The 72089-nt window shown below is 40.0% G+C and overlaps 1 protein-coding gene and 1 long non-coding RNA gene across 3 annotated transcripts; one reads left to right on the plus strand and one right to left on the minus strand.

The window, feature by feature from the left end:
• Positions 1 to 8277: 8277 nt before the first annotated feature.
• On the minus strand, positions 8278 to 45490 carry LOC113611799 (monocarboxylate transporter 1). Of its 2 annotated transcripts, XM_027091158.1 has the most exons (5): positions 45216 to 45490; positions 25935 to 26195; positions 18754 to 18897; positions 12334 to 13200; positions 8278 to 10056 (listed from the first exon to the last, which is right to left on the minus strand). In XM_027091158.1, the coding sequence occupies exons 2-5, from the start codon at positions 26149 to 26151 to the stop codon at positions 9779 to 9781; spliced, it is 1506 nt and encodes a 501-aa protein (XP_026946959.1). In that variant the 5' UTR covers positions 26152 to 26195; positions 45216 to 45490; the 3' UTR covers positions 8278 to 9778. The 2 variants fall into 2 exon arrangements, with proteins under 2 accessions (XP_026946959.1, XP_026946960.1); XM_027091159.1 differs by lacking the exon at positions 25935 to 26195 and having other exon boundaries at positions 45216 to 45333.
• Positions 45491 to 45534: 44 nt separating this feature from the next.
• LOC113611800 (uncharacterized) lies at positions 45535 to 58521 on the plus strand. Its single transcript, XR_003429601.1, has 3 exons — positions 45535 to 45794; positions 52109 to 52226; positions 58473 to 58521. It is a non-coding gene; the product is annotated as an uncharacterized LOC113611800 (long non-coding RNA).
• Positions 58522 to 72089: the final 13568 nt, after the last annotated feature.

Here is a 72089-nt window from a genome sequence, read left to right on the forward strand (position 1 = left end):
ATCTGAGGTACCTGGGACATTAATTCTCCACCACCACAGGTCTGCCGGCAGAAGTTCAGCCAAAAGGTAGGAAGGGAGGGGAGGGAGTCTGACAAAGGGTATAGAACGCAGACACATTTTCATTCATTTCTCCGAGGCTGCCCATAGGTTCACAGGGATCTCCTGTGTTTGTTCCTTTATCAGACCTGGGCTTGGGAAACACTGCTGCTAATTCACTCGAGTTCCTGAAGTTCACCTTCTGGATTTTAGGGTCCTTATCACACTGTATTGTAAGCACTGATTTTCTTTTATTGCCCCCACTGGACAGAGCTTCTTGCAAACAGAGAATGGCTCTCATTCACTTTGCTATCTTCCCAGCCTAAGCCAGGGCCTGGCACATGGTCTGTGTTTAACACATGCTTGCTGGTCCCCTCTACCACGCCTCCACACAGCTCTCTCTGGATGCTCTTCTCTGGGAGAAATGTAGCCTTCCCTTTCTCTACCCAGCTCAGATGTCACCTCCTGCAGAAGCTTCCCCAAGTCTCTCAAATCAAAAGGGCTCAACAACTTTGCATGTTGTCCCCTCTCCTCTCAAGAAGCTCAGTCTGGTAGGGGTTTAGAAAAGCAAGCTAATGTGTACAGTGTACTGTGATGCTTGACAGACTTTAAATGGGCAAAGGATCACTGCGTGTTCATTCAGTGGAGTGCTCTGAGTTGTCTAGGATTCCAAGCTGTCTGATTCTCTAGGGAACTAACTGCACATTTGATTATCTTTCGCTGGGCTGTTTTATAACTTTGCTGTGATGGAAGTTAACTTGTACAGAGCTGATGATGGCGCAGATGTTTCCTGCCTGATGTGTGATGCAAATTGTTCCTGTTCGTGGCAATGCAAATGAGTTTTGTCCAGTAGAGAATAAGTCTCCATAAGTCCAATTCTCATTTGAAAGTTGTAAAATCTTACTGGTTCTTTCTTTTTCTTTTTTTTCCAATTCAATTACTTATTTTAGTAAATGAGTAAGAAATAGAAAATTTTAAATATAGATATTTGTGTCTTTTTACATTTTATTTTATTTAATTTTAATTTTTATTGGAGTATAGTCGCTTTCCAATGTTGTCTTAGTTTCTACTGTACAGCAAAATGAATCAGCCACACACATACATACATCCCCTCCTTTTTGGATTTCCCTCCCATTTAGGTCACCACAGTGCATTAAGTAGAGTTCCCTGTGCTATACAGTATGTTCTCATTAGTTGTCTATACTGGTTCTTTCCTTAATTAATGAGTTATATAAACATGTTAATTTTATTTCTGTATGAGAGTCATGATTTTACCATTTTGCAAATTATGTTTCAGTGGTAAAAACTATGACAGAGGTAGTGATAATATGTACTGAGCATTTATTCTGTGTCAGGAAGTATGCTAAAGATTTTATAGTTGTCATATTTAATCCTCACAGCAACCCTATAAGGTAAGTTCTATTTATTAGTCCCATTTTACAGATATAGGAACTGAGGCCTAGAGGTTAAGTAACTTGCTTAAGGACCCAGAGTTAATAAGTGGCCTATCTGGACTTTGTACCCAGAGACCTGGGATTTGACACTAAGATTCATATTCTAACTGCACTGTCGCCATAAAGGCACTCAGAAATAAATTGGGGCAGCCACTGTGGAAAACAGTATGGAGATTTCTCAAAAAACTAGAAATAGAACTACCATATGACCCAGCAATTCCACTTCTGGGTAAATATCCAAAAAACAAAACAACAAAACAAAAAACAACACTAATTTGAAAAGATACGTGCACCTCAATGTTCATAGCAGCATTATTTACAATTGTCAAGATATGGGGACTTCCCTGGCAGTCCAGTGGCTGAGACTCTGTGCTTCCACTGCAGGGGACTCAGGTTTGATCCCTGGTCAGGGAACTAAGATCCCCCCTGCTGTGTGGTGTGGCCAATAAATAAATAAAATATGGAAGCAACCAAAGTGTCCATCAACAGATGAATGAGTAAAGAAGTGGGTGTATATATATGCAATGGAATACTACTCAGCCATTAAAAAGAATGAAATTTTGCTATTTGCAGCAACACGGATGGAATTGGAGGGCATTATACTAAGTGAAATGTCAGACAAAGACATACTATATGTTATCACTTGTATGTGGAATGTAAAAATTACAACAAACTGGTGAATAAAACAAAAAGAAGCAGACTCAGAGATATAGAGAACAACCTAGTGGCTACCAGTGGGGAGAGGGGCAATATAGGTGTAGGAGGAAGAAAAAGGGTTGCTATGGGATTATATGAGATCATGTGTGTGAAACTTTTGAAAATTGTAAAGCACTATAGAATTTAAAGAATCATTCATTCAATTAGAAGAACAAAACAGATCAGTGGAAAAAAAAACAAATTGGGGAATCAGAGAAGTCCTCCTGGTAAAAGGAGACATGAAGCAAGTTTCAAACGGTGGATAGGAGTTGGTGCAGAGGAGAAAGGAGGGAGGGGTTTCCTGGCAGAAGTCAGCATGTAGGAAGGCAGGGAAGTCTGAAATAAGGTCCTGCACTTAAGGAACTAAGAAATTCACCTGGGGCTTCCCTGGTGGTGCAGTGGTTGAGAATCCACCCGCCAATTTGGGGGGCACGGGTTCGAGCCCTGGTCCGGGAGGATCCCACGTGCTGCAGAGCAACTAAGCCCATGCGCCACAACTACTGAGCCTGCATGCTACAACTACTGAAGCCTGCGTACCTAGAGCCCGTGCTCTGCAACGAGAAGCCCGTGCACCACAACAAAGAGTAGCTCCTGCTTGCCGCAACCAGAGAAAGCCCACGCGCAGCAACAAAGACCGAACACAGCCAAAAATAAATAAATAAAATAAATTTATTAAGAAGAAAAAGAAACTCACCTGGGCTGGAGAGCGGGGTGTGGGCTGAGTATTGGCAGAAGAAGACTGCAGAGGTATGTGGGAGCTCATCAAGAAGGGCCCTATGGGTCAGGCTAAGGAGTTGGGACTTTATCCTCAAACTACAGGATTTAAAGCAGAGTGAGTGATTAGACGAGTTTTATTATTTTTATCTTTATTGCCTTTATTTGAAGTTATAAAAGCAGCTGAAAATCTGGCCGTTTTAGAAAAATCATTTTAGAAGCAGTGTTGAGGCTGCATTGGAGGTGGTGAGAAAAGACAGGGAGGATGTTAAAAACCAAGTCTATGGCAGGGAAAAAGAAAAAGCATTGCAAGGAGAAACAGTATGTACAGCAGTTCAATCTATACATTCGGGCAACCGATGAGGTACGTGGAGGTGGGAATGGGGAGAGGCTGGGACGCAGGTAGTTTACAGCCCTCCAAAGTTCAGAACTCCATCTACTGCAGGCCTGTTTATGCTCATTCTCAGCATTTGAGAAACAAGATAGTACTTAGGATTTAAAAGGAAAAGGGTTCTTCCCATTCTGTAAAGCATCTGTAAATAGGGCCTGACACAAAAGTACCCAGGCACTTTTCTTTTAGCCTCAAGGGAAAAAAATGAGTTAGGAAAATAAAGATAAAACACAATGACAAGAATTATTATAAACCTTCTCTTAATAGTTACAGACATACAGATTGTCAGCACACCAGGTGATTTTTAATCCCAGCCCAGTTCCCCTCCTGGCTTCTTAATGGCTGCTGGCCACTTCCTCTTGGGACGTGGCCAGAGTAAGCTCAGGAAATGCAAACTTTTAATTCTGCAATCAGTAAAGCATATTAGGAAAGGAAATCCCACAACTGAAGAAATCACATTATGAATTCCAAAGCCAAGGAAAAGGATTGTAAATCAGATTGCGAATTCATTGGAGACGGGACCATTTGACTTATTTTGGTGCAGGATCCAAGTGATTGGTTTGGTCTCTATTCACCCTTCAAGGTTATCCAGGATTCAACCTCTTTCATTCTCGTGTTTCCAAATTTCCACCCAGTACAACATTTAGCTCTAGCAGCTGAGCTGTCTGCAGTCTTGCTTTGCACCCTTCTGACAGCAGGGGTGGGGGAGGGGTGGTGCCAGCTAAAGGGTCAGTGTTTTTCATTTATACCCACGTCCCTAGGATTGTGCGTGAATGAGAACGTACTTGAAAGGCCTTTGTACACTCTGATGAGCTATACAAATATTACCGCATGATCTTTATTGTTCTGGTTGATGACAACTGACACTATTTAATTTTTAAAACTACTATGAGCTCAATACTGCTATGTACTCAACTGTATGCAGTGTACATTCACAATCCGCACAATAATTTCATTATGTTTAACTTACCAAAGAGGCTCAGAGAAATTAACTTGCTAGAGTATATACTTTTTGTCCTTTTTAGGCCCTCCCGAGATTGGGTTAGAGACTTCTCCATGTGCTGGCCCATCACAGCCCTTACTATGCAGTCTCCCCCACTAGACTAGGAGCTGGGGGTGCCAGGAACTGCATTCTGATCACTGTTATCCCTTCTATCTAGGAAATAGGCAAAAAACACTATTTAGGTGAATTAATGAAGGCTGATCTTATGTCCACTGCTCTTTTCTGAATATTGCTGTTTTCCTTATAACTTACTGTTCACTGTCTGCTTTCCCCTACTGGAAGGTAAGATGCATAGAAAGACATTTTGTTCATGACTGGATTCTCAAAGCCTAGAGCAATGCTTGGGGAACTAGTAAGGGTCCAGTAAATACCTGTTAGTAAATAAACTAAAATAGCTGCTCGGGCAAGCAAATTCTACTTTTTGTGACATCATAGTATTGTTTTCTGATGCTGATCTCAGTAAGATAATGTTCGACAACCGTTAACACTGTAACGTGGGTAAGTGCGGAATGCTCTGGCTTCCTGAGTTAAACATTCACTTGCAGCTGAATGATGACTGCAAGGGGAACCGCAGGAATGCTGTCCCCAAGAGCACTGTCTCAGGAAGGAGACACTGGTGGTTGACACAGGCAGCCCGTGGACTCTACACTCTACAGCTTTGGTCCAGCACCAGCGAAATCACGGCTAGAGACCACTGTGCTCTTGACTTCCATCTCATTCACCTTCCGTTCACCAGATGCAATTCTTGAAGCAGAAAAATAAAACCTGTTTGTAATAATTATCAGCTTCATTTTCTTAGGAGTCATGCGTCTCTTGCCACAACTCTTCTAGATCAAAGGTACTGTTTTTTCCTCTCATAAACCAGTATTATGTGCTCCATTAAACATTTTCTTTTAGTATAAAAGTAACCATGACATCAAGAAACTTTAGAATGTGGAAAAAATATAGAAAAAAGTTACCTCTAAATTGACCAGGCTCACAAAATTAGTAGGTTTGTTTATGTCCTTTGTCCCCTGTGCACATGTGTGTATGTATTATGCGCACACACACCCCATGGTAGTTTGTGTTCTGCTTTTTTCATTTAACATTGTGCTGCGAATATATCATAAGGACTTCATAACCATCTGTTTAAATAGTTATTGATACAAGAAATTGGTCATTTCAAAGGAACAATTTTCTTATATAAATTCCAAGTCTGGAATGCTTAGGGAAAAGATGTGAACTCATGGTATTTGACACATATTATGAAATTGCTTTGCCAATATTGTTGTACCAATTTATTGAGCCACCAACTGATGATAATTTAGAATTTAAGTCATGTTATTGATATAGTAGAGAAAAATAAAAATCTCATCAACCTTTCAGTTTACCTTTAAGAACGTTGCTAGGGACAAAGGACTTTAATCATGATTGGTTACTAGTTACATTTCTGCTCTTTAAGAATCATCACAAATATTGAGGGGAAAAGATTATCAGTTACTAATCAGGTGTCTTCCTTGTGGAGGCAGTGTACAAAGAGCAAGGGCTTTGGGATTCAAATCCACCTTACTTAAAGAGCCGGGACATATATGCAACAACCTCATGAGGTGTTAGTTTCCATTCATTTCCAAACAAAGACCATTACATTTGCAAGACTAAACGGAGGATCTGATCCAACAGGACAGTTTTTGATCATTTAGCTAATAGTCCTATTTTTAAGAGTCACTCCCTTAGCGCTAGCCTCTGCATGTAAGGCTCCACCCACCTTGGAAATTAGAAGAGCTCAATTTTTTCCCAGGTACCACTTTTCTTTGATTTTTTTTTAATAGTCAGGTGCCTACCCTTATTAAGCCCTTACTTAACACAAGCTGTCACATATCAACTAACCTTCATGACAACCCTAGTGGGGGATGGTACTAATTATTAATACCTTACAAAAGAAAACATCTGATGCTTAACCCTAGCAGTCTATATTGTTAAGCAACCGGTAGGCTGTGATTCCTTTGCTAGCTATTCCAGTCTCCTCTAGCAAGTCAAGGTAAAAGTCAGCAAAAAGTAAGTAAATCAGTGCTGTTCAGCTGAGGAGAAAGATACTCTGCCAATCACTCTCAATTGAATGATTGTCACTATGGCCCCGACTAAATAGGGGAAAGGATACAAAGCTAGAACACGTTTCAGGAACGATGTACTTGAAACCTCCTTAGATGCTTCAGATTAGAAGCATCTAAGGAGGTTTGGCTTAACTTCTCACATTTGGGCAAGCCAGGCAAGCTTAGGCCATCACTTGCTTACCAAGTTTTTGCAGTGACAGAAGTCTATCACTAACCTCTTTCTTCAAGTGCCTGAGCTGATTAGAACAAGCCATGTTGTTGCAAAGGTGGAAATTTACTGTTAACCTTTCCTCATCTTTCCAACCATAAGGAGGGGGCAGGGGGCACATGCCTGATAATTAAGTTTATTACACTGTGAACCATTTGCTAGGGAAGGTGTAAAACCCAGACACTGAGGTTTTTCATATAAACCAATACCCAATTTATCAATCTGAAATTCAATATAATAAAACATTGCCTCATATATTAAATGGCTTTTAACAATTTTTTTCCTTTTTAAAATACAGGATTAATATTGACATATATAATCTATGGCACAAACTACTAAATTCACACAACCCAAGAATAAGAGGATTATTCATCAATGTGATTAAACCGGGGATAAAAATACCTCCCTGAATTTTCCATAATTTGTTTTAGCATCATCCTTTCCTGAATATTTTTTGTAGAAATTATTTCTTTTGAATAGTTTAAGATAATTTCAGTTCTCAACAGAGAACTATAATGTGATAATATAGTCTTGTTATCATGATCATCTACAACTGTCCAACCTATCAGTTTCTTAAATGATTTTCCAGATTTGAATTGGGAGGCTATTTCAGAGTATACTCTTGAACAGTCCCAAGCCTCTTTGGGCACAACTACTTAGAGAGCTGTATGTTCTCTGTGACTTACAGAGTGTGGAACCACGCAAAGATAGGCAGGGACTCTATTCTCCCAAAGCAGCCACTGAAGCTGTGTCAACTGAAATAAAATTAAGAAGTCTAGTCAATCCTCCTATGGAGCAAGGGACAACAGACTGCCCAGTCAGAGAGCCCAGACACATCCAGTGTTGAACACAACACTGCAACACAGAGAGGATTAGTTGATTGTTAACAAGGAATAGATGGCAGAGTAGGCCTATATCGGGTTTTAGTGTTGGCTCTGTTACCAAACTTGATCTTGAATAAATCCCTTAAGCTTGTATCTTCAGTGGGAAAAAGTCAGAGTTGGACTGGGTAGTAAAAGGTTTGTTTAGTCCAGCTTTGAGCCAGTTTTTAAACTTTGCTTCAGAATACAGCAACTTCAGAACACTTCCTTCTGATAAATGGTCAGTCTGCACCAAAACCCCCTCACTTCACTAACAAGATTCAACTAATGGAAAAAGACTAAGTAGGGTCTTATGTGTGGATGTAGCTTAACAACTGGGATGGGGAAAAATCATCTCATACACCAGGTTTACTCCCCCCACCTCACATTTTTTACTTGTATTACTTTACTCAAGGGTGATCCTCATTTTTATAGAAGGGGAAACAGGTACACAGAGGTTAAGTCCATGCAAAATGGCAGAGTCCAAACTGGAGCCAAGCCTGCCAACAATCACAGTAGGCTTCTCCACTAAAATTCCTCCTCCATCTGTCATGATACTTGGGCACAGAAGGGGAGCTTTCATTGTATCCTTAAGATTAACTGCTCTGGTTTCAAAATGCTTTCAGAGAGGTCGTTTCAAAAAATTCCCCTCCTGGTTGCCTTAAAGAAGAGGTAAGGAGAAAAATCAAAATAAGCCATATACACAAATCCCAACACACATAAGCTGAATAATTTACATTAGGAAGGGCCAAATTGAATCTTGATAATAAAAATGAAGACACAAAATATTTTCCTCAAGAAAATAAGCACATGGAAGAAGAAACATTTCTTAAAAAAAAAAAGTTTATTTTAAAAAGCCAGCCTCTTAAGGTTTTATACCTATACTTTCACACTGTCAATTACAATGACATTTAAAAATGCATTGAATATAATTTATTGACTGTCTATCATTATCCTGCCACCATTTAAAAGATATTAGGTGAAAAAATATTTACAGTTTTCATTCTGGTCCATCCTCCTTCCTATCCTTATACTAAACCCATTTCTCTACTTTTCAGATAAGTGAAAAGGGTCACAAAATCTTTAGGTCTATGTAAAGAGTAAGAATGTGTCTAATAATTCTAAGCAAAACATTAATTTTCTTTAAGGCCGTATAAGAAAAAGAAAAGGAGTTACTTATTAAAGCAAACATAGCAACTTCTCTCCCAATCTTATCCTTATTGGTTTGTGTGGGCCAAATCTCTATGGGTCTCTTTAATTAGCAAATATTTTTTAAAAAACCCAAAAAACTGAACACACAAAGACTATCTCACACACAGTGCTAAGCTAGATGTGGCTATAAATGGAACCACTATGAATCAAAGGGGGAAAATTCCAGGAAAAACAACAACAAAAGATTCCAAGTCTCACAGTTTAACTGAAGTTTTGGAAAAACCTAAGCTGAATTCAGCTGCTGTTTGAAATGCCTGTCTATGTTTAATTTACTGAGGAGGCACAAATACACAGTTTTGTGTATTTTAATACTAATTTTTCCAGTGTGTGTGGGGAAATACTATGTGATCTCAAAAGGGGCGGTGATCTATGACCACTCAAAATTTATCTTTGGAAAGGGGAGCAAAAATAGTAATTTAATGAAGTCAACTCTCAAGCACTTGGCTTCTAATAAGCAAACCAAGAAAAGATAACTGGAGGAGGTGTACTGATGAGTACAGTGCATCTAGAACAGCCAAGATGTTTGCAAAGTTTTATGCCTTAAATTTCCTAAATATATATCTAGCAGGCACATATGCCAAGCAACTATTGATGCTAGGAAAATATTTTAGTCAGGATTTTATAAAAACCCCAACTTTCAAATCTTCTAGTGACAATGTCTGACACTATTATTACAAATAACAATGAAGCAAGATTAAATTTTAGATTTGCCTCAAACTAGTTATTTTTCCTTGTAACAGAACACTTAAAATGGATGAATTAAGCAGAATGGTTTTAAAAGTTAAGGCTCCCTAAAGACTAAAACTTAAGGCACATATTATTATCACACTATCACAGCACATTATCATGACACTGTTAAAAGCAAAGATTTAAACAAACAAAAACACAAACCAACTTCCTTCTCTCATTCTTTTTCAACCACTTCCTTCCCAAAGGCTATGACATTTTTAGCCCAGGCTACTGGTAAGGAGTGAAACAAAAATTCCATCAATGAACCCCTGGTATGATTCCCACAGAAATGTCCAGTATTTGCATTGAGCACCACTGGTAGATCACAGGCCAATAGAACATTTGGGGTCATGAGCTGCTCCATTTACCCATCAGCCCCACAGGTTCAAACTGGACTCTCCTCCTCCTTGGGGCCTCCTTCTATGCCTTTAGGATCCAGAGATTCTGCTGCATCGGTAACTTCTTTTGGCTTCTCAGCAACATCTATACTGGTCTCCTCCTCTTTACTTTCCTTTTTCTGCTGCTGCTCAGCTTTCTGTTCTTTTGCAAGAAGTCGGTAATTGATGCCCATGCCGATGAAAAGATAGATGCCTGCGACAATAAGGATTATACCACATGCCCAGTATGTGTATTTGTAGTCTCCATATATGTCATTGAGACGACCTAAAGATGTCAAAAAGAAAAAAAAAAAAAAATTATGTGGGTAGACAGTTACGCCCTTTCCCAAATAAAGCTTAAGAATCCATTCAAAGAGCCCATAAATGACTAATTATCTAAAAAGAAACTGCTCATAATTATCTGATCTTTTACTTATAATGTCACACTGATTTTGGATGGCCCTGCGCAGTCTGTTAACTTTAGGAACTTGAAAATAATTAAATCTTGGCAAATTTGAATTGGGGAAATCCTAGAGACCACCTAGAGTCAATCCTCTCAATATTCAATGGAAAAATTTGTTGCTCAAAAGAGGTTTAGTAGTCTTGCCCAAGGCCATAGAGCTAATTCTAGTCTCCCAGGCCAATGTACTTTCTCTGACATCAGCATTTCCCAAAGGGCATTCCTATGAACACTCATCCTCTGCTAAAACATTAACTAACAGCAACACCTTTCCACCATTCTAAGTGCTTAATCCTCACAACAGGAAGGTTCTACCATCATCCCCACTGTATAACAGAAAAACTGAAGTACAGAAAACTTAAGTAACTCGTCCAAGGTCACAAAGCTTGTAAATGAAACAGGTTGGCTTTCAACCCAGCAAGTCTGACTCTGAGGCCTGCACCATAACTTCTGTGCTACAGGGTTACTCCCTAGTGTTTGCAAAGTCAAGTAAATTTGGAAATGACACATAGTCTTTTCTATTAAAGGCTTTATTAGACCTGATAGTAAAGAAACTTATTTACTTTGGCGTTTCCAAACTTTTCTCGGCCATGAATTCCTTGTTACAGTAAAATTTATTAGCATCTCAAAATAGTATTTATTAAACTATGGAAAACCCTACACATATAAAGGACATAATAACCAATTCAAATATAATTCCATACGGTTTTCCAACATAGGGCATCATGCACTCAGCAATACTTATTGATTCTCTAAATATACACACGGCCCTGGGTCTGCTAGGCCCTGAGTTAAGGGTGAGCAAAGGAGGTAACATCCACAGCTCAGTGGAGAAGAGAAGTGTTAATCCAATAACTACACAGACTGTGACAAGTGCTACAAGGAGCGTCTGAAGGCAGAAAATAGGGGTTTTAGACCAGCAATTAGGGTCAGGAAGCCTCTTCTTAAAGTGTAACCTTAGCCAAGACCTATAGGATAGGAGTTATCAAGGAGAAGGGAGATGGGAAAAGGCTCAGGGCAGAGAACAGCGAGTGCAAAGGCAGGTGACAGGAGGAAGCACAGGGTGTGAGAGGAGAAGCAGAGAGCAAACTGAGTGGTGGGAAATGAGGCTGGAGACACAGGTGGGCCAGGCCACGCAGGACCTAGTAGGCCACAGCAGGGAATCTGATCTTCACCCTAAGAACGTGGGAAGCAACTGGAGTGTTCTAAGAGACGAAGAACAGCTAGACTGGATATGGGTAAAGTTAGAAGCCTACTGACAGAAGATAGGAGATTTGGATAAGAGTGGTAGTTGTGATGGAGAGAAAACGGGCAGATTAGAAAGAGATTTAGGAAGCAAAAACAGACAGGATTTGGAATCTCCTTGGGTATATATAGGGAAGAGAGAGGGTGGACAGGTCAGTAGTGGATCTTCTGTTATGTATCCTTCCTTACTTTATGGTGCATAATCTCAAAAGCATGACTCACATCCAGAAGTCCAAATTATAGTTGCATTCTGTAGCAATAATAATTTTAAAATGTAAACCATTTAGCATTCTTAAGAGAATAATACACCGGATTTTATTGTCACTTACTAGCTGTGTGATCTTGGACAAGTTATTTCACTTTTAGAAGCCTCTATTTCTTTATTTATAAAGCAGGAACAATAATAGTCTGACACCACACACTTGTAATATATGACAAAATACAGAAAAAGATTAGGACAGTCCCTGGTATACTGTGAGCCCTCACCTGGTACCTACTGTTATTATTTTAAATATTACTGCTGAATAAATTCCACAATTAAAAAGAAATCACCAACAGTATTTTAAAGGTGGTTATACATACATTTTTCTACAATAAACAGGTTAGTTTTTTTATCAGGAAAAATTATTATACATACTTAAGTGTGTAATAGTTTTTTATTCCTCTTTCAGCTTGATGATTCACTTTAATTCAGTTCTATTATTTGAGCAATTACGCTGTACCAAGCATTGTGCCAGCACTGAGGGTACAGAAGCGAAGAAAGACTGTCAAGCAGCTCACTGATTTCTGCTTTCTATCACCTTCCTAATCTTCTGTTTTATGTTATTAGAACCATACAAATAGGGAGACATACTATACCTAAAAGTGGTGGCCCCAGCAGGACAGGACAGCATTCCACAATGGTCACCAATCCCACAGCACTGGAGAACCTCTGGGGTCCAACCAGGTCCATCAGCGTTTCAAACAATACTGAGCTGAGCCACCCAAATGCGAATCCGAAGAATCCCGCATAGACACAGAATCCTACGTAGCTAGAGGACAAAGGTGCTGCCAGATGACAAACTCCATTTGCAATAATAGAAGCAGCAAAAAAATACTGAACTCGAGGTCTTATCCACTTTGTGTTGGCTACAAGTCCCATAGAAGGTCTGGCTACCATGTCAACAAAAGCCAGAATGGAAAGAAGGAAGGCAGACTTCTCACTAGAGTAATGCTGACTCTTGCCATAATTACTAAGAAAGACCAAAGGTGTAAACAGTCCAAAAAACATGAGCACATTTCCAGACAGGTAGAGCAAAAAGCCTCTGTGCTTGAACAGGGATAAGTCCAGGAATTTATTAAGTGTTTGGAAGACTGATCTTTTCTCTTCTTTCGGATTTCCTCCAATGAGATCTGTATTTGCATCACTTGCCCCCTTTTTTGCGTCAGATTTTCCAGTTTCCGGAAGAGATTCTTTAGACATATATCTCTCTACAGTGGTTGGCTTGGGCCCTATTGGTCTCATCAGAGCTCCAGCCACACAGCAGTTTAATAATAAGCCCCCAAGAATTAGGAAGCTTCCTCTCCAGCCATAGATACCAAAGAAAGCCTGATTAAGGGGGGCCAGGGTAGAAAGGAACACAGGGCTGCCTGCCATGGCCAGTCCATTTGCCAACGGTCGCCTCTTGTAGAAATACTTGCCAATCATGGTTAAAGCTGGATTCAAGTTGAAGGCAAGCCCAAGACCTGGGGAGAGGGGGTGAAAAAAGAATTACATACTCCAATAAATGTCAGAAACATATTTGGCATTACTTAACCAGACAAAGAAATTAAGAGGTATATAATTCAAAAAGATATAAATAAATGGAAAGATATTCTGTGCTCATGGATTAGAAGAATTAACATTGTCAAAATGTCCTTATTACCTAAAGCAACCTACATGTTCAGTGCAATCCCTATCAAAATCCCAAGGACATTTTTCACAGAAATAGAACCAAAAATTCTAAAATTTACATGGAACTACAAAAGACCCAATGTTCATGACAGCATTATTTACAGTTGCCAAGATATGGAAGCAACCTAAGTGTCTACCAACAGAAGAATGAATAAAGAAGATGTGGGGAGATTATATATATATATATATATATATAAAATTCCCCCAATGGAATACTACTCAGCCATAAAAAAGGAATAAAAACTTGCCATTTGGAACAACATGGATGGACTTGGAGGGTATTATGCTAAGTGAAATAAGATAAGTTAGAGAGAGAGTAATGCAAATACTGTATGTTACCAATTATATGTGGAATCTAAAAAATAAAACAAACTAGCAAATATAATAGAAAAGAAACAGACTCATAGAGAACAAATTGGTGGTTAACAGTGGAGAGAGGGAAGGGGGTGAGGGGTAAGATTGTGGTAGGGAATTAGGAGGTACAAAGTATTATATATAAAATAAGCTACAAGGATCTACTGTACCACACGGAGAATATAGCCAATATTTTATAATAACTATAAATGGAATATAACCTTTAAAAATTGTGAATCACTGTGCTATACACCTGAAACTTAATACTGTAAACCAACTATACCTCAATAAACAATAAAATGAAAAATAAACTTAAAAAAAAAGATATAAGTAATGGAAAGTACAACACAATATTGTATAGCGGTTTAAAGTGTGAGCTCTAGAGCCAGGCTATGTGGACCAGCCAGAGTAATCGGCAAGAAAAAGAAAGAAAAGGCATCCAAATTGGAAAGGAAGTAAAACTGTCACTGTTTGTAGACTGTCATGATTTTATGTATAGAAAACCCTGAAGACTCCACCAAGAAATTATTAGAAATAATAAACAAATACAATAAAATTGCAGCATACAAAAGCAGTATAAGTCAAAATCTGTTGCATTTCTATATGCTAACAATGAGCTATCAGAAATTAGCAACCCCATTTATAATCCTAAGAAAAAGAATAAAGTATCTAGGAATAAATTTAACCAAGGAGGTTAAAGACTTGCACCCTGAAAACTATAAAACACTGTTCAAAGAAATTGAAGACACAAATCAATGGAAAGATATCTCGTGCTCATGGATTGGAAGGATCAACATTGTCAAAATGTCCTTATTACCTAAAGCAATCTACAAATTCAACGTAATCCCTATCAAAATCCCAAGGACATTATTCACAGAAATAGAACAAAAATTTCTAAAATTTATATGGAACCACAAAAGACCCCGAATAGCCAAAGCAATCCTGAGAAAAACGAACAAAGCTGGAGGTAGCACACACCCTGCTTCCAAACTATACTACAAAGCCATAATAATCAAAACAGCATTGTAATGGCAGAGAAATAGATACATAGATCTATGGAACAGAATTGAGAGCCCAGAAATAAACCCATGCATACATGCACAATTAATTTACAGCAGAGGAACAAAGAACATATAGTAAGAAAGGATAGTCTCCTCAGTAAATGGTGTTGGGAAAACCAGACAGCCAATGCCAAAAAAAAAAACAAAAAACAAAAAACCTAGACCACTATCTCACACCAAACACAAAAATTTATTCAAAATGGATTAAAGACTTGAATATAAGATCTGAAACCATAAAATTCCTAGAAGAAAATGCAGGCAGTATGGTCTTAGCAATATATTTCTAGATATGTCTCCTCCTCAGGCAAAGAAAACCAAAGCAAAAATAAACAAATGGGATTACATCAAATTGCTTCTGCATAGCAAAGGAAGTGGATCAATAAAATGAAAAGAGAACCTACTGAATGGGAGAAGTCATTTGCAAATGCTGTATCTGATAAGGGGTAATGTCCAAAATATATAAAGAACTCATACAATTCAACAACAACAAAACCCAATTATAAAATGGGCAGAGTTGGGACTTCCCTGTCAGTCCAGTGGTTAAGACTCAAAGCTTCCACTGCAGGAGGCATGGGTTCGATCCCTGGTTAGGGATCTAAGATGCCGCATGCTGTGAGGAGTAGCCAAAACAAAAAAAAAAAAGGCAGAGCAGTTGAACAGACATTTTTCCAAAGAAGACACACAGATGGCCAACAGGCACATGAAAAGATATTCAATATCACTAATTATTAGGGAAATGCAAATCAAAACCACAATGAGATCACCTCATACCTGTCAGAATGGCTATTACCAAAAAGAAGAAATGACAACTGTTGGCGAGGATGTGGAGAAAAGGGAACACTCATACACTGTTGGTGGGAATAAACTGGTACAGCCACTGTGGAACACAGTATGGAGATTCCTAAAAAAATTAAGACTTGAACAACCATATGATCCAGGTATCCCGCTTCTGTGTATTTACCCAAAGAATACAAAAGAACACTTAAATTGAAAAGATAACGGCACCCACCCATGTTCATCACAGCATTATTTACAATAGCCAAGATATGGAAACAACGTAAGTGCCCATCAACGATCGAATGGATAAAGATCGTTGATGTATGTGTGTGTGTATATATATATATATATATATACACACATATATATACATATATATATACACACACACACACATAACCCCCTCACACACACACACATAATGAAATACTACTCAGCCATAAAAGATGAAATGTTGCTATTTCTGACAACGTGGATGGAACTTGAGGGCATTATGCCAAGTAAAATAAGTCAGATGAAGAAAGACAAATACCACAATGATTTCATTCATATGTGGAATACAAAACCAACAAACAAAAACAAAATAAATTAACAAACCAAACCAAACAATTACGTAGATATAGAGAACAGAGTAGTGGTCACCAGAGGAAAAGGGGCAGAGGGCAAAATGAGTAAGGGGATCAACTGTGTGGTGAAAAAATAAATAAATAAATAAAACCAGACTATGTAGGTTCAAATCTCATCATCATCACTTATTGGCTGTGTAATGTCAGACACGTTGCCCTCCTGTGACTGTTTCATGGTATGTAAAACAGGCGCACAGCACTGCTGTGACTAAAGAACTTACTGCCTGGCATGTAGTAAGCACTCAATAAATATTAGTTGTTATTTTTATAATTGTTATTTATATTATTTGAAGGTGATTAACTGTCAAATCTGGCAAGTCACGTGAAGGATCATTATAAGAAAAGAATGTAATTAAGGAGACTGTTATCAAATAGAGTTTTAAAAACAGTTTTTAAAATAGACTATGCAATACAAAATTATTCCTTTTACAACAGCACCAAAAACTTTAGTGTGCAATTTATAATGGCTAAATTGTATAACTTTCCTGAAGGGCCCGAGAATTAAAACCAACATACAAAGTTTTTGTATAATTAAACACAACATTGCCAAGATGTCAATACTCCCCAAATGTAAGTGCTAACTTGACGTGATTCCAATGACAATATCAGTGCATTTCATTTTGGAGATGAGGTTAAATGATTCTAAAACATACTAGAGAACACATGGGAGTCAACCAGAAAATTTTGGGTGATGCAGGATGGGACTAAACAGAACTGATATTTAAAATGGACTTTAAAAAGCTACAATCGGGCTTCCCTGGTGGCGCAGTGGTTGCGAGTCCGCCTGCCGATGCAGGGGACACGGGTTCGTGCCCCGGTCCGGGAAGATCCCACATGCCGCGGAGCGTCTGGGCCCGTGAGCCATGGCCACTGAGCCTGCGCGTCCGGAGCCTGTGCTCCGCAACGGGAGAGGCCACAACAATGAGAGGCCCGCGTACCGGGGGGGGGGGGAGCTACAATCAATAGAATAGTGTGACTCTGACTCAGGAATAGGTAAACACTGAAGAAAGTGGACAGAAAGTCCAGGAATATACCTAAAATATATATAAACATTTAATGTACGATAAAAGTAATATTTTAAATTACTGCAACAAGAATTACTCAATAAATGTTGCTAGTATAAGTAAATATTCAAATAACTTGGAGATGCTCTTCCCTGGCCCCTGCTTGCTCCCTACTTACCATTTATGTCTAAGCTATTCAGAGACTTAAACCAGTAAACCAGACTAGGTCACTCCCCTATTGCAAACCTGCTATTGGCTTTCTGTCCATAACCTTTACCCTGACCTTACCTCCCAGATCTCATACCAGACCATTCTCACCTGTGCTAACAAGCACGCTGCTGATTTAGGGTCTATGTTCCCCTAGATTTTCACAATGCTAGTTCCCTGCTGTTACTCTATTAAGGTCATCTCTTCAGCAAGGTCTTTGTATAGAATTTATCACTCCCTGATTTTTCTTATTTATTTCTGAGTAGCAGTGTCTGCCTCTTCCCATGAAACAGCATGACTTTGCTGGACTTGTTGCCCTATGCCCACAGCATGTAGACAGTGCCCAACATACATATGGTTGTTGTTCATGATATGCTCTTAAATGACAAAAACTGGTTACAAAATACTTTATGTAACCGTATCCCTTTTTGTTCTGAAAAAAGTTATGTTTGTGTATAGAAAAAAGTTGGGAAGGATATATATACATAAAAATGTTAGTAGTCAAAGTCTCTGGACTGTGAAGTTATACATAATCTTTATCATACTCATCAGCAGTTCATTATCTTAATTTGGCTATTAAAATAAGGGGGAAAGGACTTCCCTGGTGGCACAGGGGTTAAGAATCCACCTGCCAACAGAGGGAACGTGGGTTCGAGCCCTTCCTGGTCTGGGAAGATCCCACATGCCACAGAGCAACTAAGCCCATGCGCCACAACTACTGAGCCTGTGCTCTAGAGCCCGCGAGCCACAACTACTGAAGCCCATGCACCTAGAGCCCGTGCTCTGCAACAAGAGAAGCCACCGCAATGAGAAACCCGTGCTCCGCAATGAAGAGTAGCCCGCGCTCTGCAACAAGAGAAGCCACCACAATGAGAAGCCCGCGCACTGCAACAAAGACTAGCCGCCGCTCGCCACAACTACAGAAAGGCTACAGCAGCAATAAAGACCTAACACAGCCATAAACAAACAAACAAACAAATAAATAAATTTTTTTTTTTTTAAAAGAGAGCGAGACAGAGATAGTAACCAATGACCGCCCTTGCAACGACTGCTGGACACATTTTATCTACAAATTACTGACTATTCTTAGGACAAGGGATACAATCATTTCTTTCAATTCATTTATTCAACAATGTACACCTACTGTATGACAGCAATTTCTTTTCAAAACTTGATTTTCTATTGCTCTTAAATTAACAGGTTGTCAAAATGATAATTTCTATAAGGAGGGACTTTCACTCAAGATCTGAAAGACCAATGCAGGTGAATACCAAATAGCCAGCAATATATTAATGCTTGAAAATGAATCAACTCACCTCCAATGACTCCGACACACAAGTAAAGTTCCTGCACAGTGTTACAGAAGGAAGCTGCGATCAAGCCACAGCCTGACAAGCAGCCGCCAGCAATCATGATTGGACGACTGCCATATTTATTCACCAGGATACTGCTGATAGGACCTAAGAGATAATCAAAAATTTAGTGGTACACAAGGCATTGATGGCACTAAACGACAAGTCCTTCCAAATAAGCAGATACAACAAAAGGCAATGGTAAGAATATTGTTATCTATAATTATTTCATAATCATAGGTATGTGTGCTGGAAAATAAAGATGCTAGAAGAATCATTAATTGTGTATCTTCTCTATCTTGAAATCTTGGATGGAATTTTACTAAAATATAAAAGACTCTAGTCTTTCCTTAATCTTTCTCTTATAAGGCATAATAGGCTGAAAGCCTTGGTAACAGACGTTCATCGGCTTCTTGATTTATCTAGGATATGATCAACACATATTTAGTAAGTTTGCTCTATGTTAATTTTTGGGATAGGCAGACTGATGAGAGATTTTAAGAGTGTTCTTTACACATCATCATAAGTGTAGTTTGTGTCATATTTTTTAAAAAGAAGAAAAAACAAAGGCAAAATACACAATTTTTTCTGCAAGTTCAGTAGTTTTGCAATTAGGACATCTAAATTTAAAACAAAACAAAACAAAACTGTTCCCATTTACACCTAGATATCTCAGGTATTGAATTGAATGGAATGTCTTCTAGGGTTAACCGGGTTCTGTGCCTATACTGCTGTTTTGTGACAGCAAAACTATGAAAAAATGTTTGTAGAAGATTGTCAGATAATGGTCAAAACATTCTCAGGTTTAACAACATAAACCAGATTAAATCTCCTCAGCTAAAGAGATGCATACCAAAAAATCAGTTTTTCTTTAACATGAGAGAAGAAACCAAACAAAAGTGTAGTGTTAAAAGGATCACAAATAAAAAGATTTTATGCGTTTTCAAATACAAAAAAATCAAATGGCCTCTCCTTAGTTGCTACAAATAGGTATAAACTGTAATTCCCCTTTTCCAAAATAATTATGAGTCTTATCTAAAGCAAACAATGTTTTAAGAGCTGTAACACAACTCTTAGACTAACAATATTTGCTGATTACAAACAAATGACATTTGACATTCTCTGAATTTCATTTATTTATAATACTTATGTCCCTACTTCATGGCTCTGGACTTTGGAGATGACAACTTTGTTTACATGACACCATAACATGTCTGCCTTGTTAAGGCAGATGACTGCAAATAAGAAAGGGTCACTGCAATGCATCAGTAGGGAAGGGGACACAAGAAGAACTAATATTTGAACTTGCAGCTAGTGAGAACCAAGTTTTGAATCCAGCCCATTTTCTCCCCATTACATATGTATTTTTGGAACTACAGTTCCAAAGTTATAAAGCAGAAGACATACAAATCAAGTTTCTCTTCTATTAGCACAGTAAATTCTGACTTTATTCTGTAGTAAGTCTATTTTTAAAAACAGACACAGAATGCACATATTCAGAATATACTACTGATCATATGTTGACATATTTTATTTCTATAAACACTATGAAAAATTCTGCATTACTCATATTCTAGTGCTACTATATTCAGAGTTGCAGTATGGTACACTATGATTAAAAGGACAGGCTCTGGCCCCAAGGAACCCAATTTCAAATTATGGTATGTATATTCAAACTGTGGTATGTATATATGTATACATACATATAATAAACATGCAAGAAGGAATGAAAGCTTTTGATATCCTAGTATTTGAGGACCAATTCTCTCTAAGGGGCTGGTCAAGAAATGACTGTGGGAGAGACTTCAGGCTCAACCAAGGATGTGTATAAACAAGTTCTCATTGAACTTCTAAGTCACTTCATGAAAATATTAGGCCACAGCTGCTTTAGAAATAATTTGAATTTACAGCTTGTGTGTGATGAAAGAATTAAATACTGAAAGAATATTCATGAAATATGTCCATATAAATTAGGCATTAAACAGATTTTTGTATAGTCAGAATTACAAAGATAAAAAAATACTGCCACACTGTTGACTCTGTGAAGTAGAAGTTAATGCTGTAAAGTCTACAGTATTTTAAGTTCTAAACTAGGAATGTTACGATGACATTACTGTGGAACTGAAAATATGTGAATTTATACTTTCATTTTTTAAAATTAATTTTTATTGGAGTATAGTTGCTTTACAGTACTGTACAGCAAAATGAATCAGCTCTACGTATACATATATCCCCTCTTTTTTGGATTTCCTTCCCATTTAGGTCATCACAGAGCACCGAGTAGAGTGAGTTCCCTATGCCATACAGTAGGTTCTCATTAGTTATCTATTTTATACATAGTTTCAATAGTGTATATATGTCAATCCCAATCTCCCAATTCCTCCGCCCCCCTCCTACTTTTCTTTGGTTGAGAGTCCACCTGCCGATGCAGGGGACAAGGGTTCAGTCCGGGAAGATCCCACATGCCACGGAGCAGTTAAGGTCCGTGAGCCATGGCCGCCGAGCCTGCACGTCTGGAGACTGTGCTCCGCAACGGGAGAGGCCACAACAGTGAGAGGCCCGCGTACCGCAAAAAAAAAAAAAAAAAAAAAAAAAAAAAAGGAAAACCTCAAACAAAAACCAAGAGTAAGTAACTAAGATCTTCTCCTTTAAAAATATACTTTAACAAGTATCAGTATATATCTGTGAACCAAAGCACATGGAGGGAGGGAGGGAGGCAGGGAGGAAGGAAAACTTAACCCTAAACCACTCACAACTCAAAACATATTATTGTTGAGGGTGTGGCCGAAATGTACAAGTTAAAGAATTAAGGCAGTTTTAAATATAATTCTTATGGGGTCATACCACCTAAGAGCCAAACAAAACAAAATAACCCATTTAGTAAAAATTATGCCACAAGGCTCTTGATATGCAATTTATCTTTCAGAGTTATTTCAGGAAGAATGGCCCCAATTAGCTATCATTAAAAATAGAGAGGGGTACAGTTTGTAGGCCTATTATAACACAAATTCAGAGAAATGTGCTAGTTATCTCTGGGTGAGGACAAAGAAGGAACTGTTTTCCCAAAAGAAAGTGTCATGTGCAATTAGCACAACTGACATCACTTACTTCTGATGCAAAATGCCAGCGGCTCTCAAGCTCTTGCTCTTAGAATTGCAGCATGTGAACCTCTTGTTTGTAATCAGCTTAAAGGTACACTGAGCACCTGGAGTACCTCTGGATAATATTTACGCCAATTTCTTCAAGCCATCAGTCAAAACCTGATTAGAAATCCTGGCAGATCAAGTTCAGAGCCTCCAAAATTATTGGTTCTCAGAAGCTAGAAAATGTCCAAAATCCCTTTTGATTTCTCTGGGCTCAGGAAAAAAAAGTAAGTACTATAATTTAGCACTTACATTCTTTTAAAAAGCACTTAATTTTACAATAGACAAAACAGGCATACGTTCAAAATTTTAAAGGCACAAAAAACTTACCCATTTTTCTGTGCAATGAGATTAAGCACAGACTTCAAATACTTATTCCTGTTTCATGAGATTACATTATTGTCTCAAAAGGATTACAAGCTTCCTAAGGGCAGGGATCAAGATCAGTGTTCTCTATCACTCACACCTAGCCTAGTGAGGACTCTGTGCATCCGGCTTAATAAATATTGGTTGAATCTGCCACCAGATTAGAAGCCTAAACTAAGGTTTTACAGTTGAATTGCAGAATCTTTATACTGGGCTTTTAAAGAGCTCATGTGAAAATAATCTGAGGCACTAAATTATGATTAAAAAAGTGAAAGCTTAGCTAAATAAGCAACATGAAACCCTGTCAATCCCAAACGATAAATACACTTAACTTTCGAATCTCTGCTAACTAAGCAACTACATATTTTATTATTATAGGAGGTTTTTTTTTTTTTTTTTTTAACATCTTTATTGGGGTATAATTGCTTTACAATGGTGTGTTAGTTTCTGCTTTATAACAAAGTGAATCAGTCATACATAAACATATGTTCCCATATGTCTTCCCTGTTGCGTCTCCCTCCCTCCCACCCTCCCCATCCCACCCCTCCAGGCTGTCACAAAGCACCGAGCCAATATCCCTGTGCCATGCGGCTACTTCCCACTAGCTATCTACCTTACTGCGTTTGTTAGTGTGTATATGCCCATGACTCTCTCTCGCCCTGTCACAGCTCACCCTTCCCCCTCCCCATAACCTCAAGTCCGTTCTCTAAGAGGTCTGCGTCTTTATTCCTGCTTTACCCCTAGGTTCTTCATGACATTTTTTTCTTAAATTCCATATATATGTGTTAGCATACGGTATGTCTTTTTCTTTCTGACTTACTTCACTCTGTATGACAGACTCTAGGTCTATCCACCTCATTACAAATAGCTCAATTTCGTTTCTTTTTATGGCTGAGTAATATTCCATTGTATATATGTGCCACATCTTCTTTATCCATTCATCCGATGACGGGCACTTAGGTTGTTTCCATCTCCGGGCTATTGTAAATAGAGCTGCAATGAACATTTTGGTACATGACTCTTTTTGAATTTTGGTTTCCTCAGGGTATATGCCCAGTAGTGGGATTGCTGGGTCATATGGTAGTTCTATTTGTAGTTTTTTAAGGAACCTCCATACTGTTCTCCATAGTGGCTGAACCAATTCACATTCCCACCAGCAGTGCAAGAGTGTTCCCTTTTCTCCACACCCTCTCCAGCATTTATTGTTTCTAGATTTTTTGATGATGGCCATTCTGACTGGTGTGAGATGATATCTCATTGTAGTTTTGATTTGCATTTCTCTAATGATTAATGATGTTGAGCATTCTTTCATGTGTTTGTTGGCAGTCTGTATATCTTCTTTGGAGAAATGTCTATTTAGGTCTTCTGCCCATTTTTGGATTGGGTTGTTTGTTTTCTTGTTATTGAGCTGCATGAGCTGCTTGTAAATTTTGGAGATTAATCCTTTGTCGGTTGCTTCATTTGCAAATATTTTCTCCCATTCTGAGGGTTGTCTTTTGGTCTTGTTTATGGTTTCCTTTGCTGTGCAAAAGCTTTGAAGTTTCATTAGGTCCCATTTGTTTATTTTTGTTTTTATTTCCATTACTCTAGGAGGTGGGTCAGAAAGGATCTTGCTTTGATTTATGTCATAGAGTGTTCTGCCTATGTTTTCCTCTAAGAGTTTGATAGTTTCTGGCCTTACATTTAGGTCTTTAATCCATTTTGAGCTTATTTTTGTGTATGGTGTTAGGGAGTGATCTAATCTCATACTTTTACATGTACCTGTCCAGTTTTCCCAGCACCACTTATTGAAGAGGCTGTCCTTTCTCCATTGTACATTACTGCCACCTTTATCAAAGATAAGGTGTCCATATGTGCATGGGTTTATCTCTGGGCTTTCTATCCTGTTCCATTGATCTATCTTTCTGTTTTTGTGCCAGTACCATACCGTCTTGATGACTGTAGCTTTGTAGTATAGTCTGAAGTCAGGGAGCCTGATTCCTCCAGTTCCTTCTTTCGTTCTCAAGATTGCTTTGGCTATTCGGGGTCTTTTGTGTTTCCATACAAATTGTGAAATTTTTTGTTCTAGTTCTGTGAAAAATGCCAGTGGTAGTTTGATAGGGATTGCATTGAATCTATAGATTGCTTTGGGTAGTAGAGTCATTTTCACAATGTTGATTCTTCCAATCCAAGAACATGGTATATCTCTCCATCTATTTATATCATCTTTAATTTCTTTCATCAGTGTCTTATAATTTTCTGCATACAGGTCTTTTGTCTCCTTAGGTAGGTTTATTCCTAGATATTTTATTCTTTTTGTTGCAATGGTAAATGGGAGTGTTTTCTTGATTTCACTTTCAGATTTTTCATCATTAGTATATAGGAATGCCAGAGATTTCTGTGCATTAATTTTGTATCCTGCTACTTTACCAAATTCATTGATTAGCTCTAGTAGTTTTCTGGTAGCATCTTTAGGGTTCTCTATGTATAGGATCATGTCATCTGCAAACAGTGACAGCTTTACTTCTTCTTTTCCAATTTGGATTCCTTTTATTTCCTTTTCTTCTCTGATTGCTGTGGCTAAAACTTCCAAAACAATGTTGAATAATAGTGGTGAGAGTGGGCAACCTTGTCTTGTTCCTGATCTTAGTGGAAATGCTTTCAGTTTTTCACCATTGAGGATGATGTTTGCTGTGGGCTTGTCATATATGGCCTTTATTATGTTGAGGGAAGTTCCCTCTATGCCTACTTTCTGCAGGGTTTTTATCATAAATGGGTGTTGAATTTTGTCAAAAGCTTTCTCTGCATCTATTGAGATGATCATATGGTTTTTCTCCTTCAATTTGTTAATATGGTGTATCACGTTGACTGATTTGCGTATATTGAAGAATCCTTGCATTCCTGGAATAAACCCCACTTGATCATGGTGTATTATCCTTTATAGGAGGTTTTGACTTTTACATGTTAAATTGTGTTTTGATGTTCCAAGGCAAACAAACAAACAAACAAACCCACAGTATTTTAAATGATATTAAGGTAAGCAACGTACTCTCCACATTTCCTTCACAACATGTCAAAGAAAACAGAAAGGGAAAAAATGATAAAACTTAAGTTTAAGATGAAGCTGAAATGCTTTAGGACTAATTATATCACAAGGAACAAAACAAGGAGGATTTTTATCCAGTTCTTTAATTCTAACACTATGAAAAGATTTTACCTGAGACTTTGAACTGTGCTATTCAGGTTAGCCCGATTTACTTTAATTCTCCCAACATCAATTTTTTAAAATCTTTATTTACACTTATACCTCAAGAGTCTAGCAGAGAGCAATAAGAAAAATAAGTTGTGCACATGTCATTTTTCTGAGAGTTTAAAAAATTTTTTTTTCCCCTCTGAGAGCTTTTTTAAGTTCAATGATACGGAATTGGAACAAATCCTCACAATTTCTTATTTCTGTTTCGGAATACTATAGTGCAACAAACAAAGCAAGAGTTGTCATTGTTAACAAGAATAAAAAATGTGACTCTAAACATAAAGCTCTGAGAAATACCATTTCAAAACACCTCACCGAATAAAACATTTTTTTTTAAGTTACCTAAAACAGAGCATCTGGTTGCTTAATGAAAATTAAAACAGCAGGCCTTAGTGGGTACTTACCTCCACCATACATGACAGCCAACATGATGGAAGATATCCATGACACTTCACTGGTGGTGGCGTTGAATATACCTTCAATTTCTTTGAAGAACACAGTAATAGATTTGGGAAACGCATAGGAGAAGCCAATGGAAATGAAAGCTCCAACTACCACTGCCCATCCCCAGCCTCCATCTGGGGGGGTGTATCCAACTGGACCTCCAACTGCCGGTGGCATTTTAAGTGTAGATAAATCCCAAAATGCAGTTCAAATCCAAATATCTAAAAGATACAAAATTTAAATAAAATGTCAGCAATAAAACACTCCCACCTAGCATTCCCAACAACAAAGCACCCCTCAAGTAACTGAACTATTTTTCAACGTTACTTGGCCAATATACATTATCTTCTAAGGACGTTATCAGAAAAAGAGACTTCAGAGACATGATATTGTCCACATTTTTTAGTAGCTTAAAGGAAAACAGCTCCTCACCATTTAAGAAACCATAACTGAAACAAATCCTTTTCAATAAATGTAGCCTTTGTATTTCAAATAAGCCTTCTTGTCTTAGCAGTTAATATAATTCCTCAAATTACTAATAACTAAATAAGTAAATAAATGTCTTATTTGACTATCTGCTTGCAAAATTCACATAACACATACCCTACAAAAGTTTCAGGTTTTAATACAGGCTTTGTAAGTTTTTCCCTTTTCCCATGTATTCTACAATACTGACTTTCTCTTACTAATATGCTGACTTAAAAGTAATAGGAAGGAGGTACCTGACTCACTAGATATGTAGCAATTTACAAAATAAAAGATCATTCTGAACACATAAGAATTTCATTTAATGACCTGGAAAATTATTTCAGAAAAGTTTCCTTTTATCTAACTTCCTTGGTTAAACTCCTAAACAACGCAACTAATCAATACAGTTGAACTCACAAGTTGAACTATAATGTCAAAAGATGGTAGTTTCAAATCAAAGATTATCCCGTTTTCTTGAAGCCACCTAGTACTAATGAATAGCAAGGTTAGAAAAAGAAACTTCCTGTTAGATTATGAACAGGGAGAAGATGGGAATGTTTGTTTGATAGTAGCCTTACCTATTTTCTCATGAAGGTCTCCTTTAATTTATTCAAAGCCAACTTCCACCCTATACTATAACTCATCCTACAACAGTATGTTAGCATGTCCATTTCAAATTATCTCCACTCAGACTGTATTATACAATAAATAAATACAGGTCACAGATGACAAACTCACTCTTGGCTACAGCATTCTTTAGTCTAAAACACAAATCCTAATTTCATAGTGTAGGAGTCATCTCCTAAATACTGTTCCTTCCAATCCATCTGAACACTTCAAATATGATTTAAGACACTGGACATTGTAGGGGTGGGAAGAAGACAGTCCCAAAGGGAAGTTTCCCTAAAGGCAAGGATATAGGTTTCATCACTTCTACTCAACATTGTACTAAAGTTTCTAGTCAGTTTGTGCAGGCAAGGAAAAGAAATAAAAGGCATAAAGACTAGAAAGGAAGAAGTAAAGCTGTCTTCATTCACAGAAGACATAATTGTCTATGTAGGTAATTCTAAAGAATATACAAAAAAAGGTACTAGAACTAAAAATGAACTAGATCTCAGGACACAAGACCAATAAATAGAAATCAACTCTATAAGCCAGGAAAGAACAATCAGAATTTGAAATTAAAAAAAACACTGAACAAAACATTTACAACAGGACCAAAAAACTGAACAGGGATAAATCTGATGTGTAAGATGTGTACACTGAAAACTACAAAATATTACTGAGAAATTAAACAACTAAATAGATAACCCACCCCTATGATTTGAAAAAATCAAAATTTAGGCAAAGATTTCTGAAGGCACATGGCACCATGTTAATTAAAAAGTTTCTAAATTGGGGTTTCCCTGGTGGCGCAGTGGTTAAGAATCCACCTGCCAATGTAGGGAACACAGGCTCAAGCCCTGGTCCTGGAAGATCCCGCATGCTGCAGAGCGACTAAGCCCGTGCGCCACAACTACTGAGCCTGTGCTCTAGAGCGTGTGCGCCACAACTACTGAAGCCCACGTGCCTAGAGCCTGTGCTCTGCAACAAGAGAAGCCACCGCAATGAGAAGCCCATGCACTGCAATGAAGAGTAGCCCCCGCTCGCCGCAACTAGAGAAAGCCTGCGTGCAGCAACAAAGACCCAACACAGCCACAAACACACAAAAAGTTTATAAATTGAATTTCAAGCTACAGATTGGGAGAAAGTATATACAAATCATATATCCAAGAAAAGACATGTCCAGAATATGAAAAGAACTTTTATGGCTTAATAGCAAAAAGACAAACAACACAATTAAAAAATGTGCAAAAGATTTGAAAAGATACTTTACCTAAGAAGTACATGAAAAAATGCTAAAAATTGTTATTCGTTTGTGAAATATAAATTAAAATCCTAATAGAGATACTAATATATCTCTATTAGAATGACCAAATTTCAGACTGATAATACCAACACTTGGTAAGGACATGAAGCAAACGGAACTCCTGTATTGCTGGTGGTAACTCAAAATGATACAGCCAAGTTGGAAAACATTTTGGCAGCTCCTTATGAAGTTAAATATACATTTAACATGTGACCCGGTCATTTCTAGGTATTATCCAAGAGAAATGAAAATATAGATCTTCACAAAGACGTATATAAGAATTCTCTAGTAGCTTTATTCATAATGGCCCAAACTGAAAACCCAAATGTCCATAAACAAATGAATGGATAAACAAATCATGGTATAGCCATACAATGGAACATTACTCAGCAATAAAAAGGAACCAACTACCAACACATGCAAGAACATGGATAAATCACAAACGCATTATGTTAAGTGAAAAAAAGCTAGACATGAGCCTACATTAAGTTCTAGGAAAGGCAAAATTATAGTACTAGAAAACAGATTGGAGGTTGGGGAGAGGAGGCTGACTGCAAAGGGGTTTCAAGAGAACTTGATTTTGGTCATGGAAATGCTCTATTATTATGGTTATGGCAGTAATTATTCATCGAATTGTATATCTTAAATTGGCACATTTTATTGTATGTGAATCATACCTCAATACAGCTGATCAAAACAAAAAATATAATCAAGGACAGTGTCAAGGAGGATAAACTCTGGTGGCACAGGGAGATAATACAGAAGGAAAAGAAGATGGCAGGCAAATTCCTCTGTCTTGCCTATCTGGATGGTTAAAAGAAAGAATAGGAAAAGGAAGAGGACAAAGAAGAGGAGAGATGACTCTCTTCTGAGAATTCACAACTACAGGCCTGCGTGAGCTTATGCTTGGCACGGGAACATCTGTGGGAAACCTCCATTGTTCTTCCAGAGATATATATGTTCGATTTTGATAGCAAAGATTTCCCACAGACAAAGCTCTGCCAAGTATAAGCTGACAATCTAAATTTTCAAAACACACCAAGAATCAATTAATCATGAGTGAAGTAAAACCAATCCAACGCAGCCAGAACTATAGACATTGGATATGGATACTTAAAATGATTAAAAGCATGAAACAAGGCATTAAATGAAAACACACACACACAAAATACTATAAAAAGACTAGTTAATTTGAAACAGAACTTCTAGAAATGAAAAGTATATTCAACAAAATTAATACGTTAACCAGCAGACTGAACATAGCTGGGAAGAAACACAATGAACTGGAGGATGGGTTTGAAGAAAATAAAATTCAGGGAGACCTTTATTCTGAAGCTAGGAGAAAGGTTTAGAGACATGGAGTTTAGAATGGGAGGATCTGGCAAACATCTAATGGGACTTTGGAAGAAGAGAACAGAGAAAGTAGGGAAGAGACAATTTTCAAGAGTTAATGGCTAAGTATATTTCAGACTTGATGAATAATATGAACTACAGTTTAAGGAAATCTAACAAGCCAGAGAAAAATCTTAAAAAAACACTATTGAGAAAACACAGATTATAAAACTAACAGATAATCACACCGACAAAACAGAATTCCCATCAATTTTGAAAAACTCTCAGCCACCATATATTCAAATATTGATTCTTCACCATTCCCTCTTTCCACTCCTCTGAGACTCCAACTGAATGTGGGTTGTCCAGATGGAATAAGGGCCTGCCTTTTCTAATATTTCTGCTTAACCCCTGTCACGAGACTCTTTCTCTCTGGGACTATGTATTCTGGAATGTTCCCTCCTTTGGGGGCCCCAGAGATTTTTACAGCCTGTGGCAGTGAACCACAGTTAAGAACTGGGATAAATGAGAGCTATACTTTCCTTGTGTAGTGGATCTAAGGGCTTTTGGATAAAGCAAATTAGAAAAGGAGAAGCAGAAGACCTCAGGCCTCTATTCTCAGGAGAGATGATGTTTAGTTAAGGGTATCTGAATCTGAGAATCTGGAGAATAATTCCATTAAAAATATAACCCAGTTGAAAGAGTAAAGACCTCGTCCTAGGGCATTTCACTTACCTATGATTCAGGTGGGACAAAAATATTTACATGTTGACGCTTCCTTAAATTTCTACTGTAATGAATATAAATAAAAGCTATTTAACAGCTCAGTTCTGCTGAAGGAAACAGTCTGGATGCTAAAATTATGTTAAACAGAACGGCTCAAGGCATTAATTTTGAGTTTTTCCTTCATCTAATTATGAAAAAAGAGAAAAGCACTTGAAATTTTTCAACCAAAGAACCACTAAAAAGATTACTTTGCCTCAGAATGTTTGCACACACGGAGAGAGACACCCACACACAGACGGTAGAGCTGCTTAACACACCAAGCTCTGACTCCAACGGCTAATACGTGCTGGACGTGATTAAACTTTGAGCTTCGCTGCCAGCTATGATTTGTCCCAGTTAGTTACAGCAGTTACAATTTTTAGTCTCTAAGACTTGTCTCATCAAGTTAATAATACCTTATTCCATAGTATAAAACTTAAGATTTAAAACTTGAAGAAGCTTTAAAAAGATTCATTAGGAAATAAAAAGTATAAGAAACAAGATTATCCAAATTTCAAAAGAACACTTCAAAAAACCAGACGTGGATTCAAATACAGTTCTGCCACCATCCAACAAATGGCTGTCCTTCCTAACTTAAAAATTCTGATGGTACCTAACAGAAAGTGTGTAATGTCATTATCTAAACACACTATTTTCTTTTAAACTGACCAAATCTCAGCTATAAACAAAAGGGTTCATTCAGAAAGTAAATTATGTGAGCAGGCCCCCTGGCACAGTATTCAGAGCCCCACTGAGAAGAAGGAATACTCAAGTCCAGAGGCTAAAAGAGATTAAAGTTTAATATTTTAAACCTTACGATGTGCACAGTAGCCTTCCTATTAGCTTAGCTATTATTTTATGACTCTCTAGTATTTGCCTGAAAGCGACAGGAAGATTTTTTTGAAAAGTGATAGGGTATATACGTCAACGCTACTGTCTTAGTCCCAGCTTCCCCTTCCCACCCTGTGTCCTCAAATCCGTTCTCTCTCTGCATCTTTATTCCTGTCCTGCCACTAGGTTCATCAGTACCGTTTTTTTAGATTCCATATATGTGCGTTAGCATATGTTTTTTTCTCTTTCTGACTTACTTCACTCTGTATAACAGACTCTAAGTCCATCCACCTCATTACAAATAAGTCAATTTCGTTCCTTTTCATGGTTGAGTAATATTCCATTGTATATATGTGCCACATCTTTATCCATTCATCTGTCAATGGACACTTAGGTTGCTTCCATGTCCTGTCTATTGTAAATAGTGCTGCAATGAACATTGTGGTACATGTATCTTTTTGAATTACGGTTTTCTCAGGGTATATGCCCAGTAGTGGGGTTGCTGGGTCATATGGTGATTCTACTTTTAGGTTTTTTTTTTTAATTAGTTTATTTATTTTGGGGGGTACGCGGGCCTCTCACTGTTGTGGTCTCTCCCATTACGGAGCACAGGCTCCAGATGCGCAGGCCCAGCAGCCATTGCCCACGGGGCCCAGCGGCTCCGCGGCACACGGGATCCTCCCGGGCCGGGGCACGAACCCACGTTCCCTGCATCGGCAGGCGGACTCCCAACCACTGCGCCACCAGGGAAGCCCTAGTTTTTTAAGGAAGCTCCATACTGTTCTCCATAGTGGCTGTATCAATTTGCATTCCCACCAACAGTGCAGGAGGGTTCCCTTTTCTCCACACCCTCTCCAGAATTTATTGTTTCTAGATTTTTTGATGATGGCCATTCTGACCAGTGTGAGATGATACCTCATTGTAGTTTTGATTTGCATTTCTCTAATGATTAGTGATGTTGAGCATCTTTTCATGTGTTTGTTGGCAATCTGTATGTCTACTTTGGAGAAATGTCTGTTTAGGTCTTCCGCCAATTTTTGGATTGGGTTGTTTGGTTTTTTGATATTGGGCTGCATGAGCTGCTTGTATATTTTGGAGATTAATCCTTTGTCAGTTGCTTTGTTTGCAAATATTTTCTCACATTCTGAGGTTGTCTTTTGGTCTTGTTTATGGTTTCCTTTGCTGTGCAAAAGCTTTTAAGTTTCATTAGTTCCCATTTGTTTATTTTATTTCCATTACTCTAGGAGGTGGGTCAAAAAGGATCTTGTGGTGATTTATGTCATAGTGTTGTGCCTATGTTTTCCTCTAAGAGTATTATAGTGTCTGGCCTTACATTTATGTCTTTAATCCATTTTGAGTTTATTTCTGTGTATGGTGTTAGGGAGTGTTCTAATTTCATTCTTTTACATGTAGCTGTCCAGTTTTCCCAGCACCACTTGTTGAAGAGGCTATCTTTTCTCCATTGTATATTCTTGCCTCCTTTGTCACTACCAAATGTAAAATAGATAGCTAGTGGGAAGCTGCTGCATAGCACAGGGAGATCAGCTTGGTGCTTTGTGACCTAGAGGGCTGGGACAGGGAGGGTGGGAAGGAGGCTCAAGAGGGAGGGGATATGGGGATATATTGTATACATATAGCTAATTCACTTTGTTGTACAGCAGAAACTAACACAACACTGTAAAGCAATTATACTCCAATAAAGGTATTTTTTAAAAAAAGAATTAAAGGAGGTACAGTGCCTGTCAAAAAAAAAAAGTGATAAAGAACAATGGGAAACAATAAATAACCCTAACTTTTCTTAACAATGATGGTGGTGACAAGAACCACCTTCTAGATTTTCTGATTTCTCTCCTTTTCTCATAAGTATCAGGAATTGTGCAAGTAAACATCTGGAAAAACCAAAGTTGAGCTCCCTACCCCACATGCTCTGCCCCTACTCCAGAATAGTTGGAAATAGTATTCATTATGTTCTCTATACTTTTCTCCATCAACATTTAAAACAAAGCCACTGTCATTTCCTAAAATGACAATGGCCAGTATGTGAACTTAAAAGAAGCAGAAAGCATCTAAAATCAATTATCTGAAAAGAAGTTGTTACTAAGTGTAGACCAGTTTTAGGTTTCAAATTCACATGGAGGAAATTCCCTGGTGGCGCAGTGGTTAGGAATCCACCTGCCAATGCAGGGGACACAGGTTCGAGCCTTGTTCCGGGAATATCCCACATGCCCCGGAGCAACTAAACCCGTGCGCCACAACTACTGAGCCTGCGCTCTAGAGCTCACGTACCACAACTACTGAGCCCGTGAGCCAAAATTACTGAAGCCCGCGCACCTAGAGCCCATGCTCTGTAACAGAGAAGCCACCTGCAATGAGAAGCCTGCGCACCACAAGGAAGAGTAGTCCCCGGTCGCCGCAACTAGAGAAAGCCCGAGCACAGCAATGAAGACCCAATGCAGCCAAAAATAAATAAATTTAAAAAAACCTCACATGGACACATTCAAATCCAGAAAGGCTGATTTACTGAAGCTATTGGTGCTGAAGTAGCTAATTTACTGCTCTTTATAACTGGTCTTAGTCCAGCTTCATGGCTTTCAGAACCATTTGCCCCAAGGTAAATCACATGATTCAAGGTCTAGGAAAATTCCTTCTTTTGCCTTCTTTTCCATTTTGAAATTGAATAAAATGAAGAAAACAAATTTTAAAAAAACCCCACAAACAAGCAGAAGGTACTAATGAAAATGAGACAGGAGGGAAGGTGGCAGGGCACAAACTTTTTTTTTTTTGCTGTAAGATCTAAGTTTCCTGACCAAGGATCAAACCTGGGTACTGGCAGTGAAAGCCCCGAGTCCTAACCACTGGACCACCAGGGAATTCCCAGGGCACAACTTTTAAAAGAATGTCATAGCCATTCAGGACAAAAACTGATTCGGCCCAAGATGGCAGAAGATTCAACTTCCAGTGGGCCTGGAGCATCATTATACGCTCACTGTAATACATTAGCACATGCTACATGACACACCCACAGGCACCAGGACAGTTCCAAGGCCGACCATAAAAGGCTAAAAAATGGGCAGTGGCCCAATTCCTGGAAATCCCTGCCCCTTCCCACCCAAATAATTGGAATAATCAATCCTCCCACTGGTTAGCCTATGACATTACCCAGTCCATAAAAACTAACAACCCCATAACCCAGGGCTGCTCTCACCTTCTGAGATGGCCCACGCTCTGTGGAATGTGTTGTAGAGTGCGTATGTCCCAGGGCTGCTCTTGCCTTTTGAGATGGACCACATTCTGTCTATGGAATGTGTGTCTCCCAGGGCTTCTCACCTTCTGAGATGGCCCACACTGTCTACGGAGTGTGTATCTCCTTAAATAAATCTGCTTTCCTACTTAGTTCTGGAGCAGAGCCTCTTGCCTGCCTGCTTGTGTCCTTCCAAGCATTCTATATTTAATAAATCTACTTCTTGCCTATCACTTTGCCTCTCGCTTAATTCCTTCTGCACTGAAACATAAAAATCCTCAGCTTCATCAAGTCCTGGGACCAGGTGCGTGGTTTCAGTTGAGAGACTGTGGATTTGAGTACCCTCCTGAGCCAGAGCTTGTGGGTTCAAGTCCCAGCTGAGAGGTACGATCGGGTTCGAGTCCCAATCTGAGGTGTGCAGTTTCCAAAGGAGAAATATAACTACTCTAACTGGTTAGGCAAACACTTGGCAGTTTTGAAATGCATGATTCTGATCAAATGGCATACGAAGAACTTAAAGAAATGTAAACTTGGAGTAAAAAAAAAAAGAAACAAAAAGAAAAAAAAAATCACCTATTGTTGCACATATGGGTTATTATTATTATTTTGCGGTACGCGGGCCTCTCACTGTTGTGGCCTCTCCCGTTGCAGAGCACAGGCTCCGGACGCTCAGGCTCAGCGGCCATGGCTCACGGGCCCAGCCGCTCCGCGGCATGTGGGACCTTCCCAGACCGGCGCAGGAACCCGTGTCCCCTGCATCGGCAGGCAGACTCTCAACCACTGCGCCATCAGGGAAGCCCTACTTTTTTTTCTTCTATAAAAACTACCATGGTGGGACTTCCTGGGCAGTCCAGTGGTTAAGATCTTGCCTTCCAATGTGGGGGTGTGTGGATTCAATCCCTGGCCGGCGAGCTAAAATCCCACATGCCTCACGGTCAGAAAACAAAACATAAAACGGAAGCAATATTGTAACAAATTCAATAAAGACTTTAAAAATGGTCCACATCAAAAAAAAAAACAAAAAAAACCTACTGCGGTGAACTAGAAATTTAGGACAGATTTTTAGATATGGAATTTCTGCAAAATTCAAAGGCTTTTGATTCATATTGTAAAAAATAAAAAGAGCCTATTTTTCCTCTTTCATTGTATTTTGTGGTAAAAACACTTTAAACTAAGAATCATACCAATATTCAGAACTCTGAGAACAGTGTATGTCAACAATGGTAAGGTTTATTTTAATACAGACAATAACATTACATTTTTTTCTACATTAAAAAGCAACTAATAGGGCTTCCCTGGTGGCGCAGTGGTTGAGAGTCCGCCTGCTGATGCAGGGGACACGGGTTCGTGCCCCAGTCCGGGAAGATCCCACATGCTGCAGAGCGGCTGGGCCCGTGAGCCATGGCCGCTGGGCCTGCGCGTCCGGAGCCTGTGCTCCGTAATGGGAGAGGCCACAACAGTGAGAGGCCAGCATACCGCAAAAAAAAAAAAAAAAAGCAGTTAATACTCCAATATAACTAGTCTGTGGATTATTTAGGGCTGAGCATTAATTAAAATCCTTGGGTAAAAGGTGGACACCTAGTCAAAGAAGTGGTAAATTCATTTTTACTTTTCACTGCAAATCCCTAACTTCCAGGGCACTATCCCACCTCAATGTGCGTGGTTAGGCACTTAGGCTAACCTCAAAGTCACACAACAGAGAAGCTAAAGTACTGTACATCTGTAATAGATTTTAGGAAATAGCAGCATAATTAACTAAAACAAAAACCATGAGATCAAGTTAGTTTAAGTGCTCTTTAACACTGGGGCTTACATATGGGGATAAGGAGGCAAATGAAGATGTCCAAAGATTAGAAAATAACTTCTATGGGGGAATTCCCTGGTGGTCCAGTGGTTAGGACTAGGTGCTTTCACTGTTGTGGCCTGGGTTCAATCCCTGGTCGGGGAACTAAGATCCCATAAGCCGTGCTGTGTGGCCTAAACAGACAAACAAACAAACAAACAAAGTTGTTTGCTCATTAAAAAAAAGTAACTTCTATGGATATTTCAAAGCTTTTTTTTAAAAATTGGAGTATAGTTGCTTTATCAAAGCTTTAAGAGAAGTTAGTAGAACCAATTCTTTATTACATCAGACACAACTAAAATGTATACTTACAAGAGGCACCAATGCTTTAGGATACCTTAGCGTTAAAGATCAATTCAGAAACTAACAAAAGCAAAAACAGTACAATTTTCTTCCAAATCCACATACTGATGTGACACAAGCATTTAGTAATTTGCAAAAATGAAATTATTTTTTCATTAACTGACAATACCATAATTATAAATTTATCTAATGCTAAGATTCTGTTCCAGCCCCCAATATCACTATTCTTTTTCTGAATATACCTTGCCACATGGAATTAATCCCCTCCATGACATTTTAACTCAAGGCTTCTTGGGTAGGATTCTGAAAACTCTAAGATAATAAGTTGCATATTTGTTTCTTCCTTTGTAAGTAACTATTTCCCTAATTAGCTTAGGTGTGTGCTTTTAGATCATGAATTAAGGACAGAGGCTATTGTTTCAACAACAACAACAACAAGCTAGGGAATTCCCTGACAGTCCATTGGCTAGGACCCCATGCTTTCACTGCAGTGGGCCGGGGTTCGATCCCTGGTCAGGAACTATGATCCCACAAGCTGTGCAGGGAGGCCAAAAAAAAGTAACAACCAACTAACCCCTCCCCCATGACCAAATGTTAGGATTCAAAGAATCTGACTCTCCCAGTTTTTGAGAAGTGTGGAAAAATATGAAACCAGAAAAAACCCTCCAGTGATGTTAAACTTTCTGGAACTCTAAGAAACACAGGCAGAAAGGTATTTTGTTTTGTTTTGCTTAAATAAAAGAAAAAAATTATGGAATACAACTTTCGGCACGGAACTTATCTGATTAGTATCACTTTCTGAGTTATTACTACACCAGCAGATTTTGCCTTCTTTAATGCTTCACTTTTGCCTGATTCTAGCAGATTAAAAAACTAGCTATTGTCCATGTTGAGACCAAGTCCTGTTCCCTTTCACATGTTAATTTATTTCTTGCTTGGGAAAGAGTTTCCAAATATAAAACCATTTCAAATTTATATAAAACATAAGAATGTGAGCAGTAGTGAATGAAGAAAGGGAAGTTGGAGGCTGTGTCCTCCAAAAGCAGGTTTTCCTTGGCAGAATTCCAGGCTATATTTTGGAATACCTGTATATGTTGTTTTCTACAGCAATGCAAATATATATTCAACAAATCAAGAGCTAAGTGGGCCATTTCAATTCATTAATATATGACCTACCATTTCAATTCATTAATATATGACCTATCCTCTTCCAAAATCTAAAGAAGAAATATAATAGGCTGAATTAAAATTACAAATAGATGTGATATCAAAACTGTGTCACTTATGTTACTTTGAATATAATCAATACTTGAATATAATTGGTGGTATTTCAGTTAGAATCTACTTCACTACCTATTCTGAAGCTTAATGGGGAGATTTACAATTCATTAAAAGGCAAACAACAAAGAAAGCTTTTCATTTTCTTGCAAAAGGCTAAGTTGAACTCAGAAAAAATTAACACTATACTTAGTTTCACATGAAAAACTTTTAAGTTTTGAAGACTAGAGGCAACACAGCAATATGCTGACATTTCATTTCAAAGCTTAATTCTCCTCCTAAAAGTTTCAAACCATATTTTTAAATACATATTTTTTCATCCCTTTCTAGTAATTTCTTATACACATAATTGTTTAATAAATATCCTTTGAATGAGCCTGAACTTCATTATTATGCTACCTTTGACCCTCATTATCTCAAAGAACTAAGTTGTTTTGTTTTCTTGTTTGTTTTATTAGTAACAGACAAACCACAAAAGAGTAAGTATTAAAACTGAGTACTGTTTGTCTGGCATTATTAAAGCATTATCCACCATTCTCAAATGTTTACTTGCAAAGCTTTTTAAGAATAGAGACTAAAGATATATCAAAAAGAAGTCAGCATTATTACCTCAAAATATACTGTAATTAAACTTAAATAGCCTTTTTAATTGCTGACTATATAAATCTGTGTTCTCGTTAAGATAATAATCAGTTCCTTTATTAGAAATACATAAGTTTCAGGGGCTTCCCTGGTGGCACAGTGCTTGAGAATCCGCCTGCTAATGCAGGGGACACGGGTTCGAGCCCTGGTCCGGGAAGATCCCACATACCGTGGAGCAAATAAGCCCCTGCACCACTACTGAGCCTGTGCACTCTAGAGCCTGTAAGCCACAACTACCAAGCTCACACTCCTAGAGCCCTTGCTCTGCAACGAGAGAAGCCACCGCAATGAGAAGCTCGCACTCGGCAAGGAAGAGTAGCCCCCGCTCGCCCCAACTAGAGAAAAAGCCCGCGCGCAGCAATGAAGACCCAACGCAGCCAATAAATAAATAAATAAACAAATAAATTTATATATCTATATAAAAAATACGTAAGTTTCAAATGAATGTTTTACTTTCCTGGAAACAGGTAATTTGTTAAACCACTCCTCTTCCCTCTACTACATCAAGTAAGTAGTTCTCTAGGTAATACAGTAAATACAAATAACATCATTACACAATCACAATAGATAAAAAGTGTAATAATAGTAAGTGTATTTCTAACCTACAGAGTAGGTATTTCAAACCTGAGATTCATCAACATCTTTAGGGGTTCCTCCAGTTGAGCAAAATAAAGGCCTGAATCTAATATACTGAGCTGCTGAAGACAAGATTTGAAGCAATTTTAAGCACATTTGCTGAAGCACCCAAAAGAGGGCAAGAAAATCCAAGTCACTGACGACATGCTTTATCCTATTTAAGTTATGGCCCTTAAAATAGAACTCCTTTGGAAACAGTAATTTTAAACATATACTTCCTAAATACAAGGGAAAATTATTCTGCCTTAATTTGTGAAAATCATTTTACTCTCCCTTAGCATATACACAAGCATTTTGTTCCCTCTCATTTGTGAGGTCAGAATTTATGATTTAGTACATAAAAGTCAAGGGCCAAAAAATTTACATAACTGTGACATCATGAGTTGTGTGCTGTGTTGCATCACAGGTTCTAGCTAACTTTACTCTCACAGAGGAACAGAAGTACAGGAGTTAGGAGCAGCAGTTCTTAGCTTTTCTGGTGCCACAGATTCCTTTAGCAGTGTGATAAAACCTATGAAGACTTTATCAGAATGTTTTTAAATGTATACAAAGGTATTATTGTCAAAACATTTAAAATTGGATATAATAATGTGATTTTTAAAGTACGAAATTAGATAAGATCTAGCAGTGGGTCTAATAACCACAGTAATTTCCAAGTAGTGATGAATTTGAACAATTTCAAGATAGCTGCAGCCGCTGTATCATGACATGAAAATATGTGATTTCCATTGGTGACAAAGTCACAGGTACTGCCAATACTACTATGGTTTGTTGCCTGCATTCGTAGTTGAAATAAATTCTAAATTTTACTTAGAGGTTAATGAAAAGATGTAATTTTTTCCCCAACCAAGTTCACAGACATTCCATCCAACATGGAGTATCAATCTGCAGATCCCAGGTTAAAACCTCTGATTGGGGAACAGAAGAGAAATTTAATAAAGTAAAAACTTAGCTTTCATTCTCAAAAGCTCAATAAGGCAATTTACAAAAGCTCTGTTAAGCTCTATTATTATCCAAGATAGTTTAACACACCAGAACTGTACCATCAGGCCTTCACTCAATAGTCTTCCGAAAGTTTATATAAGAGCAAAATCACAGGGAAGAAATATTTTTCAACAAATAATCAAATATGCAGCTTACAATGCCTGTGTATTTTGAGGAATTTCTCCTTTATATGAAGGCTAAATCATTGTAATCAAATAGGATTCAACATTATGAGTAGTTGTGAGCAGCAATAGGGGAGTGTGGACAACCAAAGGAGCTGGATCCTACTGTTTCTGCATAAAAGGTCAGTAGCAGTCTTCAATGGCTTAGCCCGTGCAGCCAGTCACACAGTCCTGGATGTGAACTCATGTAGCTATTGTGTATACTGTGGCCCCAGGAGAGAAATCACCATTTCTATAAGATCATTATTGCTCTTTTAATCACTTGTCTGCAAAGACACTATGGCTCAAACAGGTCACCTACACTAGTCTTCCTGCCATAAATCCATTATAAAATGGATCCTACAACCAAAAACAGAGAGGGAGAAAGAGGTGGGGGGAAGGAGAAGGGGAAGGGGAAGGGGAAGAGGAGGAAGAGGAGGGAGAAGAGGGAGAGGAGAGAGAGGGAGAAGTAAAAGAAAAAAATTAGAGGAAAAAAGCATGGAGAAAAATTTGTCAGGGCAAATTAAAGGATGAGTAACATAAAACTTAAAAGGCCACTGTACCAATCTAATAATGACAGCAGCCTAAATTAGGTAGCAGTAATAAGAATGAAAAAGGGGAGTAGAATAGGGTGGGAAGGAGTGGACAGGAGACAACAAAGGGGAGAAGGGGCTGGCACTTAATTGCATTTGGTAGAGTGGGGGCCCACTGGAGAACTATTAAACTGACTCAGATTTTAAGTTTGGCTACCTGGAGTAGTCAATCCCTGTCCTCAAGGAATTTAAAATCTGTAATCTGGTTACAGCTAGAGATTTAGATTTGGTTAGGGAGTGATTCTACCAGAAATTCCCCCAAAGCTATGGGAACAGATAAGCTCTTCAAGAAAGAACAAAGACCAAAAGAATCCCTACCAATTTAAGAACAGAAATTCTAAATATCCCAAATACTAAAAGCTATTCGAAACATTAACATCAAGTGCTAAAAAACAACCTAACAAAATATGTACTGGCTTTTTAAAGAGGATGTACCTTGTTACATTGAAATACATTTCTCCACAAAGAAAGTGTTGTGATCATATATGGTATTGTATTAAAGCACACAAACTTTTAACTTGTCCTTCCTATTCCAACTACCTCTCTTTTATAGAGGTATTCTAGCTAATCAATAATGAAGGAATGTTAGAATTAAAGGCACAATTAAATTATTGCCATTTGCAAACCACTAATGAAATAACGGAACGAGGCCATCAATGTAGCAGAATGAGGGACAACCAAACATCATATGCCTCCTGATGGAAAAATACACACCACCACCTATGAATTATATTTGCCCTCTCCACCATACCATGCCTCCTCTCAGAAATCCAACCTCAATCTATCTACAAATTTACAGAAAATACGAGGGATAGGAGAACATGTTAAACCTATACCAGAGGGACAGTCAACAAAATCCAGAATGAGGGAAACTGCAGAAAAAATAACCCGGTTCCATCAACAAGTAACTTACGAGGAAAATAAGAGAGAAAAGGGGAACCTGTAGTTTAAAAGACATACCAACCAAATGTAATTTGGATCCCAATCAAACAGACCACTTACTTTGAAACAATTTAGGAAAAATTGAATACTGCCTGGTTATTTGGTGATGTTAACGCTTAAAGGTGGGATAATGGTATTGTGGTTATGGTTTTTTAAGAGTCATATCTTCTAGAGATATACTGAAAATATTTACAGATGAAATGCATATCTATGTTTTGCTTCACAATAATCCAGTAGGGGGCAGCAGGGAGTAAGTAGGAGTACAGATGAAACAGTAATGGCTGTTTGAAACTTCAATTGGGTTTGAAACTTTCCATAATAAATTATTTAGAAGGGAAAAAAATCACTATCAATAACAGCAAAAACACAGAAAGGACAAAAATGGATTTGAGTCTTGTTTCTAACCCTTACAAGTCGAACAGCCCTGGGCTAGTCACACAACCTCTTAATGTCCACATTGGTTAAATGGATAAAAATAATAAACTCATTTGCTCAAGCCAGAAACCTGGGAGATATTTTTAACTTCTCTGGCTTCCCCAGTCTCCCACATCTGGTCTATCACTGAATCCTGTCTGTTCCCCTCTCTCTTCCATCTTCCCACTACTGTCCATCTTGTCCATCACTGTGGTCTAACAAAACTCCAACAGCCTCCCTCCAACCTATTGTCCACTTTGTATCCAGAGTGATATTCCTAAAATTCAAAATCTGATCATGCTATTCCCAGCCCCATTTAAAACCATTAAACTGCTTCATTTAGCTTCAAGACAGGAGCACTTCCTTAAGTTTTTTTTACCTAGTCCCTGCCCTATTTCCTTAAGATGACTAATAAGGCCTTTCATTATCTGATATTGTCTACTTCCATCTTTCCCCATTCTCTCTGCTCCCTCTTCATGCTTTAGCTTTGCTGAAATTCTATACGTTTTTCTAATGTACCCTGTACTGATTGTAGCTTTAGTACTCATGTCTGTAATGCTCTTTCCACTATCACTCCCTGGCCTAACTAGCTCCTATTCATCCTTCAATTCTCGGGTTAAATAGCATTTCCTCGGAGAGGCCTACCTTTGCTTCTATACTAAATTGGGAGTTTTCTCACACCTACATAATACAGTATTTGTTCCCAAAGGAACCTGTACTTCCTCGATCATATACTCAATACTTGTTTGTAAAGAGTACTTGTTCTGGTAATTATACATTTGTTTTCCAGTTACACCATAAACTCTGGGAGTGACAGGGCTAGAACTTGTTCATTGCTGAATCCTAGCTCTCTCTGAATCCTAGTGCCTGGCAGCCAATAATAAATCAAGTCGCATCTCCCTTGTCCTCTAACAAAATGAGATTGGCCATGTAGGCATTTACAGGGACCTAAATCCTGCATAGGCATGCATATTATGAAGTGGATGTAAAATATAGTGGGAATGAAGGATGTAAGAAGTTGGGAAGTTATTATTCAAAATAACTGTTTTTTGGCATGAGATAATTCATATCTATATTTATAATTTTAGAGAACGCACAGGAGCGCCGAACTCACTAAATGGGAGTCAAAAGACACATCATCTCCACCCAACCATTAAAAAGTTTTCAGAACTAAGATGAGAAGTCACTTACCCTCTCCAACCTTAGCTTCCTAATCTATAAAATAAGGGAAACTGACTAGCTGGTCATTAACATCTTTTCCAGAGTTATATGCATTAATATTTAAAAGGCTAAAAATATGTAAACTATTGAAACACTGATCAGTTGGTTCATCCTATGGTGGCATGATCCTTTTTCCTTTTTAATCTCTTTAGGTATGCTATAGCCTATTATGTTAAGCTTACAACTAAACCTTTGAACCTATTCAGCTATAAAGATCTCAGGTAATGCTCCCCAGACCATTAACTTGCATTTTTAACAAGGATCACTGCAATCCAATGAAAGAACAGCATCTATCTAATCCCCGAATTACTGAAGTGCAACTTTTGTTTAATACTTACCCAATACTTGTTTTAAGGGCTAGATTTCTTAAATTCTTTATTATATCTATGGCAATTTGAAGGCAAAATTATACCCTATGGTATAAAACCCGGATTTATAGGTATATTTAGAGCCTAACTAAAAAAACTACACTAAAATACAGACTCTCTGCATCACCTCACTGGTCTGGTAGCTGACATCAAAACTGATTAATGGCTAATTCCTACTTACACTCTTTCAAACTCTCACACAATTCAGAGTTCACCCTATCACTACATTCCTCTAGTAACTATACCCACATTTGTTTTATCAGGGCACTAAAGTGTACACATTTTATTTCGAAACCAGAATAATTTTTGAAAAAAAAATTTCAAAACTAGTTCTGACAAATAAAGTAGCTTGTCAACATTTTACTGTTATCAGTAGATGCCTAGTTTATAAGCAAACTGGAAACTCGACTAAAGTAGTAACGTTTGTTTTGGGGTGAGTAATGTTTGTTTTTTTGATTAAGATTAATTACAAACTAGTTTTGGCAACTAACTGCTTGTCGCACCAAATAAGTCATGACAAATAAATGAAATGTTAAAATGCACGTGGAAAAAGAGGATGAATTTGGAACAAAAAACGTGCATCAGACCAAGTGTAACGCTATGCTTCAGATTCCTCCCGACAGGGCCGCCTTAAAGCCCCAGAGCGAGGGCGCTGCGGCGGACGTTCTACAGCTACAGGTTGAATGACAAAGAGTTCCCGTCAGCACCACTCCGGGCGTCTGCCAGTTGCAACGTCCCCTCCTCAAAGTCCTCTCAGACACTGCAGTCACGCCTAGGCTGCAGGGACTGCAGCTCCCTCAGGCCACTACCGCCAAGTCGCCAGGTGGGACAAGGATTGGTTGGCCGAGGAGGTTGGGGCGGGCGTGCCACGAGTCCAAAATAACTCCCGCCCCGAGTACCGGGAGAAAGCCGCCAGCAGTCTGGAGGCACCACGTGAATCGGCCTCACGTCGATCCTTTCCCAGATCAAAAGCATCTCCGGAGCAGCCTACTTAACAGTAGAGGAGAAGCGACTTCCCCAAGGTCACCGGCAGCTCGACCCCACTCCTCGACCAGGCCGGTGGCCCGCACCTGACAACGGGGCTGCAGCTCTGCCGGGAAAAGCGCTGTCCCCAGCGCCTCAGGGTCTCCTTCACCAACACTGCGCTCCGAGGCCACGTGGCTGCTGCGGCCAAGATGCCCCCGCCCGGCCGCCCCCCCTCCCCCGGAGACCAAGCCCTCCACTCCCCCGAGGCTCCCTCCGACCCAGCCGAGGAAGCAAGGGCACCGCGGGGTCCCGGCCGAACGTGCGGCCGCCAGTTACCAACTAACCGTTATGCGCGGCTCGCGGCGCCGAGCGTGAACGTGACGCCGCGGCGCGGCTGGAGTCCCGCAGGGCCCAGGGTCCAGGTAGCGTCTTTCACCGGCTGCCTCGTCTGCTCGCCCGGGAACCCACGCGACCGAGTAGTCACGTCGCAGCTCGCCAGCACTTTGTCGGGCCGGGCCAGCGAGGCTGCTTTATAACTGGCCGGGGCCGGAGCATGCGCACAGGGGGCGGAGTCGGCCCTCCCGGCCACCGCCCCCTCCCCCCTACACTCACACCCGAACCGCAACTCGCGCCTCCACAGCTCTCAGGCGCGCGCCCGCTCACTCTCTCGCGCGCGCTGGCGCCCCCTCCCCGCCACGTGACCGGCGGCCCGACAGGACCCGAAAGCTGCGCCCCGCTATGCAACGCCGACCGCGTTGCCGCACTGCTGTGGGGGACTCGCCCTTTCGGCCAGCCGTCGGAGGACCTCGGGGTGACCTACTCGCATCTGGGACACCAACGTCGATCTCGCCCTCAGTCTCTGCCAGAGAAAAGGGGGAAACCGCTAAGGACGGATGGGGCGTGTCCCCCGGCTCCTGACTCAGGTGTGGGGGGGAGATGGGCGCGCGGAAGAGCGGGGAAGTGACTGGAAGTGGGGGACTGGGCGGGGTTTGAGTGGACGCGGGTGCACCTCCGACCCGGGAAGAGGCCGAGGGCTAGAGGTTAAGAGCGTGGGCTGTGGGCTCGCTGCTTGAGTTCTGTGACCTCGGGGAAGTCACTCAAATCCTCAGGGCCTGTTTCCTGCTCCCTAAAATGGCAACAGTAGTAGAAGCGACCTTAGAAGGGCTTTTGGTGGTTTTGAGAGAATTTATGGAACCTTCTTCCTACAGAGCCTGGTCTGTAGCATTTGGTGAATGGTGGGTATAAAGGCAGAAGTCGGGAGAGAAGAGCACGTCTGACGGCGGCGACACTGGTCCCAAGGGAGGGTCTGTGTGTCGGAAATATGAAGAAATGAGACTGCAGAGAGGCCAACTTTTTATGGACGCTGAGGATTTGGGACAAAATATAATTATAGCTCACAGTTCTGAAGGGCCGATTGTATTCTTAGCAGTTCACCTGAGCTATCCTCACAACCCTATGGTGTTGTTGAAGTGATCAAATTAAATAATCCTGGAGTGCTTCTGAGGTCTCCGAGGAATTTCTTTTGAGAAATGCCAAGAATGTACGAATCAAGGCCCCTGCCTTACAAATTTTGGGGGAGGGGGAGTCAGGTAGAAATCCACCAACATTGACAAGTACTTGGAGCCTGCCCTAACCCTGCCCCCCTCTCCTCCCCTCCCCCTCTCCTTACTTAATTCCCTCTACAACCCTGTGAGGTTGGCCTTCAGCTTTTTGTTTGCAAGTGAGGAACCTAGATTGTGATGGAGTGGGGATTGAAGGATAAAATTCTGAATGCTTCCGTGTGCTTTCTTCCTCTCTCCCACTCTGACTCTGTTTCACACAACAAAAAGCTTTCAGTAACAGTTCAGCACATTAGAAGACAGTATGGAATCTATAGCCAAGTACTGCTTATAAGCAGTAATCGATTTTTACCTTTGATAAATGCAGAGAAAATAATAAATGCAGAGAAGGAAGGCTCTTCTGGTGTTGCGGGTGGTCGGGATTTAGAACGGCAGTGCTTCAGGACTGTTAGGGTAGTAGCAGCATTCAGGGTAGGTGGTAGGAGAGTTGAATTAGGGAGACAAACTAGGACTGGTTCAGAGGTGAACTATCAGGACCTGAACAATGGAATGTAGTGGTAAGTAGTAGAATAAGATGATTCCCAGGAAACCTCAAAAGAAGGCTTATAGAGGAGCATAGTGTGGTAGATTAACGATATGGACCCAGGATCAGATCTGAATTCCAACTTTGATACTTGGCACTTAACTACCTCTTTGTGCCTAGGCAAATCATTTTACCTCTCTGACCCTCCCTCATTCTCTGCTCTGTAAAACAAGAGCACTACCTTCCCCGTAGAGTTGTTATGATAATAAAGTCAGTATTTACTTTAGTGTCTGGCATATAGTAAGCACTAAATAAATGTATAACCATGGAAAACCATGAAATTGAATCCTAAAGATTAACTCTGAAGTTCCCTCACTTGGTCCTAACAGTGTAGTCACAGGGTCATACTTAGTGTTGTATTGTAGTTTTGTATTCCTTTTCTTGAAGCTATCCACCAAAATTATATATACCTCAAGCCCCATAAAATCTGGATCTGCTCCTAGTAGGATCTGTAGTGTTGTGAAAAGAACATAGGCTTTGGAATCAGACTTGTTCCCATAACTTATTATCCCTGTTACTTTAGGCAGTTAATTCACTGACCTATTCTGGCCTCAGTTTTCTTACCAGATAAGTTGAAGGTAATATCTACCAGCCTGAGCTGTTGTGAGTCAAATAAGATAGTATTCGCAAAAGCAGTGAAACTTGGAAAGTGCTCTACAAATGTTTATGAATTAATATTGGTATAATTTGTCCATAAAGTGTATGAGGCAAAGATCAGAAACATCCCCAAGGTGAGACTTCCCTGGCTGTCCAGTGGTTAAGACTCTGCACTTCCAATGCAGGGGACGCAGGTTCGATCCCTGGTTGGGGAGCGAAGGTCCCACATGCTGCGCAGCCAAAAAATAAATAAAGGAAACAAAGTAAAAGATTAAAAAAAAAGCAACTCCAGGGTTCTTAGCTGAAAAAGTAGAAACGGCGTGGGTGAGCTGGCAAAAATAATGAAATGACACAGGTAAAATTTTTGCTTTTCTGCCAGGTTTTCTTCCTGATTAATCCATGAGACACTGAAGAGGTAAACTAGTAAGCATAAGATCAGAAATTTAGAGCTGAGAGGCGGTTGAAGATCATCTAGCATAACCCCCTACATTTTACAGAAAGCGAAATTAAGGTCTGGGGAAGCTAAAAGGCTTTTCTAAGGCCACCCATCTAATAAGTGGCATGATCGGAAGAACCAGATCTCTAGGCTCCAGGTTCTTACAGTTCCAAGCAGTCTTTAAGATAAAAGCATTTCATCATGGGGTCTTTCAAAATCAGAGAAGGTATGGTGCTCCCTAGTGGCTTTTGCCTTCATCACAACATTTTCTAGGTACACTTTTCTATTTTAAAGGTTGATAGGCAGTTTGCAAGCTTGTCAGTAAGTGAACAAAACTTCTGAAGATTTCAAGGTAAGAGTTATAACTTCAGAAATTAGTAATGAGATGAGACATGCAAATGCAAAATTTGAAAGTTCATAACAACTAGTTATTATTCAAGTTGAGAAAGTTACTCAACTGCTTTATCTGGAAAACGAGAATAATAAAATTACCGTGTATTTTCTCTGGAATTCAACTGTGAACTTCATTTACATTCCCCCAGTTACTCCATCATTTCTGTGACGTAGGAAATAACAGGAAAGGATTCTTTTAAAACACAATAATACTTAATAGATTAAGAACATTCCCCCCATTTAACATTTATAGCAATTTAATTGGGAATGTGGAAAATGAAAAGTTCAGAACAGTCCATATGGGGAACAGGTAACAAGAATATTCCTTTTTGACCTATTTATCCTCTAATTCAGTTTGTTTTCAGCGAAACTGCATAAGGCTCTCCTTATGGCAGTCCAGTTCCCATACCCTTATTCCATTCAGTGGTCTGATATGGCTTTTGTCTCCTGCTTCTTGTCTCTGCCAGCACAGGCTAGTTTTGGCCTATGCTGTTTGTAACCTACATCACTGTTTAGGACCTTTGCTAGCAAGCATTTCTTTTAGGCATGGTCCTACATATTTGCTAGCCTGTCTACTTCCTTGACCCCGGCTAACCGTGAGCTTGCCCCTTCCTTCTTTTTTTCCTCTCTCTTGTCTCTTCCTTTCTTCCTTCCTTCTTCCCTCCCTCCCTCCCTCCCTTGCTGTCTTTAGTATTCTAGGCAGGTGGGCTGAGGGTGGGGGAATAACAATAACGATAAATTGATGATGGCTAAGATTTAGGGAATATTTAGTATATGCCAGGCATCGATCTAAGCTTTTTACACATATTAACTCATTGACTCCTCATAAAAATGCTATGGACTAGTTGCTATTTTTTAAAATTATTTTAAAAAATATTTATTGGACTGTGCCAGGTCTTAGTTGTGGCACGTTGCGGCATGTGGGATCTTTAGTTGCGGCATGGGGGATCTGGTTCCCTGACCAGGGATCAAACCCGGGCCGCCTGCATTGGGAGTGCAGAGTCTTAGCCACTGGACCACCAGGAAAGTCTCTGGACTAGGTACTAATATAATCCCTATTTTACAGACAGATACAGTTACAGAGGTAACACACAGAGATGTTAAGTAACTGCCCCAAAGTCACATAATCAGCATTGTCTGGAATTAACAGGAAGTAGTCATTATTTAGTTTTCAGTATAAATATGAGTAGAAATTGTCATTTGTAACTGATAATACCATAGGAGACTAATCAATAGACTTTGAAGGCCATCTTAGGAAGACCATGTTCTAGGTTGCTTCTACCACTGGTAAAGCTAAACAGTCATTATAAAAACTGTTGGCCAGGGCTTTCCCGGTGATGCAGTGTTTAAGAATCCACCTGCCAATGCAGGGGACACGGGTTTGAGCCCTGGTTCGGGAAGATCCCACATGCCACGGAGCAACTAAGCCCATGTGCCACAGCTACTGAGCCTGTGCTCTAGAGCCCGCAAGCCACAACTACTGAGCCCGCGTGCCTAGAGCCCGTGCTCCGCAACAAGAGAAGCCACCACAATGAGAAGCCCACGCATCACAACAAAGAGTAGCCCCCGCTCGCTGCAGCTAGAGAAAGCCCGCGTGCGGCAACGAAGACCCAATGCAGCCAAAAATAAATAAATAAAACAAAACTGTTGGCCATGGAAGCTGCCTTTGAAACTAGAGAGTTCAAAAGGAACCACGCCCTGCTTATCTGAATCAGGGTAGTTGTGAACCTCTGGGCAGGTAAGTTGGGGTGGAGATGTTGGGATATCTTTTCAACAGCTAAATTTTAAGATCACCTATATTCCAGGAAGTTCTGGGTGTCCTGGCTCCCACATTGCACGCTGTGAGATCTTTCAGCGTGAGAGCTTGGACCTTATGGCCCTTACCCAACAGCAGCAGCAGGCAGTTGAACTCCTTGAACAGCTGTACCTCAAACCTGGTGTGACTCGGAAGAGGGGTGCATGCAGCGAAGGAAGCCTCTTAGATCATAATGACTAACTTTATGTATCCACTTGCTTGGGGAGTCAGGCCTGGGTGTTCTAACTGGACCTTGATACTGCTGCACTGGTGTACAAGATGAGGCGTTGATAAAGCACAGAAATCAATCTGTGGTGACCTCTGAGAACCCCGAATCCGCCACAGTGCCCTGCACCATACAGCACCTGTGACACCTGTGCCCAGGTGAGGTCCAGGGCTGTCAGCCTCACTTCTGAGCTGTGTATTAATAGAGTGAAGCCTCTCTCCACCCGCTTTCCTTTTGCACAAATCATGAGTTCAGATGTCATGCCTATTGTTTTTTACCCTGACAGCCTTATTTTTTGTGGTCATAGAATAAGGCCATACCCCTCTGGGCAGGGTGTAAAGATTTCCCTAAATAAGGTAAATGTTCTCATCATCGATCATTCAAAGAAGAAGAGAATTCTCATACAGGAATACTTGCAGCATGGAACAGGCAAGATGGCATTTCTGGATTTACTTTCTTAGGGTTCAGACTTAGAGGAGGTAAGAAATGTTGAGGGCTCTCACTGAGTCTGGGGAAATGGCCTCTGCCACAGAGCTGCCTAGTAGGACCCAGGCAAAGAGGTTTTCCTGGAGACCCAAAAATGAAGGTAAATATTCATGTTTTGTTAGTCTGCTTATTGATGCATCACTCTACTTATCCTTGAACTTCAGTCAAGTTTAATCTATCCATCTAGGCATCCAAGTTCATGTGTTTCAAATGAAGCACTTTCCCGTGTAGCACTAACGGTACAAGTTTGCTCGACATTTCTGCATAATACATTATTGGATAATTCAAAAGAAAATAGAATTCTTTAAATTACTAACACTTTATATTTAATCAGTATAAAGGGGAAAACAACGACAGGAAATTGCGTGGGGGTTAGAAAGTGAGGAACGGGTAGGCAGATGGGGAGTAGGGCGAACAAATATTGCAGCAGGCTAGTCTGTTCCACATTGGTCTCTGCTGAAGGATTTAAGAAGCAGGCAAAAAGGGGAGTGCTCCTTCCTGGCCCCCAAGTCCTCCCCATGGCGTCAGTGGTGATTTATGAAAGATCTTCAAGGAAAAGCTTAGTCTCAAACAAAGGTCTTAGTTACAAGATTTGGCAGTCCCCTCCCTATGAGGAGATTCTCCTTCCATTACGACCTTTGGCAGATCAGGATTCAAGTTTGAGACCCTGTGGATTGTCTTACAATTTCACCCACAGTTTTCTCCCATTCCAGGCCCATGGTTCCATTTTGGTCACCATGGCCACAGTAACTGAAATGGCCTGCTTCATCATTTGCAATGGACAGCCTCCAGCCCCAGACTCCAAACTGACCGCCTAAAGACAAGTTATTTTTTCCCTAGTGTCTCAAACTCATGGTCTCAGACTGAGGGCTTTAATTTTACCCTGCTTTGGGAGAGCCCTCTTTAAGTCTTCTAGATCTACATAATGCCTCTTACTGTTTATCATTTCTAATCTAGTAGCAAAAAAGAAACTGAAATATCTTGTAGCAGAATATCCTTTATTCTATGATACCTACCTCCGAGATACCTGGTCTCTTCCGTGCCCCCAAACCAGAAGCATAGTAACTCTTACCAAGCTCAGAATATACCGTTCTACTGCAGCTGTGGTTTTTTTATTTTTCACCACTCCCTCATTGATTTGTCTCATGTATGCTTGCCATAGCCACATCACCAGGAACCAGAATCTGGAGAAGTTACATGCCGGCAACAACAGGAAGCACAAAGCCATAAACTGCAAACAGGCAACAAACATCAGGGCAACCATCCACGTAGAAGATTAGGTATGCCTTTCATGTTGCTTCAGGCCAAAACAATAATAATGAAATAATGGGTTTTTTGCTCCTGTTTCCAATGAAAAGATAAATTAATCTTGGAGCCTTCCAACTTCATATGTATCCCCTCTGGTTTGCTAGTCATTGCATTTACCAACCCAGGTGAGACCACATCATGCAAGAAACACAGCCCAAATATGCTTCAACCATAACATGGGAATCTATAATGCAGGCTATGTTGATTACCAAGCCCACTTACAGAATCCAATGGGATGAGTGAGGTATGGACACCAGGACTTACCGGAGGAGTTCCTTGTTGCTGCAACCATGCTTCTTAACAAAGACCTTCCACCAAGAATCTAGGAAAATCCCATCCCATTCCCCCAAACTTATAGGTATGTTAAGGTATTCTTATGCTTAGTCATAAAGTGGGTATTTTTTAGCTTATAATTACTAAAAGGCTGAGGTTTAAACCTAGGTCTCATAGCTTGTGCTCCTAAATGCTGGACGATTTTCATTTATCTAAAACTCTGAGGTCATAGGGAGGGATGGGGATGAGGAGGGTAAGAGGCAGGAAATAGATGGATGTTTTATAGTCCCAACCCTGAGCCTTAGCTTTACATGCTGTTTCTTCAGAGAAAGCACTTCCTCCGTGTACCAGGTGAGCTGTATACAGAATAGCATGGAGATGAAAGAGAAGCAGACAGACTAACAAGGGAGTAGTTTTAGTAATTCTATTATATAATTCAAACCTCTTTGTAATCCAGTTTAGCTGCCCCACTAATTAATGTGAATTAATAAGTTTCATAATTATCATATTTACTCACCAGGTTCTTTCTACATAATTACTGTTTACACTTTAATAAATTGCTTAGGAAGGCCACCTCCTAATCCAAATTAAATGTAGTGTGTTTCATTTCCTATTTCATTCCTGTGGGCACATGATTATTTTGGAAAAAGCTTTGGCTTGATAATTAGATTCCATATCTCGCTCTCTCTAAAACATTACATATTCATAAGGCTTGCCAATCCAAGGGAAGGGCTCTTCTAGACTGTTAGTGGATCTCCTGAAGTTTTAAGGAGTTCAGGCAAAAATGGATGCCGTCTTTGTACTTTAAAATTCAGGCATTCCAAACTTCTAATGTGTTGTCAGCTAACAAGAATGCAGAAGTCATAGAATTCAGAAAATATCTTAAGAGTATTAGATAGCCATATAAACATTTTATGATCTAATTTATACATTTTTCATATAGAAAACTTTTCCTCAGGTCAGCAAAGCAAATTAAGTTTCTCCTTTATTTTCACATGAGGGGAGAAAGCTGGGGAGAGAGAGGGAAAGGTAATGTTTTTAAGGTAGATTAAAAAGGCCTAACGCCCCAAGAATTTTCTATCTGTATATTGCAGGGACATTTAAATTCTCTGTTAGCATTTGGTATGACTTTCTGTCAACTTGGAAAGTTAACCTTTCTAGGACAGTCTCTACTAGAAATTGGGACTTCCTCTTCAAAAAGATTTTTGCTTACTTCTTTTCAAAGAGATTGCAAGATAATTTTAGCTCACTGAAGAACATTTTCCACCTCTTGATTATCCAATACAGCTATAGTACAGTTCCTTTTATCCCTCCTCCCTTTGTCTTTTAGACTGGAAGTTATCAAAAGGTAAAAGGTGTTCAGAAATGGAGGCAAACATAGATGAAGCCTAAAGACATTCCCACGTATCCAGGTCTCTAGCAGCCTTCCTCCTGGCCTCTTCCTCTTTTTTTTTTTTTTGTTTGTATTTTTTGCGGTACGCGGGCCTCTCACTGTTGTGGCCTCTCCCGTTGCGGAGCACAGGCTCCGGACGCGCAGGCTCAGCGGCCATGGCTCACGGGCCCAGCCGCTCCGCGGCATGTGGGATCTTCCCGGACCGGGGCACGAACCCGCTTCCCCTGCATCGGCAGGCGGACTCTCAACCACTGCGCCACCAGGGAAGCCCCTGGCCTCTTCCTCTTGGCATTCTATCCTTACCAGGAAAAAAAAAATTACTCTGTAGGCCCCCACTCAAGGACCTGACTTCCCTGGGAATTTTTATTCTTATATTCAAAATACATATAGAATTTCATTCAGTTAAGTTTTATGACATGGGGACTTCCCTGGTGGCACAGTGGTTAAGAATCTGCCTGCCCATGCAGGGGACATGGGTTCGAGCCCTGGTTCAGGAAGATCCCAGATGCCACGGAGCAACTAAGCCCATGTGCCACAACTACTGAGCCTGTGCTCTAGAGCCTGCAAGCCACAACTACTGAGCCCGCGCAACATAACTACTGAAGCCCGTGTGCCTAGAGCCCATGCTCCACAACAAGAGAAGCCACCACAATGAGAAGCCCATGCACCGCAATGAAGAGTAGCCCCCACTAGCCACAACTAGAGAAAGCCTGTGCGGAGCAATGAAGACCCAACGCAGCCAAAAGTTTAAAAATTAATAAATAAACAAATTTATATTTAAAAAAAGACCAGATAGATGCTAGTTTAAAAAAAAAAGTTTTATGACATGCAAATTGTTGAAAAGCAATAAGTTATTACTGTGTAATTTCTGTTTATATCAGTGATCTCTGTTTTAAAAAGAATAGGCTATGCAAGACATGGAAGCAACCTAAGTGTCCATCGACAGATGAATGGATAAAGAAGATGTAGCACATATTTACAATGGAATATTACTCAGCCATAAAAAGAAACGAAATTGAGTTATTTGTAGTGAGGTGGATGGACCTAGAGTCTGTCATACAGAGTGAAGTAAGTCAGAAAGAGAAAAACAAATACTGTATGCTAACACATATATATGGAATCTAAAAAAAGAAAAAAATGGTTCTGAAGAACCTAGGGGCAAGAAGGGAATAAAGACGCAGACCTACTAGAGAATGGACTTGAGGACACGGGGAGGGGGAAGGGTAAGCTGGGACAAAGTGAAAGAGTGGTAGTGTATATATGGACATATATACATATACATATATATACACTGCCAAATGTAAAATAGATAGCTAGTGGGAAGCAGTCGCATAGCACAGGGAGATCAGCTCGGTGTTTTGTGACCAGCTAGAAGGGTGGGATAGGGAGGGTGGGAGGGAGAGAGACGCAAGAGGGAAGAGATATGGGGATATATGTATATGTATAACTGATTCCCTTTGTTATAAAGCAGAAACTAACACACCATTGTGAAGCAATTATACTCCGATAAAAACGTTAAAAAAAAAAAAAAGAATAGGCTATGAACTTCTCTCAACCTTTGATGCAGGACTCCAGCTGAACTAGCAAAGGACATTACCTCAAAGAAACTTAAATATTTTTTTCTTTAACAATTTAACTTTCTGTCTTTTCTCCTTCCCAATGTATCGCTATAAACTTCTTACAAACAGGGACTGTTTCTTCTGGTATCATACAGATTGCTTTATATAAACTTACGTATATGCTAGTACAACTTGGTTGATTATTTCAAAGTGGTGTCAGCATAATAATGATGGTAAATAACAACTAACATTTATATAGCACGGCCTCTGTGCCAGGCACTGTTGTAAGCATTTTACGTAGAGTTGCTTAATGTAAAGCCACTTTTATCTGATTGTCTTTTATTTTTCTGGCAAAACGCTTTAAAAATCTGTGCTGCAGTAAATTCCACAATTCAGCCTTCACCTCCCCAACAAGAATAACTAGAATTCCAGTGTCGGTCTCTTTATTATTTTGACTCCAATAAACTATCACTTTTTAGGTCCATGCTTGCCCTCGAGACTTGACCTGAGGACACAGCTGGTACTTGGTTTGCTTATCTTAGCATAGGAAGCAGCAAACAAACCTCAAGTAACTTTGCTCTTGGTATAAATCCTTGATTAGCTTCACTGAAGTAAAAGATGTAGTAAAAATGTTGATTTGAAGTTTGCTTGCTCTACCTTTCATAATTTTTCAGAAAAATATTGGCCAGGTCAGCAAATATATGCCATATATATATATGTGAAAGTTCCTTATCCCTTGTAATGTAATGAAGAGTAATGGATTGGTTCAATTTAGAATCTAACAAAATGACTAGTTTTTTCTTCCAATTCAGACTTTGTTTCTCTTCTTAAGACATTTAGTTTCATGCAGTTATGAAATTTCACTGTTTAGCAGTGAGAAGAAGTTTGATAAAACTGCCACTAGACAAGCTTGGACCTTTTTTAGAAAAAAAATTTATTTATTTTGGCTGTGTCAAGTCTTAGTTGTGGCACACGGGAACTTCATTGCAGCATGCGGGATCTTTAGTTGTAGCATGTGAACTCTTAGTTGTGGCATGCATGCAGGATCTAGTTCCCTGACCAGGCATTGAACCCAGGCCCTTTGCATTGGGAGTGCTGAGTCTTACCCACCAGACCACCAGGGAAGTCCCGGGACCTGACATCTGACAAAAACAAGAGGTGTTTTTGCCAATTAGTAATTCTTCCGTAGATTTAGGGGATGGAAGATAATCTGGTTTTGTTTACTTAGGAATTATTTATTTATTTATGGCTGTGTTGGGTCTTTGTTGCTGCTCACGGACTTTCTCTGGCTGTGGTGAGCGGGAGCTACTCTTCGTTGTGGTGCGCGGGCCCCTCATTGCAGTGTCTTCTCTTGTTGTGGAGCACGGGCTCTAGCACGTGTGGACTTCAGTAGCTGTGGCACGTGGACTCACCAGTTGTGGCTCGTGGGCTCTAGAGTGCAGGCTCAGTAGTTGTAGTACACGGGCTTAGTTGCTCCTTGGCTTGTGGGATCTTCCTGGACCAGGACTCGAACCCATGTCCCTTTGCATTGGCAGGCGGATTCTTAACCACTGCACCACCAGGGAAGTCCCAACTTAGGAATTTTTAAAGCACTAGCCTAGAACCAATTATAAAAATGTTGTTGTTCTATTAACCAAAGCACTCTTCCTGGCTGCACCACACTTCTGCCATTTCTGAAGGTGTTTACAGAAAGTTTGCTACCGTTTTGGCACATCCATTTTAGCAATACCACTGCTATACTTACGGATTCCACAAGGCTTTTGTAATCCAAGTGCATGTTTAAGACATTCATTCATTGTACTTAATTCATCCATTCATTCATTCATTCCATGTTTATTGAATACTTAACTATGTGTAATAAGATTTTTATAATTAAATTATTTGTAAAAATTTGTTAATTCCTGTACATGGGACAAAATTTTAATAATACAAAGGAATATACAGTGAAAAAGAAATCTTACATCCCAGTTCCTCAGCCATTCACCTCACATCCCCACAGTCAACTAATATTACCAGTAGTATTTTTATTAATATGTTACTTTTATATGCTTCTAGAGATATTCTATGTATATATAAGTAAATACATAGATTTTTATATATATATATAATGGTAGCATACTGTATATACTATTTTGTACCTCTCCTTTTTTCACTTAACAGTTTCTAATGGATAAGATTTATTGCTCTTTGGGTACATTAGATTAATTTCAATATCATGACCAGCACATTTCAATATTAAAGTTTTAGTAAAAAGATGCTCCAGAAAAGACCGTGAAATGATTTCCTTAAGTCAATAGGACAGTGTTTGTTACAGAATCAAAAACTTATCACAAACTTCTACCTTTTCTAAAAAATAAATTGTAAATATAGTTATACACATGAAACAACCAAAAAACACAAAAAACAAAAATAAAAAAAGAGGAAAGAGAATAATAATAAATACATGCTCAGAAAAGAATCTGTATAGGCTCAGAAAAAGGTAAAGGGGCAATAAGCTATGTGAAGATGTGCTTTGTGATTCTGTACATGATGTTACAAGTTGTTCTTTTGAATGATCAGCTGTCAACAATAACCTGCTCAGCCAGTAAGTCAGAGTCCAGCAAGGGGATTCTGTGGGTTTCCATTGTCTCTAGCCTAGTGTTTTTCCTAAGGGGTCTAAAGAGCACCGCATCTGTCAGGATCACTGAAAGCTTTTTGTTTTGTTTTGTTTTGTTTTTTAGAAAGTTCTAACGAAGGTAGCCACTTCCAAGGTTTTTGCCTTTTTATTTACCTAGCCAATCCACCCACATAATCTGATGAGTCAAATTGTCAAATATCTGAATGTAAATTTTTCTGCCATCATAATTTTGATACAGTCTAGGAAGTTGTACATTTAAAAATTGAATACCTGCAATGTGTGTTCCTCCAGTTTATCCAGTATTGGCTTACTGATGTTTAAGATTTATTAATGTTCAATGCAAAAAATTAATGAAGTCTTAATGTCTTTCTAAAAGTATTTCAGGGACTTCCCTGGTGGCGCAGTGGATAAGAATCTGCCTGCCAATCCAGGGGACACAGGTTTGATCCCTGGTCCAGGAAGATCCCACATGCCGTGGAGCCACTAAACCCATGCACCACAACTACTGAGCCTGCGAGCCACAGCTACTGAAGCCCATGCGCCCAGAGTCCATGTTCCGCAACAAGAGAAGCCACCACAAGGAGAGCCTGCGCACCACAACAAAGAGTAGTCCCGGCTCGCCACAACTAGAGAAAGCCCATGAGCAGCAACGAAGACCCAACAAGCCAAAAACAAAAACATAAATAAAATTAAAAATATTCCATTATTGGGACTTCCCTTGTGGTCCAGTAGTTAAGAATCTGCCTTCCAATGCAGGGGACATGGATTCGATCCCTGGTCGGGGAACTAAGATCCCACATGCCACAGGGCAACTAAGCCTGTGCACCACAACTAGAGAGAAGCTTGCGCACTGCAACGAAGAGCCTGTGCACCGCAATGAAAGATGCTGTATAGCTTAGTAAACTGTAGTAAACTTAGTAAACTGTATTCAGTATCTTGTAATAACCTATAATGGAAAAGAATCTGAAAAACTGTACATACAGTAAGTCCCATACGTACGAACCTTCAAGTTGCGAACTTTCAAAGATGCGAACATACGTTCCCATGTCCAATCACATAAGTTGGTTCATGTGTCTGGCGTACATTGTCACATGTTCATCCTCTACAAGTAGTTGTGCTTTTGTGTACTTTACTGTACAGTACCATATAGAGTACAGGAGTACAGTATCTTTATTTCAAGCCCAGGATGTTTGGAAGCAAGCTTAAAAGCAGCAGTGATGTAGCTGGTACTACTGTACTTTTCAAGATACTGTACTGTAAGATTAAAAACGTTTTCTTTATTTTTTGTGTTTGTTTTTTATGTATTATTTGTGCTAAAAGTAATGTAAACCTATTGCAGTACAGTACTATATAGCTGATTGTGTTAGTTGGGTACCTAGGTTAACTTTGTTGGACTTATGAACAAATTGGACTTACACGCGTGCTTTCAGAACGGAACTCATTCATATGTAGGGGACTTACTTGTGTATATAACTGAATCACTTTGCTGTATACCTGAAACTAACACAACATTGTAAATCAATTATACTTTAATAAAAAATGAATAAAATTTAAAAACCTGAATCTCCCTGAATCTGCAGGGCACCTTCTATACTCTACCCCATTGAAAAAAGTGAGGCATTTGAGGATATCTCAAAAAGAAAAGTGGCGAGCAAGTGGGGAAATGGGCAAAAGAATGGGAATAGACATTTAACCAAAGAAAGAAATGCAAATGACCAAAGCAAAATACAGAAAAGTATTCAATAATAATCAGATATGGATATCGACAGGGATTTCTCTGAATTATCAAGTCCAGACCAAGGGGGGAAAGTGGGGGTGGGGGTGAGATGAACTGGGAGATTGGGATTGACATATATACACTAATATGTATGAAACAGATAACTAATAAAAACCTGCTGTATTAAAAAGTAAATTAATTATGTAAGAGTTTTTCACAAGACATATTGGCAAAGGTGTATTTAAATTATAAAACCAGTTTTATAACTTTCAAGAGTATCTGGAAACCAGCACTCTCATACATGGCTAGTAGGAGTAATTCTAGTTATGAGAATTTATCCTTAGGAAATAATTATATATTCTTGTACAGGTTTTTTCAATGCAGTGTTATTTATAATAAAGACTATACATAACCTAGATGTTTAACGATAATAGGTGAGTTAAACTGTGGTTTTTCTCGGGACTTCTCTGGTGGTCCAGTGGTTAAGACTCCATGCTCCCAATGCAGGAGCCCTGGGTTCGATGCCTCGTCAAAGAACTAGATCTCGCACGCCACAACTAGGAGCCCGCGTGCCACAACTAAGACCTGGCACAGCCAAAATAAAGAAATATTTTTCTAAAAAACTGGTTTTTCTAAATGTTGGATTACAAATGTAGCCGTGAAAAACAATCATGCTTTAGAAAAATATGGGAAATATTTATGATGTATTATTAAAGAATGAAGGTTTCAAAACACTAAGTACAAATCCATCACGATTTTATTTTTTAAGTAAAGTATGAGCACAAAAGTAACATTAGAAGATTATAACTCAAAATGTTAAGCATGTTACTCAGTGGTGGGATTATAGGGTGATATTTATTTTCTTTATATCTTTATTTGGATTTTTTTTATAATTTTTCAGTTGTGCCATGACTACCTGAAAAAAAAAGGAATACACTTTATATAAGAGAGCTATTTTGTTTTAAGCACCTGTGGTAAGTGATTTTTTTTTTTTTTTTAAACTGGAAAAGACTGAGCATTCCATATACCACAACAAGGATGACAAAGGGGAGAGTCTGCCTGTCAGATGAAACCATAGACTATTCAAACTGGGGGATGAGTTAGAAATAATCCAACTCCCTTTATTTTATAGATGAAAAAATACAGTCTAAACTTACCCAAGGGCACAGAGATAGTGTTTAGAATCCAAACAATAATTGGATTTTCTAATTCCTAGAATCTTTATCTCATCTTTCTTCCTTTCTACTTATTGTATAATGTAGTAGTTGGCAACTGTGTTCTTTTAAGTCTGAGAAAAGAAATGGAAAAATTTTAGGATTTTACTATATCTTAAATAACATAGTAACATAGCTTTTCTTCCTGTTTTTGAATTGGCACTTGCCTCCCCCACCCAAAAAAATACCCATACACTGTAGTTATCTTCAGAGTAGCCCATTTGAAACAGCACCTATAAATACAACTTCATGATGCTGATTTAAATCTCTCTCACATCTTCCCTTTTCACCCAGCTACCTTCCTCAAGGCCACAGACTGATTATAAGAGGTAATATCGTGGACTAAGAAGCCCTGTATCACCTCACTACTCACTAAAGTACTCACCCTCCTTTCAAAGCAAATCCATCTTTCAAGTCACCTCAAATTGGGTCTAATATCCGGTTATGAAAAGATTTCTGACACAAAACTCATTTAAATGTGGCTTCCTAACGATAAAGCAAGCAGGCTTGGTGCTCAGAGACTGCTGTCATTTAGATCAGAACAGATTATTGTCATCATTATGTAATTTTTGTTCTTTATAAAGAAAACCCTTTGGCGTTTACTTTACCATGGTTTTCATAGTCGCATGAGATAATTTGGGGAAGTAATCCGAGTGATTATCTGACCCAGCATTTTTGGAAGCAAGTAACAGTTTTCAACACCAATACTTAATGGAAATCTCTAAATTAATATATTTTTAAATTATCAGAATATCAGGAACTTTTAAATTTTCGGAGATTCTTAGGTGGTATGCAAACTTATCATTTCATTTGCTGACATCTCAGTCAAATCAGGATCTGTGCTCTTGAATCAAAGATGCAGAAGCCTGTAAGGGCTTTCCTCTGTCATCTCCCCTGTAAATAATAGATTTTTTTCTACTTTATTTACCTGGAGAGGTGTACACAATATGAAAAGGCAAAGACTTGCCCTCCATAGGTATGGTCTACCTAACAGATATAGTGGGGCTTACCTGGGACCTCCATGAGTTAGTCTCTACTGTGTCTTCCAAAGGAAACAGAATACACTGTCCTTTGGTTGATACAAACAGAAGACAGCAGCTGTATGTGACCTTGTGTCTGACATGGTTCTGGCATCTGGACAGAATCTTTTTGGTAGCCTGTGCTTTGTCCCCTTCTAGCAAGTACAGCAACTAGGCACCTGGGCCTAAGACTTAACCACTCCACAAGATCCCAGACCTCCTTGAAGGTAGGAGAAAGGGGTTCCAGTATTCTCAGCATTTAGTTATCAGTCTCAGATGGGCTTAGTGTTCAGTTAATGAACAGGAACCATGCCAGGGAGAGACACATGAGCTTAGATCTCAAAGGGTATGTCCTCTGAAGCTGAAATCATAAACCAGAACATCTGATGTGTACCTCATACACAATGAAGGAGGGAGGACTGCTGACGGAAATGTCACGAGCAGCTGCTTTTAGCACTTGGCTCTCACCTATGAAGCTTCCCTCTCGGCCACTACACTCTACCCTCTTCCTGCATGAAAGCCATTTAGGGCTCTTTAGTTCTCATCCTGCACACTGTGAAACAGGCTATAAATTTATATCTATTAAATCAGTCTAGTTCATGGCTGGTTGATGTGCCTGGTGGGTTATAAGAATGACTGGCTCAGGCTTCCCTGGTGGCGCAGTGGTTAAGAATCCGCCTGCCAATGCAGGGCACACGGGTTCGAGCCCTCATCAGGGAAGATCCCACATGCCGCAGAGCAACTAAGCCCGTGCACCACAACTACTGAGCCTGTGCTCTAGAGCCTGCAAGCCACAACTACTGAAGCCCATGCGCCTAGAGCCCATGCTCCGCAACAAGAGAAGCCATCACAATGAGAAGCCTGAGCACTGCAACGAAGAGTAGCCCCCGCTTGCCGCAACTAGAGAAAAGCCCATGTGCAGCAACAAAGACCCAATGCAGCCAAAAAAATAATTAATTAATTTTTTTTAAAAAAAGAGTGACTGGCTCAGCTACTGTTTTGAGTCAGGAAAGAGACAATTGTGTGCTCTGCACTGAAAGGTAAGGAATATGGCCTATGGTCCTAATTAAGTTGTTAAACAATGTTCTCTGAACGTTGTTTAAATCACTTTGTTCTTCTACCACTTCTCCAGCTATACGATAAAGCATGTAACCTGAGTGACTTCATAGTGGGGTTGTGTAGGCAGGGTATTCCCTCCATCTGGAATTCTCCTTCCCTCACTTGTCCAATGCCAAATCCTCTTTATCCTTTGGGTTTAGGTTGAAATCTTAATTTCTTGAGGAGAGTTTTCCTAATCCTACTTTCTTACTTCTCAAAACCAAGAATTCCCCCAGTTCATCACTCCATAGCATCTGGTACTTCCCTTTTTGCAACCTGTGTCATGCTTATGATAATAGTTGTTCAGTGTCTATCTTCCCTATTAGATTTTAAGTTCCATTAGGGTAGGAATCACATCTGTCTTTTGCACCTGAATATCCACGAAGCATTGTGCTTTGCACACATTTGGTGCTTTAATAAACATTTGTTGAATGAATGATGAATTACATCTTATAATTACTTTGAGATTCCTTTGTGAAAATTGGTGTTGAACTCTGTGCATTCCTGATCATGCAGGTGATATTAATAACAGGTGTTGCATTAGAGCCAAAACGACTGCTAGTTATTGCTCAATTCCCCATACCTGACTACTGTTTGCCTTTTTGTATCACAATCTGAATTCTTATCATCATGGCAAATTATTTCCAACTCCCTAAGCAATCATTTTTAGGAAGATTGCAGTCGTGTTCATTTTTAAGTAAAACTTAGAATCCAAACTGGCTTTAGAATTGAGTACTGTGTTTCCTAATATTTTCGTAAATTTAAAGAATCATTAAGCTCCCGTAGAAAAGATTTCATGTGATCTAATTACTTTGAGAAAGAGTTTGCCAACTTCAAATTCATTCTTACCCAAATGCCTTCTCGTTGACTCTAGGTGTTTCTGAAATATTAACCTGAACTTGAGTATCTAATTCTATCTAGAAACTTTTCAGGGTAGATTCGTAGTTGAAACAAGGAAAACCAGCTTAATATGCCATTTATTAACTCACTGATTTATTAATTCAATAGTTATTAGTGAACACTATAAGCCAGACACTATTCTAGATATTTGGGAATATCGGTAGAACATTCTTGTTCTCAAGGAAATAATGATAGGACTATTGTAGTATAAACAGTAGTCACCAAACATTCCTTTGCTCCTCTGCTTTTCCCAGCCTTCCTTCAATTAGGTTGGGGTCAAGTGATTACTTCTGGCTAAGGGCCTGAAGGAAATCTTGTATCACTTTCAGGCTGAGGAAGTTATAAGCTGATGTGCCTCCCCTAACCCTTTTTCCCCCTCAAGGTGACCTCGGAATTTACATGTTCCAAGTGTACAGCTGCAAGATGGTAGATCCTGAGTCATCTTGGTTACTTGAGCGAAGGTGTGGAGTAGAACAACACAACCTTCACTGCCTGCAAACCTTCACTGCCTGCCAACCTAGGACATGTGTGAGATACATATTTTTGTTGGTTAAGTCATTAAGAATTCAGGGTTTAACTGCTGAATTTTGTTGGTTAAGTCATTAAGAATTCAGGGTTTGACTGCTCAATTAACTACCTTGAGTGATACAACTTCTATTATTTATTTAACACCTTTTATGTGCTAGTACACAGTACTAGGCTGTAACAGTGATTTATTGTTGTTATAGCCCTGTCAATCACTTTCCTTGACAAAAGGGAGGCTTTTTTTTAAGTTTTTTTTTTTAATGTATAAATATATTTACTTATGTATTTTATTTTTGGCTGTGTTGGGTCTTCATTGCTACGCACAGGGTTTCTCTAGCTGTGGCGAGCAGGGGCTACTCTTCGTTGTGGTGCGTGGGTTTCTCATTGTGGTGGCTTCTCTTGTTGCAGAGCACGGGCTCCAGGTACTCGGGCTTCAGTAGTTGCAGCACGTGGGCTCAGTAGTTGTGGCTCACGGGCTCTAGAGCACGGGCTCAGCCGTTGTGGCACATGGGCTTAGTTGCTCCACGGCATGTGGGATCTTCCCAGACCAGGGCTCGAACCCGTGTCCCCTGCACTGGCAGGCGGATTCTTAACCACTGCGCCACCAGGGGAGCCCCTGAGTCTGCTGAATCACTTTTCAACTCTGAGCCATCAAAAGCACTGGCGATGCAGCATCCCTTAAGCAGGGCTCCACCATTTTTTTTCTGAGACTTTCTTCCAAGCTTCTGACATCCATTCTACATGTTTTGATGCTGGTGCTTTTTTTTTTTTTTTTAATTTTATTTATTTATGTATTTGTTTTTCCTGTGTTGGGTCTTCGTTTCTGCGCGAGGGCTTTCTCTAGTTGCGGCAAGTGGGGGCCACTCTTCATCGCGGTGCGTGGGCCTCTCACTATCGTGGCCTCTCTTGTTGCGGAGCACAGGCTCCAGACGCGCAGGCTCAGTAGTTGTGGCTCACGGGCCCAGTTGCTCCGCGGCATGTGGGATCCTCCCAGACCAGGGCTCGAACCCGTGTCCCCTGCATTGGCAGGCAGACTCTCAACCACTGCGCCACCAGGGAAGCCCAATGCTGGTGTTTTCTTGATCTTACTGGAAGTTGTCAAAGGAATGTTTTCAGGCAACAACTAGGATTTGTATTTCTTGTGTTAATGGTGCTTAAATGGTTTTTTGACTAAAACGTCCATGGGTTTCAGTTATCCAGTCACACCATCAGGAATAATGACCAAGTTTGTGGATGAGCAGACGATAGCAACTACATTGAAACTGCTGAGCAGTGAAAAAACTGAAAAAGACCAATTGTCTCAATTTCAGAGATGTTAAAATGTGAAAATAGATGTATCTTGGAAGAGATAAAGTATTGTGTTTTTTTACAAATAAGGATATATAATAATAAGCCCCCAAAAAGCTCAGCTACTCAGGAGCTCACATCATTCTCTGAACTCCATCCCATTGTTAGCACTCCAGTCCAAGCCTTCACAAATCTAGGGCAATGCATTAAGAAGGGTCTGGGGTTAAGAGGAAAGAGAACTGGCTTTAGTGTCTGAAGACCTGAGTCTGACTCTCAGCCCTGTGGTTTTTCAGATGAGCTGCTCCAGGCGTCAAGTCACTATTCTTTGGGGAAATACCTAATTCCGAAGGTTTTAGGAGGGGATTTAATGTATGCAAAAGCACTTTAACTGTAAAATTTATATGCAGAGGACAAAGAACTCATGTTTGTTGAGGGCCAGGAACTGTGCTGGGTACTTTGCTTGCATTATCTCGTTTGATCTGATGTAAATGCCGAGGCAGGTAGTATCTTGATCATCTTGCTATCTAATCCACTTAATTCTGGATTAAGTTTTTTTCCTAAAATACCTCTTTCCTTGTCTCATGCCTTAAAGCAGAAATCATCTGTGCTACTGTTCGGATCACAGACAGTTGATGACTGTGAGCCTGTCACAGAACTGCAGCCTCTTACTTGCTCTTCTTGCCTTGTAGCCAGAAACAATTGAAATAAGAGACCCTTGGGCTACCAGTGTACTGCCTTCTCTGTGACTCTGATGCCAAAACTAGCCCCCGAGGACCATGCAGAAAGTTTTTCCTTATGGTAAAAGTCCAAAATGGATCCAAGATTCAGGGTGTTAATCTAAGTGAGCATTAGACAATGTGAACCGATTCAGATGTGCATAAAGTTGGCATCCAAAAAACCATAGAAAACAGAGCCCTCAGCCACAAGAATATAGTTTGGGGGGCTGTAACTCTATTCATGGGAGGAGAAGTTACCAGCAAGAAATCTAGTTCTGGGGAATAGAAGTATAAGACAGGAATCCCCTTAAAGCTCGACTGCCTTTGAGACTGAATCATTGAACTAGTGACCTAGTCTCCTCATGGTCTTCTAGCAGGAAGAGTTTGAGTCCTTGAATTGAGTGAAGCTGCAATGACAAGTTAGGGTTATAGATTCAAGCTCAAAGTCTAGAGCATTACAAAGTTAAGAGCTAAGCACATTGTTACACCAGGTACGTGAAATGCTATCTTGAAATACAAATAAGCGGGAGTGAGGTGGAGTGGGGTGGGGTCTAAAGCAATAAACTTTATTATATTTCAAATGTCCACAGGATAACTTTTAAAGCCTCAAAGGGGCAAAGATCCACAAAATTTGGGGGGTCTTGAAGACCCACATCAAGGCCACCCTCTTAGGACACCTCCAAGAGCAGTGCTGTAATGTTTAATTTATAACTCAGTGTAACACTCATATTGCTCTCAGATTAGTTTATATTTACATTGACGCTACATTAAGATTCGAAGCTTGAGGGTAGTAATAGCATCTTACTTTTTAAAATGTTCTGCAGGGCTTCCCTGGTGGCACAGTGGTTGAGAATCCGCCTGCCAATGCAGGGGACACGGGTTCGAGTCCTGGTCGGGGAAGATCCCACATTGCCGCGGAGCAGCTAAGCCTGTGCAACACAACTACGGAGCCTGCGCTCTAGAGCCTGTGAGCCACAACTACTGAAGCCCGCGCACCTAGAGCCCGTGCTCCGCAACAAGAAAAGCCACCGCAATGAGAAGCCCACGCACCACAACGAAGAGTAGCCCCCGCTCGTTCTCGCACTAGAGAAAGCCCACGTGCAGCAACAAAGACCCAACGCAATCAAAAATAAATAAAATAAAATAAAATGTTCTACATGTGCAGTACCTAGCATAATGCTATATAGATCAAAAAAAACTTATTAATGTCACCCTTTCCTATTTGAATCTGGTGCAGTTTATATATGATCTCTAAAAAGGTGAGAACCTAGATTACTTTTTGCCATTCAGCACATAATTTTCCGAGAAACCAGCCACTCCAGAAAATCTATCTTATTTGCGGAACTATTGCAAAATCTGACACTCCTCTTCACTTCACTGGAATGCCCTCGTAATTGCCAAATGTTGCCTTGCCTCATGGAAATTCTTGGCCAGACCTATGGATTGTTGGCCCTTGCAGGTGTTGACCCTTGAAGTCCAGTTCTCCTATAAAATTAAATCAAACAACGTCTCTTAGTGATCTAATGAGAACAGGCACTGAGCTAGTTACCATCAAAGGTACAAATGTATGATCACTGCCCTCAAGTAGTTTATAGTTTATATAAAAACAAACATCAATATTTAAATAGTGTAAAGACAACAGACAGATGATACAGAAAAAAATGAATTTACTGGAGGATAAGACATCATTTTTACCCCTTTATCTAGAAAGCCAGATCCCAGTGTCAGAGCTCCCCATGCCCTGTTTTCCTTCATGTTACTATTTTGAGGTGCACTTGTGGAAGAGGTATGATGTCCTTGTCCTATATAAGTCTTCCATGTACCTTGGGCCATCTCCCGGATGTTTGGTTCTCATCTCTTGACCTAAGGTTACTCAATAGCACTCACTGAGATTCCTGCCTTGGGAAATGTCCACCTCCTCTCTTTACTACCAATTCTGTATATTAGGGCCTATACGCTTGTTGATTTTGTTTTTCAGTTTTCTAGACCTGCGGACCTTGAGCTGGTACAAGGCCACAAAGATATATTTATTTATGTTGTCACAAGACTTACTTTCTTCCCCTAGCATGTTGGGCCAGAATATATATGATTTCTATTCATCCTCATCACTCTGCCTGGAATATAATTTCCCTGGGACAGCCTTTTCTTCTGAGATGAAGAGATTGTCAAAAGCAGTGCAGCAACCACTGCCTCCTGTTCCTTCACCTCATTTTCCCTGTTCCCTCCTTACCCTCTCTTCCCTGGCGACTTCATCTGTTTCCCTATGAGAATGAATGTTACCCCATTCCAAGTCTTCCATCAATGTGTTCTAAAAGGAGAGAAAGCCTAAGAGTATGAGTCAACTTTATTCCTGGTACTGAACCCTTTTTGTTCTCTTGTTAGTTGCCCTGAGGAACAGGGAAGGGAAGTGCAGCTTCTACTTCTCCCTTCTATTTTTCTAATTCTCTTTCCCTTTCATAAAAAGGAAGTGAATTGCGGTCAACCTATTTCATTAATTTAAAACAGATCCATTTAAAAGAAAGTGATAGGGCTTCCCTGGTGGTGCAGTGGTTGGGAGTCTGCCTGCCGATGCAGGGGACACGGGTTCGTGCCCCGGTCTGGGAGGATCCCACATGCCGCGGAGCGGCTGGGCCCGTGAGCCATGGCCGCTGAGCCTGCACATCCGGAGCCTGTTGCTCCGCAACGGGAGAGGCCACAACAGTGAGAGGCCTGCGTATCCTATCGCAAAATAAATAAATAAAGAAAGAAAGAAAAGAAAGTGATAACACACTGAGCTCCTGTTATATGCACATAGGACATTACGAAGTACTTACTTTATGGTGCTTAACATGTTACAATTGACTTTACTAACCTTAGTGTTGGCTTCTTAGCCAAAAACAGAATCAGACTACCCCAGGAGATGAACAGACATCTGCCTGATGGCCTGACAGTTGAAAATGCTCTCCTTCAACTTTTCCAGGTGTGGAGAGGGTAACTGTGACCTGCCTTTCTGTCCTCACCTTATATTTCAGTGATTTATATGTGCAGCTAAGCCTCCAGTATGATGCAACCTCCTGGAGGAGAGAATCTTGCTTTCTCACCCATCTTTGTTTCCCTCCACATCATCGAGTTGCACATCCACATTGCACATGTCAATACTCAACAAATGTTTTTGATAAATCAATCAGTCAAGCAAGCCTTGCCAAAGTGGTCACCTGTCGTTACTGCCTGGCTTTGTAGAAATCTTTCAACCCTGTGTGTCGGTTCTCTTGAGTGTTAAAAATAACAACAACAACAATAATAGGTGTTACCTGTGCAACCATGAGGAACAACTCCCGTGAGAGCCAATGACAATGAGAGAAAGGGCAAGGAGTCATGTTGGGAGCACAGTCATTCGACCCTGCCTCAAACAGACCCAGGGAACAGCTCTGAGGAATTACATCCAGAAGGGAGCCTCTGGAGAACACCCACATTCAACACCAGTACCTATGACTTTCCGCACTCAGGAGACAGCCCCTGAGAGACCTTGCTCCATGTCTCACACCGGGAGTGAAGAAGGGGAGCCTCTCTCTCTGGCCCCAGCCTGGAAACTTGAGCGGTTCCCTGACAAAAGGATTGCTGAGAGACTGAGCAGATGCAAACGGAATGCCTGTGCCCTTCCCTGACTGCCTATTTTGGCCATCTCCCTGCTTTTAGTCTCCACAGTGGAGGGATCAGGGGCTTGAGCCAAGCCAAAGATACAGGAGAAAGATCTGGAATATACCTCTGTGGGTAGGGAGGGGAGCGTACAGAGAGGAATGTTCAGAAAACAAACTCCATGCAAGAATCTGGAGTCATCAGGGGGCCAAGTCTTCTATTCAGTTAACCCCCAGTCACTGGTAGGAGCGTCATTTTAATGTATGATTGTTGGGGAAAGGTGGGATATGGTAAATCATGATAATTCGAGGGGGTGGACCTGACAGTCTAGTCCCCCGGTTGGCCTTGAGTGAAGAGAATCAGTACCAGTGGCTTGACTTCCCTGATTCACCCTACCCCTCTCCCAGCACCATCTAGAGATCTCTCCAGGGAGAGGCTGTGGCTATTATCGAGTCTATCCAGTGTCCTGTGTTTATGCACCAGGAGCTTTGGGTCTACCTGAAATTCTTTCCATCTGGCAGAGCGGAGCTGGGAATGGTAGGCCTCAAAAGGGCTTCAGTGCTTGACCTTTCCAATGTGGCAGTCCAGTAGTGCTGGAAAAATATTGCTCTGGCAGGACCCTCTTCCTTTTCCTTGTACCCTGAGGATGTGTAAAATCCTCACCTGCAGAAGGAGAAGAGGGAGGAGTTTGTCCACACCATTCGTTCCCTGTCATCACCTGCTGTTCATAGCTGCTGCATAGCACATGTAGGCAGTGAGGCATCCATTACTTGACTTTAAACTCTGCAGTTACCCTGGGCCCAAAAGTTCTGGGAGCAGCTTCCTTCAAGTCTTTCTTTTGTTTTTTTAAAGATTATGTGTTTTTTTTGTTTTTGTTTTTGTTTTGTGGTACGCGGGCCTCTCACTGTTGTGGCCTCTCCTGTTGTGGGGCACAGGCTCCGGACGCGCAGGCTCAGCGGCCATGGCTCATGGGCCCAGCCGCTCCGCGGCATGTGGGATCTTCCCGGACCAGGGCACGAACCCGTGTCCCCTGCATCGGCAGGCGGACTCTCAACCACTGCCCCACCAGGGAAGCCCAATTTTCTGGTTTTTTTTGATGTGACCATTTTTAAAGTCTTTATTGAATTTGTTACAATATTGCTTCTGTTTTATGTTTTGCTTTTTTGGCCAGGAGGCATGTGGGATCTTAGCTCCCCGACAGGGATTGAACCCGCACCCCCTGCATTGGAAGGCAAAGTCTTAACCACTGGACCGCCAGGGAAGTCGCTCCCTCCTTTAAGTCTTGACTGCTCTAGCCAGCAGGGCTTCCAGTCTTCTCTTCACTAGTTGCAAGAAATTCATAAATTCCGTGTTGTTACCAGCAGGAGACTCCCCGGCATTCTGGAAGCTCTATATGAGAGTAGGAATGGCTGCTGCTGCTGTAGCTGCCTGGACCTACAGCAAAGAGCCAAGGAAAAAAGTCACCTAACACCGTGTGCCCCCGACTCCCCCAGAGCTGGCACAGCCGAAGGAGTCTGCAGAGCCACGTAAATCTTCCTCCAAGCAGTCTATCTCTACAGTAGCTGCAGAACAGTGTTTTTGGTACCTTTTAGTTTTCAGTAGATGGGCGGAAATGGATAGCAACAGTCTGTTTCTGAAGCTAGAGATCCAACCAGCAAAACCTTCAGGAAGGAGAAGGCAGCTTCCGCCAGAGGGGTCTTGTCTCTTATTGTCACTGTCAGTACTTTTGGGCCTCAGTGAGAGGACTTTCCCCTAAGAACCTGGAACTAAAGTTGCCCTTTTAGATTTAAACCTTCAAATCAATGCATAATGGATCAAAGTACAGTTGTTCAAAATCTGGGGATTCCCTGGTGGTCCAGTGGTTAGGACTCCGGCGCTTTCACCACCAAGGGCTTAGCTTCA

Source organism: Aethalodelphis obliquidens, unplaced genomic scaffold (assembly GCF_003676395.1).
Source record: "Aethalodelphis obliquidens isolate GAN/ISIS:26980383/991018 unplaced genomic scaffold, ASM367639v1 scaffold70, whole genome shotgun sequence".
In the NCBI taxonomy this organism is placed as follows: Eukaryota; Metazoa; Chordata; class Mammalia; order Artiodactyla; family Delphinidae; genus Aethalodelphis; species Aethalodelphis obliquidens.

Coding starts and splice junctions, on each gene's coding strand:
- LOC113611799 (XM_027091158.1), bottom strand. CDS start 26,151: ATGCCACCGGCAGTTGGAGGTCCAGTTGGATACACCCCCCCAGATGGA. Junction 18,898..25,934: donor GGCTGTCATGTATGGTGGAG/GTAAGTACCCAC, acceptor ATTATCTCTTAG/GTCCTATCAGCAGTATCCTG. Junction 10,057..12,333: donor GCTGGGGCCACCACTTTTAG/GTATAGTATGTC, acceptor TGACATCTTTAG/GTCGTCTCAATGACATATAT.